General features: G+C 36.0%; 4 protein-coding genes and 2 pseudogenes across 4 annotated transcripts; all 6 read right to left on the bottom strand.

Moving 5' to 3' along the window:
* Positions 1-16360: 16360 nt before the first annotated feature.
* On the bottom strand, positions 16361-20904 carry LOC116105898 (annotated as a pseudogene).
* A 14853-nt stretch (positions 20905-35757) lies between these two features.
* Positions 35758-38264, bottom strand: LOC116105897 (annotated as a pseudogene).
* Positions 38265-40715: 2451 nt separating this feature from the next.
* On the bottom strand, positions 40716-42772 carry LOC116105967 (lectin-domain containing receptor kinase VI.4-like). The gene has a single exon (XM_031392335.1). The coding sequence runs from the start codon at positions 42708-42710 to the stop codon at positions 40716-40718; it is 1995 nt and encodes a 664-aa protein (XP_031248195.1). The 5' UTR covers positions 42711-42772.
* Positions 42773-44078: 1306 nt separating this feature from the next.
* LOC116105896 (nodulation-signaling pathway 2 protein-like) lies at positions 44079-48520 on the bottom strand. The gene is made up of 2 exons (XM_031392281.1): positions 48199-48520; positions 44079-45154 (listed from the first exon to the last, which is right to left on the bottom strand). The coding sequence occupies exons 1-2, from the start codon at positions 48518-48520 to the stop codon at positions 44079-44081; spliced, it is 1398 nt and encodes a 465-aa protein (XP_031248141.1).
* A 10740-nt stretch (positions 48521-59260) lies between these two features.
* Positions 59261-61650, bottom strand: LOC116105873 (lectin-domain containing receptor kinase VI.3-like). Its single transcript, XM_031392267.1, has one exon. The coding sequence runs from the start codon at positions 61573-61575 to the stop codon at positions 59524-59526; it is 2052 nt and encodes a 683-aa protein (XP_031248127.1). The 5' UTR covers positions 61576-61650; the 3' UTR covers positions 59261-59523.
* A 2614-nt stretch (positions 61651-64264) lies between these two features.
* LOC116105999 (lectin-domain containing receptor kinase VI.4-like) lies at positions 64265-66259 on the bottom strand. The gene has a single exon (XM_031392367.1). It carries the CDS (start codon positions 66257-66259, stop codon positions 64265-64267), a length of 1995 nt encoding a protein of 664 aa, XP_031248227.1.
* Positions 66260-72089: the final 5830 nt, after the last annotated feature.

Here is a 72089-nt window from a genome sequence, read left to right as displayed (position 1 = left end):
ATGATATGATAAAAAAGGAGTCATCCAAAGGACTTAACAGTATCATTAGTGATGCAGTGACAATTTAATTTATTCTTTTTCGTTAAATTCTCAAATATGTATGTTGATTATGTTAGAATTATTTATTCTTATAAAGTGGTCCATGTGAATTAAATATAATATAAGATTTAGTAATAATTGATTTAATTGAAGGGCATATTGGTCTTTAGCTTTTGATGGAAAGGTGTGGTGTTTGCAGTTAATTAAATAACTGCAATATAAAAGGTGGGTCCTCTCTCTATTATCGTATACGCTAAAATTTTTTCTCTGCCCATCAAGAGAGTTTGCGATTTCAGAAGAGAAGAAAGGGAAGAGAAGAAAGGGAGAGAAACGCTGCCTATTTTTTATTCAATCAAGATTCAAGTTCCAATTTTCATACTATGGAATCAGGTATGTGTTTCTTTTATATATATGAGAAAGTTCATCAAGTTTCAAGATCCTGTAACTTTATATTAATGCAACTTAGGGCATAGAAACATGAATTGATTATTGATTCTTTGCCTTTGATGAGTTTGCTTTTAAGTTTACATGTGGTATCAGAGCAATTTCAGATTCAGATATTAAAATTTATTATTATTAAAACATAAATATATATTGAAAATCTCCTTTGGGAGATATAACAATATACGATAATTAAACTTAATTGATGCAATCTTTTATAAATTTTCTTAATTAGTTAAAGTCAACGGTAAACCGTTAAAATTAACGGTCAACAGTTAAAGTTAACAGTCAACCGTCAAAGTTAACGGTGATAATCAAAATTAACAATGAGGGTCGAATCAACCCAATTTTGTCCTTAATGTGTGTTTAGGCATATAAAATGTGTATAAATTTCTAAAGTATAATTTTTTTTAGAGAAAGATAAGTATGACAACCTTATAGTTATTATTTAAGTTTGATAACTATATTATGTATAATTTGTTAGTCACCAAAGTGGCCAAATTAAAATGTTTATCCCATAGATATCAAACTAAATAAGATTCAATTACTCATGATTATTAGATGCTTTAATGAGATGACATAACGTATTGGACATAAGTAATTTAAAGTTTATATGTTATAGGATACTTAAGGATCGCCCAAAGGTAGATTAGTTAATCCTATAATTATGAACATAATAATGGTTAATTAGTGTACTTGATTAGGTGTGTTTAGTATATCCAAAGATAACAAACATGTTTAACTAAAGTACATTTAATTACCAATTAAGAAAATTTATAAAAGATTGCATCAATTAAGTTTAATTATCGTATATTGTTATATCTCCAAGAGGAGATTTTCAATATATATTTATGTTTTAATAATAATAAATTTTAATATATGAATATGAAATTATGTATAAGGTATAAAACTCAAAGAATTAATGTGTAAGCATAATTTTTTGGTTTTTGCAGCATTTGCTCTTCACGCCTTATCTGTTATTAAGTTTAATGGGTTCAATTATAATGAATGGAGTGAACAAGTTGAGTGTTACTTAGGTGTTCAAAATCTCGACCTTGCACTCATGACAGAGAAACCAACTGATCTCACCGAGAACAGCACTGATGAAGAAAGGTCTTTCCATAAGGAATGGGAGAGATCGAATAGATTGAGCCTGAAATATTTACGGATGATAGTGGTGAACAAAATCAAGACCTCACTTCCTACCACAGAATATGCTAGGGAATTTATGAGATTAGCCAAAGAGACTTCTCAGTCTGAGGCCGCTGACAAGTCCCGCACGGGGGCATTAATGAGTAGGCTGACCACCATGAAATATGATGGAATCGTAGCATGTATGAACATGTGACTGAGATGTCAAATATAACAGCAAGAATTAGAAACATGGGAATGTCTGTGGCTGAAAGTTTCCTTGTTCAGTTTGTCATTAACTCTTTACCTCCTCAGTTAAGTCTATTTCAAATTATTATAATACAATTAAAGATAAATGGAATATGACTGAGCTTCAAACTAAGTTAGTTCAAGAGGAGGAAAGATTGAAGAAACAAGGAGTTCATTTTGTTAATCTTGTGGGCTCGTCTGGAGTTAAGAACAAATCCAACAAGAAGTATGAAAAGGGCAAAAGGCCACTGAAGATTAACGAGTCTTCTGCCCAAGTCCATAAGAAGGATAAGACTAAAGAAAAGTGTCATTTTTGCAAGAAAGTTGGACATTATATGAGGGACTGCTTGAAACGTAAGGCAGGTTCAAAAAGAAAGGTAAGCCTAGTGCTTTTGTATGTTTCGAATCATATTTATCGAAAGTTCCTTATAATACTTGGTGGATTGATTCTGGATGTACCACTCATATCTCTAATATTTTGTAGGGATTCCTTATGACCCAGATCATAAACGACAATGAAAGATTTGTGTACATGGGGAATCGAGTCAAAGCACGAGTTGAAGCCATTGGAACCTATCGTTTAATTTTAAATACTAGACATCATTTAGATTTGTTTAATACTCTTTATGTACTAGTGTTATCCCGTAATTTAATATCTTTATCTAAACTTGATTTAGAAGGATATTCTTCTAAGTTTGGGAATGGATGTTTCAGTTTATTTAAATATAATTGTTTAATTGGTTCTGGTGTGCTTTGTGATGGATTGTACAAATTACATCTGGATAATTTGTTTGCTAAGACATTATTGACCTTGCATCATAGTATAGGAACAAAATGTGCTTCTGTTGATGAGAAATCTGCTTATTTATGGCATAAGCGTTTAGGCCATATATCAAGAGAAAGGATGCAAAGATTAATAAATGGTGAAGTTTTACCTGATTTGGACTTTACTGATCTTGGTGTCTGTGTGGATTGTATCAAAGGAAAACAAACCACATCCACAATTAAGAAAGCAGCCATAAGAAGCTTAGAATTCCTTGAATTAATACACATCGATATATGTGGTCCTTTTGATGTACCTTCTTTTAGTGGAGAAAGATATTTCATCACTTTTATAGATGATTTTTCATGTTATGGTAATATCTATTTATTGCATGAAAAATCTCAATCTGTTAATATCCTAGAGGTATTCATTAATGAAGTTGAGAGGCAATTAGATAGAAAAATGAAAGTAGTACGATCAGATAGAGGTGGTGAATATTATGGTAAATACAATGAATCTGGACAATGTCAAGGTCCATTTGCTAAATTCCTGGAAAGTCGAGGCATATGTGCCCAATACACAATGCTGGGAACATCGCAACCGAATGGTTTTGCAGAAAGACGTAACCGAACATTAATGGATATGGTTAGGAGTATGTTAAGCCATTCCTCATTACCCTAATCATTGTGGATACATGCATTAAAGACTGCTGTATATTTATTAAATAGGATTCCTAGTAATGCAGTTCCAAAGACTCATTTTGAACTGTGGATAGGAAGGAAACCCAGTTTGAGGCACCTGCATGTTTGGGGTTGCCCAGCAGAAGTCAAGATTTGTAATCCACATGAAAAGAAACTGGACTTAAGAACTACCAGTGGTTTTTCATTGGTTATCTAGAAAAATCTAAAGTGTATCATTTTTACTGTCCTAGCCATAGTACGAGAATAGTTGAGACTGGAAATGCAAGGTTTATTGAGAATGGTGAAACCAGTGGGAGTGTTGAACCACGTAAAGTAGATATTCAAGAAGTCAGGGTACAGGTCCCTACGCCTATGACTTCTACAGAGGTTATGGTTCCTATAGTTGTCAGACATTCTAATAACAATCAGGAACAACAAATAATTAAGCAAACACTACCTGATAATTTAGTAATCAATGAACTTGTGGTTGGTGAGCCACATGAAGTAGTAAGTGAACCACAAGAAATAGCATTAAGAATATCTCAAAGAAAAAGGAGATCTGCCACTTCTAATGATTATATGGTTTATCTACGAGTGTCTGAAATTGACTTAGGAATGGAAGCAAATCCAGTTTCGTTTTCACAAGCCCTTAAAAGTGATAATTTTGTAAAATGGTTAGACACCATGAAAGAAGAGTTAAAATCAATAGAATACAATGAAGTCTGGGATCTAGTAGTATTGCCTGAAGGTTGTAGAAAAGTCGGGTGTAAATGGGTCTTTAAGACCAAGCGCAATTCTAATGGCAATATTGAACGGTACAAGGCCAGACTTGTTGCCAAAGGTTTTACTCAGAAAGACGGTGTTGATTACAACGAGACCTTTTTGCCAATTTCCTCAAAGGACTCGTTTAGAATTATTATGGCAATGGTAGCTCATTATGATCTAGAGCTTCATCAAATGGATGTGAAAACTGCCTTTCTGAATAGGGATTTAGAAGAAGAAGTTTACATGGAACAACCTAATGGTTTTCCAATTAAAGGGAAGGAACACATGTGTGTAAATTAAAGAAATCTATATACGGATTAAAAGAAGCTTCCAAACAGTGGTACCTCAAGTTCAATGATACCATTACTACTTTCGGATTTAAAGAAAACACTGTTGATCGGTGTATATATCTGAAGGTCAGTAGGAGCGCATTTGTAATTTTAGTCCGGTATGTTGATGACATTTTGCTTGCTACTAATAATCTTGGCATGATGTATGAAACCAAGAAGTTTCTCTCTAAGAACTTTGAGATGAAGGATATGGGCGAGGCATCTTATGTGATTGGAATTGAAATTATCTGTGATAGATCACAAGGATTGTTGGGATTGTCTCAAAAAGCTTATATCAACAAAGTTCTGGAGAGATACAAAATGGATAAGTGCTCTGCAAGTCTAGTTCCAATTCAGAAAGGTGACAAGTTGAGCCTTAAGCAATGCCCACAGATTGAATTGGAACGTAAGCAAATGGAGCATATTCCTTGTGCATTAGTTATCGGAAGTTTAATGTATGCTCAGACAGGTACCATACTAGACATTAGTTTTGCAGTCGGTTTGCTGGGTAGATATCAAAGTAATCCTGGAATGGATCATTGGTGAGTTGCAAAGAAAGTGTTAAGATATTTACAAGGGATGAAAGATCATATGCTTACCTATAAGAGATCCGATTATCTTGAGGTAGTTGGATATTTAGATTCAGATTTCGCTGGTTGTTTAGACACCAGGAAATCCACTTTTGGCTACGTATTTATGTTAGCTGGAGGAGTAGTTTCATGGAAAAGTGTGAAGCAATCTGTCATTGCTGCTTCCACTATGGAGGCTGAGTTTGTGGCATGCTTTGAGGCCACAGTTCAGGGATTATGGCTGTAGAATTTTATTTCAGGACTTAGGATTGTCGATAGTATTGCCAAGCTGCTAAAAATTTATTGTGATAATGCCGCAACAGTCCTCTTTTCTAAAAACGACAAATATTCAAAAGGTGCTAAACATATGGAATTAAAATACCTTGCTGTTAAAGAAGAAGTTTAGAAACAAAGAGTGACTATTGAGCATATTAGCACCAATTTTATGATAGCAGATCCGCTGACTAAAGGGTTATCACCTAAGACCTTTAGTGAGCACGTTCAAAGGATGGGTATTATTGCCCGTCTTGATTGATTTATAATGTATTGTATATGTTCCTTAACATTATGTTGTTTTTATGTGCATAAAGCTCTTTATGTTTAGTCACTCTGAGCTCTTGATGTATTGTTTCTGATTGATATAAGTTATTCTGTTTTATGTTTCTTTATATTATGTTGCTTTGTATACATGAATGATAAAGATGACAGAATTTGTCCTTTGTAAGGGCATTATTGTTGGACCATTAAGAATTATTATAGATTGTTCTGAGTATAGAATTTGTAAAGTGATACATGGAAGGGAATATGTTGATTTAATAACATATGACCGNATATATGGGTCAAGGACGGGCGTCCATTATTTATGGATCCATAATGGATGGACGGCCGTCCCTAACGTTTAACAAATTTGTTTAATTGTATTTTATTCAGGGACAGACGTCTTTTAAATGGAGACGTTCATCCATATAATATGGATAGGTGTCCATGTGAGTGAATAGTCGTCCAAATTTGATGGATGGTCATTCACTAGAAAAAAATTGTTAAAAAAATCAGAAGCGTGTTACACGTAGGTTGGTACACAATTTTGGTGTAAATTTTTCGGTGTCTGTAGCTTTATTGAATAAATGATAAGAGAATGATATGATAAAAAAGGAGTCATCCAAAGGACTTTACAGTATCATTAGTGATGCAGTGACAATTTAATTTATTCTTTTTCGTTAAATTCTCAAATATGTACGTTGATTAACTAGGCTTTAAGTAATAAAAGATGGTCTTGAATATTTTATTGAAGTTAGATTTTGTTCTTAAAATATTTGACTCCTTACTAACCTTGATTAATTAGATAGAGAGTAAGGAGCCTCTTCAAAAGCTTAAAAAGATTCCTGAAATATAACTAGATTTTCTTCCCAACTTCAACTGACAACTGCAAAGACTTTCAAAAATACAAGTTCGTCTCAGTTATTACCAATAATGTTTCATTAACAACCAATCACAAGTTTTATAGTCCACATCTTTGTCGTCTTTCTGTCTGACCCCGACATGTTTAGCTTTTCCTCATACATGTCAAACCCCTTTTCCCAATTTATACCTCTTTCTCAACTTTTGTAATAGGACCACCGAAAACTTCTCCATAAGTTTGGAGATAAAGTTTCTGTTTGTTCTTAACGAACAAGATGGAAAATCATTTTATGGCCATTATGTCGTGAATTTTCTAAACAAAACAACTAAAAGCCGTAAAAGAGGGAGCTGAAAAGGTTTACTTTCATCTTGGGCCGAACAATGAAAATGGCTATTCATGCACTGTACGTGTGTGATTTACGTGGCTGCCCCAACTTACATTTCTTCATTCTGTTATTCTCAAGTCTTCCCTACGCAATTTCCAAGTCAACTAGCGGGTTTTGTTTTGAAGGGAAATAATTAATAAGCTCAACTTATGTGTTGAGAAGAAACAATAAGAGACTCGTATGATCAAAATGAAGTGAAGCAAAGACTTCTTAACAGTATTATTTGTTGAGAATTTGTGTAGCTGTTGAAGTTTTTTTCTCCGATGGAGAACATTGGAGTGGCTCATGTCTCCTATGTTGTGTTCTTTGTTATCTTTCATTTTGTACTTCCTTGCTTAGCTCAAGAAGGACAGAGAGTCAATCCAAAATGTCCACGTTTCTCTTGTGGTTTACTTGGTGATATCGGCTTCCCTTTCTCCAATCGAACGCATCCCAAGTGTGGCTTATGCATAGTGGATGACTATGACAAAGCGTTTTCGAAGATTCAAATGGGGAATCGTGGGCCACAGTTTTATGTTTCAAGCGTCTCTTAGGAAAATCTGGCCGAGCTTCATGACGCATGTTAAGAAGAATGTCAAAGTATGCTGGGTTATTTTGCAAAGATTAGAACTTAGATGGCTTTAATTTCAATTAAGCAAAATGTAATACACTGTCGTTTTATACAGTGTAACAAACTATAAATATGTTTGTTTTTTGTTAAATACTTAGTTAATAAAAATTAATGAATTCCAGAGTGTTCATCTTTCTTCTCAGCTTTGTATTTCGTTCTTCTTGATTTCTTTAATTTTCTTGATTCTTCATCTCAATACTGAATTTCTACATGGTATCAGAGCCCTAGATAGCATCTATGGTTAATCTTAGCTTTGAATCTTCAAGTTTGAATTCATAATCAACCGATATGGATACTGTTAACACCAACTTTACTACCTCAAACACTACACCCTTTTTACCAATGATTTCGGTGAAATTGCTGGAGAAAAACTACTTATTTTGGCGTTCGCAAATCCTACCAGCTCTAGTCTCCCATGGAATCGATGATTTTGTTACCGGAGAAAGAACCTGTCCTCCTCCATTTGTGTTCGATAAAGCTGATGAGTCTGGGCAAACTATCAAGAAGTCAAACCCTAACTACTCCTCTTGGAAAAAGATCGATCAATTCCTGGTGAGTTGGTTGTATTCTACACTTTCAGAATCAATGTTTCATCATGTTGCCAAATGTAACACTGCTTATGAGATTTGGAATACTTTAGAGCTTCATTTTCAATCTGTTTCTAGAGCTAGGACTCTGCATCTTAGAAATTTGTTGCAATGCACTAAGAAAGAAAATTGTAGTGTTAGTGAATATGTGTTGAAAATGAAAGAGTTGGGAGATGAACTGATAGCTAGCAGTGTGAATATAACTGATGAGGAGTTGTTACTCTATATACTGGATGGCTTAGGGCTGAAATATGATGCAGTAGTTGCCAATTTGACCTCCACCAGTAGTCAAACGACACTGCAAGAGGCTCAATTTTTATTGCATAAACATGAAATTAGGCTTGAAAGGCAACATAATGCGTTCTCTAACTTTCATGAAGCTCTTCTGGTGTCAAAACAGTAGAGTCAAACTGACTCATTTTTAGGTCCTCATCATGTCAATTCTACCCTAACCCCAAATTCTCAGCCTCAAATACACTCCCAACCTCAACCACCTCTCTCACAATTCAATCCTAATACTTGTTAGTTTACTTGAAACAATATGAGTCAAGGCTTTTCCAGATCAGGCTTTGGTCTGCCACATCAACAATCACTCTCTCAGTTTCCAGCGACGGGTGAAGGCTTTAATCCTTTTAACCAGTACCAGGTTTACAACTCACAACTAGAGCATAGTAGGGGACAAGGAAGGGGTTATTTTAGACCCAAACTGATCTGTCAAGTCTATGATAAAGGTGGACATTCTGCCTTGTAGTGTTACCACAGATTTGATCATACTTACCAAAGTTTTGGAGTTACTGGAGTTGGTTCACCTACTAATTCTCTTGGCTATAATGTTGAATCTGGTTCTCAAGGATCTTCCCACTTTAATGCCTCCCAAGGCCCAGCCAAATTCCTCAGTCAAACAACTCAGCACAAGCACTTCTAATGACAAAGACTATGGCAGATAAGTTATACAACAAGTCAGCCTCAACTTCTTGCAATGGTTTTGGACTTTTGGAATTTATCAGTAGAATAACAGTTACCTCAACAAAATCTGACCTCTCAAGTGTTTTCACCCACAATTGGATCCTCTAGTGTTACTGCTTTACCTGAAGGAAATCAGTCTTATCTATCCTCTACACATAATTCTCATAGTATACCAATTGCCAATCTTCATACAATTATGGATCAGACCTGGTATGTTGACTCTGGAGCAACTAACCACATGACAGCAGATATGAGTAACCTGGTTATCAAGGACAATTATCAAGGTGGCTCCACAGTTCAAGTGGGCAATGGACAAACAATTCCAGTTTCCCAAACAGGTGTGTCTTTTCTCAACTCACAAAATTCTCCTAGGATCTTGCATCTCAAGAATGTGTTGTATGTACCACATATACCAAAAAATTTATTAAGTATATCATAAATTACTAAAGACAATGGAGTTATTGTTGAATTTCACTTTGACCGTTGTCTTGTAAAGGATGAGTGCACTCAAGAGGTACTGTTGCAAGGCTTCTTGAAGGATGGTCTATATCAGCTGAAAGGTTCTTGCTCATCTGTGGCCTCTTCTATTGGAGGTGCTTCTGGTTCTAAAGCTTTCTGTCATGTTGCTGCTGTCACCAATACAAGTACTAGTATTAGTAGTAGTGATGATAAGACATGTCATGTTCCTGATTTTTTCAGTTTTACACCAACTGTTAGTAACTCAAATAAAGAGAGTGTATCTCCAATAAGCAAGTCTGATGTACTGTTGATAGCATTATGGCATGCTCGGTTGGGACATCCACAAGTTAAAACTCTCAAGGATATTATGAATAAAATTCATGTACATGGTTGTTTTGATAATAAAATGTTTTGTGAAACACGTCAATTCGGCAAAATGTCACAAACTTCTTTTCCCATTTCTGCATCCAAATCCACAAGACCTCTTAAGTTGGTGTATTCGGATTTATGGGGACCTGCTCCAATTTGCTCTTCCGAAGGTTTTAAATATTATATATTATTTGTGGATGACTATAGTAGATACATGTGGATATATCCACTTAAGCTTAAATCTGAGGCATTCAAAGTTTTTACACATTTCCATAAGTTTATTGAGAATCAGCTGGATGCTAAACTCAAGACTCTGCAAACTGACTGGGGAGGTGATTCAGGTCTTCTACTGAATATTTAAAAGAGCATGGCATTGGTTGACCTTATCTACACCAGCAGAATGGTAGAGTTGAAAGGCGGCATAGAACAATCACCGAATTTGGATTGACGCTGCTAGCACATGCTAGTATGCCATTGTGTTTTTGGTGGTAGGCCTTCTGTACAGCCATATACATTGTTAACAAACTCCTTTCATCTGTTCTTCAGGATATCTCTCCTTACCAACAATTGTTTCAGCAAGAACCAAAGTACAATGAGCTAAAGGTATTTGGCTGTTCATGTTACCCTTACATCAGACCATACCAGAAGCAAAAATTCTCTTATCATACTGAAAAGTGTGTCTTTATAGGTTATAGTCTTGCACATATAGGGTATAAGTGCCTTTCCTCCACAGGAAAGGTTCACATAGTGAAACAAGCAAAGTTTGATGAGACTGTTTTTCCATTTAAGCTTGGTTTCAAATGTTACCTCATTGAGGATGAAACTACAGGAGGGCTCAATTCTCATACTAATACAGAGAGTTTTTTGTCCTTATGGAATCTTGGTCATTGTTTGAACAAAAGCAATGTTTCTTTTGTTACTATGGTAGCATCGTCTAACACTATTGTTGCAGTCCAAACTACTACTCCTTTTAGTTATACAGTAGATGTTCCTGATCATTCATCAATACCTTTAAGCTCACCATATGACACCGCTACTGATGCAGTTCAAATAAATTTGTCTAAAGCTACTAGTGCAATTCTACAGCAGATGTTAATGGTAATTTATCATTGATTTTAAACTCATCTGATGATACAGCTACTGATGCAATTCAAACAAATGTGCATGAAGCTACTGATGCAGTTAAGCCTATTCCTCCTTTTAGTTCTACAGCAGATGTTCATGGTAATTCATCATTGTTTTTAAGCTCACCCGATTATACAGCTACTGATGCAGTTCAAACAAATGTGTATGAAGCTACTGATGTAGTTCAGACTACTCCAGGATTAGTAATCTTGGATTCTGCTACTATCTCTCCATCAGGAGAACCATATGTTTTCATTAATCAACTGGAACCTTCTTTCAATCAACATCATAATATACATCCAATGCTTACTAGGTCAAAAACCTAGACCTTTTCGAAGCCTGATAAGTTACAATCTCAAGGTTGTTCTGGATGTGCATATCTCTCTATTCTATCTGTTCTAGCTGAACCAAAAACTGTCTCAGAAGCTCTTCTAATTCCAGAGTGGAAGGTAGCAATGAATGATGAGTTTTTAGCACTGGTGCGAAACAAAACCTGGGAATTAGTTCCTTTCTCTTCCAATACGCATGTTGTAGGATGCAAATGGGTTTTTAAAACCAAGCTAAAGTCTGATGGCACTCTTTAAAAATACAAGGCACGATCAATGGCTAAAGGCTTTCAACAAACCCCAGGTTTGGATTATTTCGACACATTTTCTCCAGTTAGTAAACCTGCCACTATAAGGATCATATTCTCACTTGTTGTTCATAATAATTGGGATATCCAACAAATTAACATTAACAATGCATTTTTGAATGGAGATCTCACATAGACTATGTTCATGTTTCAACTTGAAGGTTTTATTGATCTTTAACACCCCAAACATGTTTGTAAACTCAACAAGGCCCTCTATGGCCTAAAACAGGTGCCAAGAGCCTGGTTTGACAAGTTAAAGGTGGCTCTTACTGATTGAGGTTTTCTTGGTTCAGTTTCTGACATCAGCCTATTTTTCTTTAAAAAGGAGTCTCACATAGTGTATTTACTAGTGTATGTGGATGACATTCTCATTACTGGGAATGATTCTGCATTGATTACTCAAATAGTTACAGATTTAGATAATAAGTTTGCTTTGAAGACTTTACGGTCTATCAACTATTTTCTTGGCTTTGAAGTGCAAAGAGACAAGTCAGGTTTGCTGCTTTCTCAATCAAAATATGCTATTGATCTATTGAACAAAGCTGGAATGGCAGAATGTAAGCCCTGCAATACACCTATGGTCACTGGTACAAAACTGATGAAAGAAGACAGTGAAGCTTTCGATCAGCCCTCTCTTTATCGAAGTCTTGTGGGAGGTCTTCAATACTTGACCTTGTCTAGACTTGATCTGTCCTTTGCAGTGAATAGATTGAGTCAATTTTTACAGTCTCCTACTACAAATCACTGGACTGCTTGCAAGCGAGTACTTTGATACATTAAAGGCACCCTACAACATGGTTTACTCTTCTAAAAACATCAGAATTTTGCCCTGGAAGGCTATGCTGATGCTGACTGGGTAGGTGATGTTGGTGATAGGTGATCCACAACTGGGTATAGCATATTTCTTGGTGGCAACTTAGTACAATGGGTGTCTAGAAAACAGAAAGTGGTGTCTCTTTCTTCAACAGAGGCTGAATATCGGGCTCTTAGTCAAGCAGCCATTGAACTTGTTTGGATCCAAAATCTATTCCAAGAACTTGGCATCCAAATCAAGAGTATTCCAATTTTGTAGTGTGACAATATGAGTGTAGGAGCACTATCTTCTAATCCTATTTTCCATGCTAGGACAAAACATATTGAGATTGATGTCAATTATGTGAGAGGACTGGTTATTGATAAGAAATTTGGTATTCAATATGTTTCCTCTGAATTTCAAACTGCAGATGTGTTAACAAAGGCACTTCCTGCTCACAGGTTTCAAGTTCTTAAAGAAAAATTTACTGTTATGTCTTCTTTGCCAACGTTTCAATCAAAGACTAATTAAGTCTTATGCAAACTGAAGTCAATATGTTGCAGAAAGCTGTGTTTTCAGAGGAAGATAGTGTAGTTTACGGGGAAATGTTGAGTAGGAAAAATGTTAAAGCATGGTAGAAGTGAAGATGAGTTTAGAGAGGAAGATAGTGTAGTTTACAAGGAAATATTGTGAAGGAAGAATGATAAAGAATAGTAGGAGTGTTCTGTTTACGGAGAAATGTTAAGAAGAATGTCAAAGTATGCTGGGTTATTTTGCAAAGATTAGAAGTTAGATGGCTTTAATTTTAATTAAGCAAAATGTAATACACTGTCGTTTTATACAGTGTAACAAACTATAAATATGTTTGTTTTCTGTTAAAGACTTAATAAAAATTAATGAAATCCAGTGTTCATCTTTCTTCTCAGCTTTGTATTTCGTTCTTCTTGATTTCTTTAATTTTCTTGATTCTTCATCTCAATACTGAATTTCTACAGCGCAGAAAGTCAATATCTCTTGGACCTTTTCTCACTTTTGAAATGCCCTACAGTCAAACCATTTTCAAATGCTCCCTCAATTACAGTTTCCCCACAAATTCCGGTTGGTTCTGCAATAGCTCTCGACACTCCTTCATGATTTATTACCCAAGAGTTGAAGTGCCAAGTTCTCTTCCTCAGTGTTCACGTATTCCCTTCCAAGTCAATAAGACATAAAACAGTGTTGAATTCTTCAATTTTTACACTGCTCTATTCGCCCTGAAAGTGCAAGTAAGAGAAAAATGTTAAGATTGTCATTTGGAAGGGGGCCAATGTATAAGTGACAGCAAGGGAAATTTTCATTGTTCAGAAGAAAGAACAGGTATCACAAATTACAGTAGTATTAGTAACTGCATTGTCATTTGGAAGGGGGCCAATGTGTCATCTTTTCCATGTTTTATATATTGGTTTCTTGTTCTAAATTACCATCTAATTTTCATGCATTTATATGAACTGCATTTAGTTTAATACCATATTGCCACAAACTCTTCTCTAGCTTTCTACTTAGATCACTTTATTGGATTTTGATCCATTCTTTACCTTGGTTAAGAGAAAGTATTTTAGTTTGTCAGAGCATAAAAGTCCTTTTCACAATCTTGTCCACATGTAGTTTTCATTGTTTCTCCTTTGATTGTGCTTCCCTCAACTTCAGACCCTACCACGCTGATCTAGTCTCTTTTCATAACTGTAACGATTCGGTTCCTGTCAATTACATAAAATCTATGGATTTACAGATAGGTAGAGCTAAACTGAACTGGATGATACCAATTTATTATATATCTAAAGTATTTGATAGAATTAGGAGGATTCAGTACTACTCGTTGTGAGTAGATGTTTTCCACCTGTTTATAGAAACTCTTCTGGAGCAAGTACCTACTCCTAAAAGCAGAACACTAAGCACTTCTAGGCTTTTTGATTGTCTAACATTGAACCTTACCCGTTACTATAGTTTTGATAGGTAAAATCGCTGTGTTCTTCATGAATCTTGGGGCAAAATTGCTGGTACTGATTTGTGGCCTGTGATGTGATTGAATTGCTTGCCATTGCAGAAACCTATTTGTCTGTTTTGTATGAATTGTGTGCTCAGCCTTGAACTTCAAGTCTGATGATTCTAAATCCTCTGTTTCATGAGAGACAGAATTAGAGAAGAGAGCCTCTTCAAAACCATAGAAACATTCCTGAAATATCTTAGATTTTCTTGTGCATTCATTTTTTTTTCTGCGTCCTTTTCCTTTCTTTCGAAGTAGAAAGTTTGTCCTCAATTAATAGTCTTATCACAAGGGAAACTTGCAGTATTTCAACACTCTCGAGAATTTACGAAAGACAATGCCCCAACTTGCACATCCCATTCTTTCAAAAATTTGTTCTGTTTTTTCCCGATTGTCTGGAAAGTTCATATTTTAGTCCTCCCTGACACCGCCACGTTCAGATTTTCTTGTACGTATCAAAACCCTTTTCTCTTTTCACCCCTTTTCTATACTTTTGTCATACGACCTCCAAAAATTTCTCCAAAGTTTGGGAACCAAAATTTCAATTTTGTTTTGTAATGGACATCCAGGCTATTATAAATTTTCTAATCTCACTATAATCATGGAGCCAAGATTTGTCATTTCTCTGGGTCCTTATCTAAACGCGGGTCAATCCAACTTGAAACCCCCCATAAAAAGGGTTTTTGTAAAGTAGTCAATCTGTCAGGGCTTTTGTAGTTGTACTTATAATAAAGAGGGAGTTGAAAAGTTTTACATCAGTAGTCTTTGTCTGACTTTAATTGCCCTTACGGTTTTCTTGGCAATATTGGCTTCCCCTTCTCCAATCGAATGCATCCAGAGTGTGGGTTGCTGCTTGTAGATAACTGCAATGAAAATGTTCAGAAGATTCGGTTGGGGAAGGATGGCCCCTGGTTCAGTATGACAGGCATCTGTCAGGATAATATGGTTAAGCTTTATGACCATCCTCGTGAAGAACACGCGAAGTATTTTAGCCGCAACATATCCTTAAAACATTTTAGTCTTCCCATCTCTCCTTTTCGATCTCTTAATGTGCCCTAAAATCAATCCCTGTACGAATGCCCCCATAATAAAAAATTCCCCACAATTTTCAGTTTTGCCTGCAAAAATTCTCAACACTCTATATCTACTACGGTTACCAGGTAAAAATTTGCCACCTTCTCCATCTCAATGCACACCTATTAATTTCCAAGTGAATAACAAGTGTTGAATATTCTGATTTGTTTACGGGTCAATTCAATCTGGAAGTGAATGTAACATATGAATTTTCTGATTGTTTTTGGGCTGGCGGGCAATTCAAACTAAGGGATACTTTAATTGTTCTGCGACAGAAAGAATAGGTACACAAATTACAATGGTTGCTAGGACTGTTTCGTGGTTAAAACATGTCCTGCTTTTTATGATTTACATGGGTTTCTGGTATATCTTATTGGAAATATGGAATGGAATTGCATAAGAAAAGGATAAACCTAAGCTCTAGATCACCATGTTCGTTAATTTAATAGTGACTTATATCACTTTATTTGTGACTTATATCACTTTATTTGTAACTTCTGTTGCGGGCCAAGAAGGAGAAGATAAAAAATTGGGGCTGAAGCTAGGCTTAGGACTTGGTAATATATCTCTTTAATCTAATTCTTATNACCGGATTAGAGACCAGTTCCTGGTTGGACCAGCCGTTTTAAAACCACGGTTTCAAGTAGGTTTATGTTTCTTTGTTCTCAGGTTTAATATTCTTGTACTCAAAACATTTATAAAATACGGAACATATGTAGCTTAAAAACAATAAATTCCTTTGTTTTTTATTAAATAGAATGTAAATCCAATAAATGATGCAATTGAAAATATTCATACTTGTCCATTTCAATTGGTTATTACAGTATAATTAAAATTGTTCAATACTCAGAATATAACACATCAATCTATGATCTATCTCCATGCAGAAACTCTTACTAGTGGAGTTCTTCCCCATTCCAACACCATCTCATTTGCATTTTCACCTTCAATCCTCACTGTGTACAAACTCTTACTTTAGATGTTTATGGAAGTTCCATTCCATTGATTCTAACAATGCTCGGTAATGTTCCTGATAACTATCAAAGAATGATCCAAAACAAGAGTAATCTTCTATTTTCTCCCAAGTATCTCCATCACCAAAAGTAATTATACCATTGTTTTTATCATTACTAGTTTTATTTCTGTCAGAGTTGGCCAAAAAATCCTTAGCCACCTTTAGAAACTCCATAACATGCCTTCTTCTTCTTCTCCTCCTCATGTGGGGAAGTGCCCACATGCAATTGAAGGCTAGCCATTCTCTCCTTCTTCCTCTTCTTGTAGTTTTCTTTATCTCACTTACCAAATCTTTTAGTTCCATTTCTTCAACTTTCAACTTTAATTCATGACAATTTGCATAACAAATTAGCTGCTTCTTTGTCTCCTCAAATCTCAAATGGGGATGAGCTTGACCACAAATACAATCTCCATTTTTCCACTTTATTGATGTAAGTTTTAAGGTTATTTGTTGTGAGATAATACGAATTGTTGTAGCAGCTTCTGTTGTTGAGCAAGAGCCACAATCATTGAAGCCCATTGAATGCCCTCTCCCATGTCAAAATCAACAATGTGCAGAACCCCGGCATCATGAGGAATGGCCTCAAGAATCGCCGAGTTTGCAGTGAAATGAGCGAATATTCCATTCGGGAACACTATAGAATGCCTCGAAAGCTGCATCAAAAACCTTGCGGGACTCTTGTTTAAGACATTTGTCATTAGCTCCCTTGTTCAAGGTGACACGACCCGTCCCGACCCTCCTTACCCCATAGGCTCCGGGCACAGCCATGAGACTCGGGTGATCGAGACGTGACATATGAGAAAATTATAAAACCTTTTTATAAATAAAATATCATAAAAATGTAACGTCATTTGCATATAAACAAATGTAATTGAAATTTTCACAAAATGAAATTTATGATATCAGATTTTTCCATATCTTTAATAACCCAAACAAGAAATAAATACATGATGAAGAAAACATAAACTTTGCAGCAGAAAAAAAAATACAACTATAGAATCTATGGTGAAATGAAGTCGTGTGGCCCAACCTTGAGTGAAATTCACTCCTTTGCATGATCACCTTCTAGACCTGGTGGGGGGAAAGAAAAACATTTGAAAACGAGGGGTGAGCTAGAAATGCTCAATGAGTGAGGAATGAGTTAGTATGTAATAAAACATTTCAATATACAATAAAAACACTCATGCTTATAAAATTTCATTTCCATATACACATTTTATAATATAAGCCATCTTTCATAACACATGTTGAAATCTCTCATGGCAAGACTTCTTTCTAAACACTATTATGGCAAATGAATAAATACTCATGTTTCTCTAAAACATCATTTCTAAGAAACAGTTCATATACGGATAACATTTACATTTATAAGTTCCCATTTTCAAATAAATGATATACATATCCACCATCTCTCAATCACATGTGAAAACTCTCACCCAACTAGTACTCTGGGGAAAATCTGTGATACCTGGTGGGCGTCCCACACGTAGGTAGAGCGAGGGACGTACCTGTCATACCCAGCAAGATCTATCATCGCGCGGGCAGAGCCACTGAAACTGTCATACCTGGCGGACCACTCAACGCCTAGGCAGAGCCAATAAAATCTGTCATACCTGGCAGACCACTCAACGCTCAGGCAGAGCTAATAAAATCTGTCATACCTGGCGGACCACTCAATGCCCAAGCAGAGCCAATAAAATCTGTCATACCCGGCAAGATCTATCATCGCGTGGGCAGAGCCACTGAATCTGTCATACCTAGCGGACCACTCAACGCCCAGGCAGAGCCAATAAAATCTGAAATTGTCATACCCGGCAGAATCTTGCATCGCTTGGGCAGAGCCAATATCTGTATCTCTGGGGGATGGGTACTTCATAGGGTGGTTTTAGCACCACAACATACTCATGCATAGTCTCAAGTAACATGTAAGTCAATAGCATATTTCGTATGTGCTTATAAATCATACATATATGACATAATATTCAAAAGTCACATATAGGGGTGAAACTGTAATTTTCTAAACATGTTTCAGAAACTGACGGTTTAGCCCAGATTGAAAATTATTACTAACCTCACAAATCTGAGTCTTTTCTTTAACATTTTAACAGCCGAAATACCTTAACTCCCAGCATTTTAAAATACCATGGAAATCAATTTTCTCAAAGACAGTCCAACTGGAAGCACACAAGTGTATTTAACCAACCAACTTTTAGTCCAAATACATAACTCAAACACCTCTCAAAATGCAGTCCAGCCAAGTGCATGCAACCCAAAATATCCAGCCACCATCTCAGTTTATTGAAACAGCCAAATGCATACAAGTTTAATTAGCAAGCAAAGTTCATTCCCTTTAAAACTCAAAACAACCACTCTAGAATCTGTCCAAAAACATGCAAAGAAAAAAATAAACCAAGCAAGCTTCACATTTTGCTCAAACCTCATCAAAATATAAAAATGGCATACTAGAAAATATCATACAAGCATAGATCTAAAATTTTTAAGGAAAGTTTTTATTAAAACCACTCACCGTTTGAAACTCGACCCTTAAGCCGAAAAATGATTGAAATCTTCTAATAATGCCCCTGCTTGCCTCCCTATGTACAAAATTCAATAAATCCTCTATACATAAGTCCCCATAAGGTAACACTTCAATATTAAAATCATTGGACACTTCACACACCAAAAGATTAACATAACTTCTGCTTTAACAAAACTGTCTCATAATCGAACATCGGTTGCTCTCAGATTTTTCTTAAAAATTCTATTTATCATTTTAAGCCATAATTTTAACAGGGCGTTCTAGAGACACATAAGTTGTTCCCATAATTTTCTCAAGTCATTCCAGAATCAATAACTATTAAAACACAATTTCCTTTCAACCCATTCAAATCTGTCCCCTGTTTCCAGAATTGGGGTTACTGACTTGAAAAATTCATAACAATTCAGCCCTTAATCCAAACCTCCTGAAACTCTCCAGAATTAAACTAGACACATATAGGATTCACCATAATTTAAAATCACTCAATTTGGATAAGAATAGGTGCATCAAATCAGTTTCCAAAATACATGTTCTGCAGAAAACGAAAATTCCAGAACATCACAAGGCAACTTCAAAAATCCATATAAAATTCAATCCTTCGAGTTTTTACGTGAAATAAAATTCTAAACACTCCTTAAGAAGTCTACAAGAACATACCCAAAATTCAGCTTCAAACAAAAACCCAAAACATATAGACAATTTTCGGAGTTCCAGATGGTCAGATTTCTATACAGTAAACCCTTACATCAAAAATCATATCTTTAACCCATTTTTGTTTAGAAACAACCTCTATGTTCTACCCACATCAAATTATTAAAATCAATCTCCCTATTTTAGTTTTGCTTTCATGAATTTATACCAAAACATAGACAAAACAATCCAAAGAGAGTTCTGAATCATAAATCACCAAAAAGAAGAAATATAAAGCTTTACTAACCTCCCATTTGCTAAATCTCCCTTTGCTCTTTCCGATCACCAGAATTTGCTCGCCAGCGACCACTTTTCCAGCCACTTCCGTCGTTCTCTTCTCTCCTCTCTCTCTATTATTGGTTCCATCTTCCTCACCCTTCTTTATTTTCTTCTTCCTTTCCTTCTCTTCTTCTTCTTCCTCTCTTTTCTCTCTCCTTTTCCTTCTATCTTTTCCTCTCTTTTTCTTTCCTTCTTCTTCTGCCCCGTTTTTCATTTCATTGAATGGTCACTGTTCATTAAAATATCTAGAAAATTTCAATGTAGTCCTCACTTATTTTGGCTATTATTGTCTAAAACTTTCAAATTATTATACTTTATCCCTAGAGTCACAAAATAAAATTTAATAAAATTCTATAAAAAAAAAATACGTGGTATTACACAAGGGCTGAAAAGAATGATACAAAAGGCGCTCCGTAATCTCACCGACAGGACTGACTTTCTCATTGATGCGTCTCACGATCACCTCCGCGAGCTCTCGTTGTTCATTCGCCATGGCTTCACCATAGACCTTTGCTAGATGGCTTGTGCAGAGTTCATTGTTAATCTCCATGTCTTGTGTAGGCAAGTTCAGGATTGGCTGAATTATTGAAGTCACATCCATAGATGTGTCAGTAACCTCTTGATAAATAGAGAGTTGATGATAGTAAGAATCATCACTTTCTCGATGATCACCATTCTCTAACCAATCTCTCATCTCGTCTAATTCAATGTTAAAATTGGGGTCCAAATCCTCCAAACCAAGTACTGAGGAAGATTCGTTAACATGAAACGGAAAATTATCAAAGTCAATAAACTCATTGGACATGGCAGAAGGTGCGAAATTTTTGCTAGAAGTTTCGTGGGAGTCGTGATCATGAGTTGTGGTAAATGGAGGTAAGAATGTGGAGGACTTAAAGAAATTCAGAATCATAAGATCATCATCCATGGCTACCCGATTATTGACAAATTTATCATCAAGAGATAAATCTTGAATAGGATGAGGTTGAATCATTATTCAAAAGGGCTAATCTAATTAATGGCTTCAAACCAATGTGGAGTTCTCAATCAACAGCGAATAAAGAGTTATTATATATCAATGGAGATGAACAAATATAGAATAAAAGGAAAAGATAATATCATATTTTTTTATGAATCCCCATTGACTCGCATTCTTCTTGGCACTTTCTGTGAAAAAGTGATTGATTTTCACATCTCAAGTTATCTTTTGGAAGCGAATATTATTCATGAATCTTAAGGAATGTCAATTTGTGCCCTAGATTGTCATAAAATCATGCAACGTTAAACCATGCATGACCTCCACGTTGACACGTAATTGATTCATACTTTGGATGTTTTATCTCAAGATAAACTGTAAAGATGAGCACATCCATAATCCATAGTTAATTAAAGACAAATTAAGATTCCTGATTATCTTGATAATGACCATTTGATCGGGGTTTCAGTCTTGATTAGAGCCATCTCTGATAATAATCTTCACCTTCAAGAGTTCAACTGTGCATTATTTTAAGTAGAATTAAGTAGTATATAATTGATTAAATTGGTTAACTAGAATTCCACAAGACAAAGGAAAAGCATCTTCCTCTAATAATTTAATTGCCTATTTTCATGCATTTCATTAATTTATTTTTTATAAGTTAAAAGCTTCTGTCAGGATCCCATGCAGTCGCCCCTAGAGTTAAATAAAAGATTTAATCGAGTGTATAGTTAAGAACTTAATTACGTAGGTTTCGTATTAATACTTGGTTACATATTGTTGATGATGTAATTTATACCAACAAGAAGTACATAGAATCCATAATGAAACCTACGTAAAAGATTGTATGAAATCTGTTATTTGATGCGGGATCTATGAATGAATAAAAAACACATACAATAAAAGATTTTTAAAATAGTTTGAATGTTCGATGCAAATCTTACGTTCACTATTTTTATGTTGCTTTTTGTGTATTTCTGCCTACAATTGCGACTTGCACAAGATATGAATATAACGTTAAAAAAAAAAAAAAAAAAAATCCTCTAATTTGAGTGAAAAGTTATATTATATAATGTTACAATAACAAACTTGTAAATAAAATTAACCTACAATAGAATGACATGTGGGATGAATCCGTAATCCAGGAATTGATCGTACAACGCATAATTATCTTTGTGATTAATAAACTCATCATGAAAGGCTGCCGGCTGCTCTCAACTGAAACAATTTTAAAATTCTGATTATTCCTGCATTCGTATATAGATTTCTTACATACTAAGCATTCCTACATTGTAGATAAATGATTTGGCAGATTTGATTTAGNACTTGGTTACATATTGTTGATGATGTAATTTATACCAACAAGAAGTACAAAGAATCCATAATGAAACCTACGTAAAAGATTGTATGAAATCTGTTATTTGATGCGGGATCTATGAATGAATAAAAAACACATACAATAAAAGATTTTTAAAATAGTCTGAATGTTCGATGCAAATCTTACGTTCACTATTTTTATGTTGCTTTTTGTGTATTTCTGCCTACAATTGCGACTTGCACAAGATATGAATATAACGTTAAAAAAAAAAAAAAAAATCCTCTAATTTGAGTGAAAAGTCATATTTTATAATGTTACAATGATAAACTTGTAAATAAAATTAACCTATAATAGAATGGGATGAATCCGTAATCCAGGAATTGACCGTACAACACATAATTATCTTTGTGATTAATAAATTCATCATGAAAGGCTGCCGGCCGCTCTCAACTGAAACAATTTTAAAATTCTGATTATTCCTGCATTCGTATATAGATTTCTTACATACTAAGCATTCCTACATTGTAGATAAATGATTTGGCAGATTTGATTTATATATTTTGAATACAAAATCTATAAAAGATCCGATCGTGATGGCAATAAATCATCATCCAAACACGTATACATATTACAATAATTGATTGGTAAGTGGAAAATTTTGGCAAATTCCATGAATATCCGTCAAACTCAAACCCCTTAGGCTCCGTTTGGTTCACTTTTTTCTAAAAACTTTTTACACTTTTTAGAAAAGTTTTTAGAAAAAAGTTAAAAAAAGTTGAATTGGGCTGGTATTACCATATAGGATTTGGAAATAAATAAAAATACCCCTTGTGTTTGTTTATTTACTAAACACCCCCCTATGTTTGTTTATTTACTAAACCCCCTATAATAAAACATTAAAAGTTAACAAAAAAGCCCCCAACCTACCCATTAAATATGGACAGCCGACCACCACAGCCGGAAGGTGGCCAGAGTCGTCGTATCTGAGCATGACTGGCTGGATCTTGCTGGTTGTGCACCGATATGACCTTTTCTGGCTAGATCCAAGGCAAAGGCTAGATCTACAGCTAGATTTGGCCATTGACGGCCAGATCTGGTCGTATTTTCTCGTCAACGACGGCCAAAGATACTGCCGTCGTTGATGGTCAATGACGACCATGCGTTGGTTGTCGTTGACGACCTGCTACAGCCAAAGATCTGGCCTTTTCTGGCCAGATCCATCGTGGATCTGGCCGAAAAAGGCTAGATCGACGCACTACCAGCCAGATTTAGCCGGTAGTGCACCATTATACCAGATTCTGACCATTTTCCGACGGTGGTGGCCAGAATCTGGTAAATAGAGGTTGCTGGGGTTTTTTTTGTAATTTAAAAAAAATATTTAGGGGTTTTTAATTAAATCAACAAATTTAGGGGGTTTAAAAAAAGTTAAATAATATTGTGAGTTTTTGCAATTGTACTGTTTAACTTTATTGGGAATACTAATAGTAGTATTCCCAAAAGGGAACCAAACAGAGCCTTACTTTTTCAACCTTTATCCGATAAAAATTAATTTGTAACATCAATATCAAACTCCCTTTGAAACCATGAAATGTCTCCAACCACAATCAAAATTATTCAATTTTAATTTAATAATATGCATTAGAAATTGTATTTGTCTTACATCGACAATTTGATAGATTATTAGAAGTTATATTTGTCTCACATTCGATTTGGTAGATTGTTATGATATTCATATATATAAACTCTCTCTTGAGTTAGCTTTTGAAAGTAAGCACACCAACCGTGCATGAGGGTAATGACGGGTTTGGACCCTACACATTGACTGTGAGGTAGAGTGTACATTGCCAATTTGGTTGGAAGGGTTGGACTACCTCCTCCCTTGAGCCCTTCTTCCTTAAGCTAGTTTTTTGGTATGAAATCTACCTAACTCTTTATTAATTTGACCATTAATTATAAATAATAGGAGTATTGATGAAGTTTCCATGCAACTTTTCTATTTATTTGTGTATGCTTGTCCTTTCTAGGAAGAAATATATACTGATAACTACAATGTTGTCCCTGTAAAGACTCTTTTAATTATTTTTTATATGATTAAAATTTGTAGGTGTCAATGTCTTGACATAGACACAAATTATTGGGAATTTCTGTGCATGGATCATGAAGAACCAAACCCTTTACAGCCTTTTTTTCTTAATATTATTTTTTCTTAATTACGAAGTGAAAGGTAATTTCAATGAATTGACATGAATAGTTATCTAACGAATCCCTCCATTAAAAAAACTATTACAAAGGAAAATTACATGTAACATCCCCATCCATCTCCAGGAACCTGCCAAGAATGAGGAAGAAGACTCACCAGGGAACTTTGCAAGATCAAAACTCTGGAAAAAGCAGGCGAAAGTGACTGGTATTCTTCTTTTTTATTTTTTAATTTATATTTTCAAGTATAAATACTCTTCAAGACTTTGTCATCCAAAAGTCTCCTTCTTGCCCTTTCAATGTAAAACCCCATTCTATAGATATATATTATATATATTCTCTTTGGTTTTGTTTATAAGAAGGGATTTTTCTGTCAAATTTTGAAGTTTGGTTGGGGATGAAAACGAAGAAATGGAAATTGTTGGGTTTGCATGTATCAAGGGCACAAAATCTAGAGGTTTTTGCAAGGAAAAGATGATGTGGCAGGGTTATATAGAATTAAGAGAATTTGGGGGCTGTTGTGTAAGAAAAAAAAATTATTTTATATATATCTGGGCCGCTCGCCCAATAAGAAGAAGAAAGCCAAAGAGAAGAGAAAGAAGAGAGAGAGAAGTCAGGAAGTGAGAGAGAGAGAGAGAGAGAGAGTGAGTGTCGGCTAAGTTAGGAAGGAGGAGATCTCACAAGTTTTTCTTCAATGGGTAACATGCATGTGACTTTAGAGTGCATATCATTCCACATACAATTTGTGCATTTCTTTTTCTCTAAATTCTTGGGTGCTTCGAGTTGTTAGGTGGAAGAGAAAGGGAAGATCTTGAGCCAGCGAGGCTTTTCAGGTTGAGCTGAACTTTTGTGAGTGGATTAAACCAAATCTTCTTCCAAAAGCTTAAATCCATGTTTGCATGTTAAGTTGTGATCTATTTTAAATGTCTTGATGAAAGTTTTGAGAAAATTGTGAAGTCTAGTTTAAATTGCTTTTCTTATGCTTTCAGTTGAACTGTAATGTGTTTTGGTTTTGTGTTTTAAGTGAGATTTTTGCATAATAAACGACTCTGCATGCTCTCGGTTGGATCACTTTTGGAAGTATGTGTGAATGGTGATTTGAATGAGATGTTTTATTTGTCAGATACCATTTGCATGTTGTCGGCTGAGTTGAGTTTTGGGTAAGCTTTGTTTTGTCAAATGCTTGGAAAGTATGTTTTAAAAACTTGCATTTTACCCCCTATTTTCCATGAAATCTCATATGTTGGCATGATTTATCCTTATATGAAATGTGACATATATTTTATGAAAAATGATGGTTTGAGATAGAAAAATGAGATAGTTGTGGTGCTACAACCACCCTACAAAGTACTCATTCCCTAGTTTTAGGCTCTGCCCATGTGATGCAGGATTTGCTGGGTATTGAGATATTCGGTCTTCAAGCTCTGCGCATGCGTATTGAGATATTTAGTGCTCTGCCTAGGCATTGAGTTTGTCCACCAGGTATTGAGATGGTTTTCTTCAGGCCCTGCTCACGCGATGAAAGATCTTACTAGGTATTGAGATGTTTCTTGTAACACCCCACTTGAGGTGCATACTTACGATTTGCTGTTTAGCTTCAATTGAGTTTGTATGTTGTTGTGGTTAATTGGTTAGCCTTTAATGAAAATGGTATGTTGTATTGGTTAAGTGTTTGCTTTGGTTTGGTTGGAATTTGGTGAAGTTTGGAAATTTGAGCTTCGCCGGGGTGAAGAAGAAGCTTCGCTGCGACGATGAGGAGCTGCACCCACGGGTAGGCTCTGCCGTGTTTCGCGGGGGCAACGTATTGTTCTTTGCCGCGGCGATGAAGTCCTGCAACCTACACTATAGGTTCTGGAGGTTTTCGCCGGGGCGAAGAAAGATTATTCGCCGTGGCAAAGGGTGTAACAAAATGTTTATTAAGTTTCTAGAGAATTCTTTCTTTCTTTGGGGCATAATGACCATTCTACCCCTAATTAGCAAGAAAAGTGGGGAGTAAAATGCAAGGAAATTTTATGGAGAATAGGTTAGTGTGGGGGTGTGAGTGAAATGATTTAAAGGACAAGGATGGAATTCCTAAGGAAGAGCAAGGGTAAAATGGGAATGAATGAAGATAATTTGAGCTAAAAAGGGGTTAAGTGTAGTAAACCCTTCATTCATCCTTCTTCCACCGCCTCTTCCATTCTCCATTTCCACCTCAATTCTTCCTTCAAGCTTTCAAGGATTTTTGAGTGGTTTTTAGTTGGATCTTGGTAGAGAATTGATCTAAGGCATCCTAAGGTAAAGATTTCTGCTTAAATGTGAAGTTTTACATATATGTGTACCTTGAAAGCTTATGATTTGATTGTGTAAAGTTGTAGAGAAGGGACAAACATTTAAAGGAAAGGAAAGTGCAAGTGTGATCTCTCCATTACAAGGTAAGTAAATTCCAACCCAAGTAGAGATTTGAGATCTTTCTTGAATAGAGAGTTAATAGCAATTATGTATGTATGTATATACATGTGATATGCTATCTTATTAAGATTTAAATGGAGATAATTATTGCTTTGTGGTTGTGCATACACTTCAATTTTGAGAAGTGAGATGTGGGTTGGGAATGTAGTTGAGATGAATTGAAGGATCTTGAGAAATCCTTTTTGGAAGTGTGATTCTATGGCAGAAGTTATGGCTATGTGAGGGAGTTTTCTCCCATTTTGGATGGTTAGAGAAAGATATAGACTTATTGTTATAGTAGAATCTTGTTTGCACTTGAGTTGTTTGATGAAATGTCTAATAGAGGTTTGCGTATGAGTAGTGAACCTTAATTCTTGCAACATTGCATGTTGGCATTTCATAAGTGCATTAGTGGAGATAAACCATCCTTATGCATTAATTGTGCATTGAGAAGTGACTTAAGGAAGAGTAGAAGACTTTGTGTATGCACTTGCTCTATGAGTAGAGAATTTTGTGAATGCAACTACTCTAAGGGTAGAGAGAATGAGAAGTGCTAGAATAGAGTGAATGAGAAGAACATTAGAAACGGGTTGATGCTTTGTGATCGTCACCCGATAGTTATTAGAAATGGGTTGATGCTTTGTGATCATCACCCGACAGTTATTAGAAACGGGTTGATGCTTTATTAGAAACGGGTTGATGCTTTGTGATCGTCACCCGATAGTTGTGAACAACGGGTGGATGCTTTGTGATCTCCATCCGATAGTTGTGAAAAGCGGGATGGTGCTTTGTGATCTCCATCCGATAGTTGTGACAAGCGAGATGGTGCTTTGTAATCACCACCCGATAGTTGTGAAAAATGGATTGGTGCTTTGTGATCTCCACCTGAAAGTCATGAAGAGTGGGATGGTGCTGTGTGAACTCCACCGGCCGTGCCTTCGGTAAGATGAGGCCGTGACATATAGCAAAAGCTAAGAAAAAGAGTTGGGTGAGAGAGGAAAAATAAGATGAGTGTAAGGAAAGAATTAGAGTGGGTTATAGGGACAGTCGAGTAGAGGATTCACTTACTGAGCATTATTTCGTGCTCACCCCGTTGTTTTTCTTTGTGATTGCAGGATCTAGGTGAGAACGCAGTTGGATGGGCGTCGGCAAGTGAAGAGCAATAGTTACACTATCCACTGTTTTAATATAATTTTGTAAAGGATATTCTGTTTTGTATAAATGATGCTTATATGTAATAAAAGAAAATTTTGGGCCCATTTTCTTTTGCCACTATACATATGTTCTACTTTATATATTTCTATAAGTACCCTAGTATAAAGTAGTCATTACATTTCTCCCAGCTCTGTTTGTGTGTGGGACACCCACCAGGTATCGAGATTTTTCCCCAGGGTACTAGTCGTGGTGAGAACATTTAGTATCAGTTTACTGTTCCGGAGCAAGATATCAGTTTATAGTTTTTAGATACCAGCCTACAGTTTTCTATATCTGTTAATAGTTTCAATAATAGTATCAGAATCAGCTTTCAGTTTTAGAATGTTCAGAATCAAATTCAGTTTTAGAATGTTCAGAATCAAATTCAGTTTTAGAATGTTCAGAATCAAATTCAGTTTTTAGTATTAGAACAGTTATAGATAATTTGCATTAGTTATATGAAACATTCGATGTTTTATAGAAAACATTGTCTTTAGAAGCATAAGTATTTATAGCTATTCTTTAAGTTCTCATAAAAGAGTTTTCAACATATAGTAATGCGCTAGGATTCAGAAATTGTTGTCAGTTTAACTGATCAGATTACAATACTAACAATTAGAAATGAGTTATACATGCATACATGAATGATTAGTTGCTACCATATCATGTTCATAGAATCATGTTGTTTTCAGTTTTTCATAAGAACCATTGCATGTCATAACTTTTGTTTGAAGAATGTTTTGCAAACTTCCTTTTTCCCCCACTCACTGAGTATTTCAACTCACCCATTTTCAAAAATGTTTTCCTTCCCCCAGGTTCACAGGGATATCATGCTGAGCAGTGAGTCACCGCTCAAGGTTGTGTCACGCGTTATTAGGAATAAAAAGCAAGAAGGGTGTTTTCTGTAAAGTTTGTAGGTATACTTAGGGTGTGTTTTGTAAAGGTTGTAAGTAGTAAAACGTTGCGTTTTTGTACTATTCCAGTCTCTATATAAGAGGCTGTTACTGTTTGTTACAGTTTTAGTTTTCAGTTTTAACGAAAAACACGATTGTTAAAAATTAAGTCACACTTTTCATTCCTCTCTTTAGCTACAGCTCACGCTTAGCCCTCTTTACAATTTTCTTCTGATTTTCGTTCACTTTTTCTCAAATTAGTTCAAGAATCTTCATGGTATCAGAACCACCGACATACGTCCATGGCGAATCTGACTTCTAAGATCTTGGATTCTGGTTCGAAGCTTGTTAAAGAGCAGATTGACAGTGCGAGGGCAATGAGTTTAGTAGCCCACTCTTCACTTCCAACTCTTTCAGTCAAATTAGGGGAAAAGAACTACAGTTACTGGAGATCTCAGACTCTACCTGCACTTGTTGCTTACGAGCTCGATGGCTTTGTAACAGGTGTGAATTCATGTCCTCCTATGTTTATAGTTGAGAAAATGGTTGATTCTGAGCAAATGGTTAAGAAACCTAATCCAAAATATTTTGATTGGAAGAAAACTGATCAATTTTTAGTAAGCTGGTTAATGTCCTCTATTTTCGAATCCATGTTTAGACATGTAGCCAAGTGTATAAGTGCGTATGAGATTTGGAACACATTAGAGCTGTATTTTCAGTCATTCTCTAAGGCTAGCACTTTGCACTTATGAAATTTGTTGCAAAGTACCAAAAAGGAGTCCATGAGTGTTAATGAATACATCTTGAGGATGAAAGAAATAGGTGATGAGTTGGTAGCAAGTGGAGTTCAAATTGGAGAAGAAGAGTTGTTGTTATATATTCTGGATGGTTTAGGTCCAGAATATGATGCTATGGTAGCAAACCTTATTGCTAACAGTAGTAATACCACTATTCAGGAAGCACAACTATTGTTACATAAACAAGAGATGCGCATTGAAAAACAGAACAGTGTAATGAACAGTTTTCATGAGCAAATGACCTCTGCTTTACTAGCTGCTAAGCAAGCTTCAGTTGATCCAAATAATGTGTCACCAGTTCAGAACTTTAATAGCAATTCACCAATTCAAAAACTTGGTCCTAGAGGAGGCACCTTTCAGAATCCTGGGTCTGGCCCTTTAGTTCAACCTAATATACCATATACACATCATAAAGGGTATACTCAACAGCCTCCTAATCTGGCCATGTACACTGCTGTATCACCTTACCTTGCTACTGCCTAATATCTTCCTACTGGTGGTTTTCAGTTTAATAACAGTGGAATGAGAGGCAGAGGTCATGGCAGAGGTCATGGCAGAGGCTATTTTAGGCCTAGACTAGTCTGTCAAGTGTGTGGCAAACCTGGTCACTCAGCTTTACAATGTTACCATTGGTTTGACTATGACTATCATGGTTTTCAATCTCACAACTCTTCTCCAATCCGACTAGCTAACTCACCCATATCTTCTCCTATTACTAATACCCAGCAGTACTTTGGAGATGCTCATGACTCTGCCGCTCAAGTTCAGGCTCTTTATGCAGCAAATTTCCTACAACCAAAAAATGTCATCAGCTCCTATGATGGTTTTCATGATTTCTCAGCTACTGGAGGTTCTTCAATAAGTCCTACTACACCCAGATATCATTCACAAGTACTTGAAGTTCAATCCTTTCCTTAGTCTGGTTCTGTGAATTCTACCAACAACTCAACAGTGGGGCAGATGTCTGCTGCACCTATGCTACCTAGTTCAACTCCACAAGCTGTTGCCACGCCACAAACAGTTGCTGATAAATCCTGGTACATGGATTATGGGGCATCAAACCATATGACTGCAGATGTCTCTAATCTGATGTTGAAGTCACCTTATCAAGGAGGATCTCAAGTCGAGGTTGGCAACGGTCAATCTATTCTTATCACACACACATGTATACTATTACTACCCTCTACTGAATCTAGTAGAATTTTACAGCTTTAGAACATTTTGAGCATATCTCAAATCACTAAGGATAATCATGTGATTATGGAATTTCATGCTGATTGTTGTTTAATAAAGGATAAACACAGCAAGGATGTGCTCTTACAAGGGGTAGTGAAGGATGGTCTCTACCAACTCACTTTGCCATCACTTGGCAGCTCCACTGCTGGTTCTACCTTTCAGCCTGGATACTTAGGTTCCTCAGCACTTACTTCACATGCAGTTACTTCATCTCTGTCTAATAAAGAGCAGTTTTCAGAATTTAGTTATAGTTCTGGTAGTGATTGTTCTACTGCTAATAAGTCTAAAAATTTTGGATGTGATGAGTCATTGAATGTTGTTTCTCTTTGGCATGCAAGACTAGGTCATCCTAATCAGAACATTCTGCATAATGTATTTGACACACTACATGTAAAGCATTATGGTTCTAGAAATAAATTTTTTTTCTAGGAAGCTTGTCAATATGGAAAGCTACAGCAGTGTCAGTTTCCAGTTTCTACTTTTAGGGCTCTTAGACCATTAGAAATAGTCTATTCTGACTTATGGGGGCCTGCACCTATTCTATCCACAGAAGGTTATAGATACTACATTATTTTTGTAGATGATTTTAGTAGATACACTTGGATTTATCCCTTAAAGCTAAAATCAGAAGCATTTAATGTGTTTCTTTAGTTTCACTGTTTTGTTGAGAAACAACTGGATGCAAAAATGAAGTGTTTGCAAACAGATTGGGGAGGAGAATTCAGACATTTTTCTGGTTATTTACAAAAACATGGTATTAAGTTTAGACATCCTTGTCCATATCTTCATCAACAAAATGAGAGAGTGGAAAGAAAACATAGGGCTATTACTGAATTTGGACTGTCTTTACTTGCTCATGCTGCCATGCCCTTGAAATTTTGGTGGTCTGCGTTTAGCACAGCAGTTTATCTTCTAAATAGGCTTCCTTCAGCTTCTATAGAGTTTCTGTCACCTTATGAAACATTATTCAAACAGTCACCAAAATATACAAATTTGAAGGTGTTTGGATGCTCCTGTTATCCATTTCTTTGACACTACCAAAAACATAAGCTATCTTTCCATAATGAGAAGTGTGTGTTCTTAGGGTACAGTCTTGATCATAAAGGATACAGATGTATGAATGTCTCTGGTAGAGTGTTTATAGTGAAACAAGTGAAATTTTTGGAGACAGATTTTCCATTCAGAACAGGATTTCATTATGCAGAATCTGCCTCTTCCACTACTGAATCTTCTGGTTTCAATCTCATTTCTCAATCATGGCCTCTTCCACAACCATCCTCATTATCTATGGACTCACCTTCAGATTCTGTTATATGTCAGAATGACTCTCTCAGACCCACAGATTCCATTACACCACCTGTTCAGGATTGCAGTTTTTCTTCTCCAAAAGAAGCCTTTCCTAATGCTGATTCTCATCATTTATCCTCTCCCATAGGTATCTCTGAAGTACCAGCCACATGCACACACAATCTTGGAATTCACCTTGAAGTTGTACTTCCCATAACACCCTCTACAGCCTCTGTTCAACCTTTTGTCAGCACTAAAAATGTCCATCCAATGATTACCAGGTCTAAAAGTTGTGGTCTCACTAATCCACCCCAAGCTCTTCTATCTACCAACACTATCTTACCTGAACCAAAATCCATTACAGAAGCCTTACAAACTCCTGAGTGGAAAGAAGCCATGGAGGCTGAATATCAAGCTTTGTTGAAGAATCAATCTTGGACTCTTGTACCCTATGAAGCTGGAATGAATGTTGTTGGTAGTAAGTGGGTTTTTAAAACTAAACTTCACTCAGATGGTTCACTGTCCAGATATAAGGCTAGGCTTGTGGCCAAGGGGTTTCAACAAACCCCTGGCCTTGATTATTTTGAGACCTTCTCTCCTATAGTTAAAGCAGTAACTATTCGGATTATTTTATCCCTGGCTGTTTATAATGAATAGGAAATGCAACAACTAGATGTCAACAATGCGTTTCTTAATGGAGAGTTGACTAAACAAGTGTTTATGACTCCACCAGAAGGCTTTACTGATTTATCTCAGCCTAAATAGGTGTGCCAACTACATAAGGCCTTATATGGCCTTAAACAGGCTCCAAGAGCCTGGTTTGAGAAGTTAAAAACTGCTCTTCTTTGTTGGGGATTTCAGAACTCTATTTCTAATATTAGTTTGTTTTTTTATAAAAAGGATTCTCATATAGTTTACTTACTAGTCTATGTAGATGATATTTTGGTGACTGGTAACAATAAGAAACTGATTGATGAAGTGGTGACTGATTTGAGCAAAAATTTTGCCTTAAAAACACTTGGTCCTATGAACTATTTTCTTGGTTTTGTGTGAACTATTTTCTTGGTTTTGAAGTCCATAGAAATAGCAAGGGACTGTTGTTGACACAAAGCAAATATGCTCAAGAATTATTAGTAAAAGCTGGTATGTATGAATCAAAGCCTTGCAATACACCCATGGCTACTGGAGTTCGATTGGGGAAGGAAGGTAGTGCTGTTTTTGATCAGCCTTGATTGTTCAGAAGCATCATTGGGGGCTTGCAGTACCTAACTTTATCCAGACCTGATATTTCCTTTGCTGTGAACAAGTTAAGTCAGTTTTTACAACAACCTATTGTTAATCACTGGACAGCTTGCAAGAGAGTGCTTCAGTATATAAAAGGTACTCTAAACCATGGTCTTTTGTTTACTAAGAAGCAACATTTTTTGGTGGAAGCATATGCTGATGCAGATTGGGCCAGTGATATGGATGATAGCAGGTCTACTAGTGGGTATGCTGTGTTCATTGGAGGTAATCTGGTCCAGTGGAGTTCAAAGAAGCGAAAAACAATCTCTTTATCATCTGCAAAAGCAGAATACAGGTCTTTAAGCACAGCATCTACAAAACTTGTGTGGATTCAAAATTTATTTGAAGAGATAGGTATCTTGGTAAATGGTTGTCCAGTTATTTGGTGTGATAACATGAGTGCTGGAGCTTTGTCTTCGAATCTTGTTTTTCATGCTAGGACCAAGCACATCGAAATTAATGTGCATTATGTTAGAGATCTGGTGGCAAAGAAGCAAGTGAGTGTTCAATATGTGGCTTCTGAATATCAGGTGGCAGATATTTTAACTAAAGCTCTTCCTTGCAATCAGTTCACTTATTTGAAAGAAAAACTCACTGTGACCTCTGTGCTACCTGAGTAATATTGGTTTTGTTTAATTTCCTTTGTTGCTAATGAGTATTGGTGCTTCTGAGTAATATTTGCTCAGTATTTTTTTTTTTTTACATTCTGCTGCTGATATGTGTTAATATTGTTGGTTGTTCAGTGTTGGATGATCAGAGTGTTTATTCTGTAGCTGATATGCTTTGGTAGTCTGGATAATCTGACTTGAGGTTATGTAGTATGTTGGAAGGATAAAGTGTTGAGTTTGTTTATGTACTTTTTTCTTAGTGTCTACTTAATTTCTTTGTTGCTAGATGAGCAAAATGTTGAGTTGAGATTTGTTGTTGAAATGTTGTTTGTTGCTAGATGAGCAGAATGTTGAGATGAAAGGTTGTCTTTTGCTAGATGAGCAGAATGTTGAGATGAAATGTTGTTTGTCGTTGGGGGAGCAGAATGTTAAGATTTGTTGCTGAAATGTTGTCTGTTGCTAGATGAGCAGAATGTTGAGATTTGTTGCTGAAATGTTGACAAAATGCTGATAAAATTGATATTGAAATGACTATTGTTACATATTTCTGGTTTGTGTATGATTGAAGAAAGTTTTTCTTTGAGCAGAATTTTTCTTTGAGCAGAATGTTGAGATTTGTTGCTAAAATGTTGACAGAATGCTGATAAAATTGATATTGAAATGACTATTGTTACATGTTTCTGGTGTGTGTATGACTAAAGAAAGCTATTTCTGGTGTGTGTATGATTGAAGAAAGTTTTCTTTGCTGGAGCATCCATTCAAGGTTGAAATTGTGTAGTATATTTTTTGTGTGTGTATGATTGAAGAAAGTTTTCTTTGCTGGAGCATCCATTCAAGGTTGAAATTGTGTAGTATATTTTTGGTGTGTGTATGACTGAAGAAAGTTATTTTCTGGTGTGCGTATGACTGAAGAAAGTTTTCTTTGCTGGAGCATCCTTTGACCGTGTGGTTTATGGGGAAATATTAAACATAAGAATGAGCAGCTATGTGACAAGTGTCTGGGACACTTTAGTTTAAGGGGGAATATTAGGAATAAAAAGCAAGAAGGGTGTTTTCTATAAAGTTTGTAAGTATACTTGGGGTGTGTTTTGTAAAGGTTGTAAGTAGTAAAACGTTGCGTTTTTATACTGTTCCAGTCTCTATATAAGAAGCTGTTACTGTTTGTTACAATTTTAGTTTTCAGTTTTAACGAAAAACACGATTGTTAAAAATTAAGTCACACTTTTCATTCCTCTCTTTAGCTACAGCTCACGCTTAGCCTTCTTTACAATTTTCTTCTGATTTTCGTTCACTTTCTCTCAAATTAGTTCAAGAATCTTCACGCGTCGACATCTTCTCATGTGTGTATTATGGCATATGTTCCAAATAAATAAATAAATGGCTTATGTTTCTTTTGTAATAGTCTTATGTTTTTGTTATAATTACACAAGACTTGATACTTTGTTTCCAGATTTTCATGGATTATGCATTATATTTTTCCAAACTTCCTAAATATGTTTATGTACCTATTCATACATAAATTTCTAATTACATTTTCATACAGATGATTTATGTAAAGTATATTCAGGAAAACAGGATGTCAGGTTTCATAGTTTTTCCCACATGGCACGTCTCAGTCATCCGAGTCATGTGGGAGAGCCCGGATCGTATAGGATGAGGAAGGTCAGGACAAGTCATGTCATTCAATCAGATTAAAGACCAAACCATGATGCAACCACAACTTGTTCAGCCCACTTGGCCATTCTACAACATCATAGGTTCACCTTTTGATCATCAAGTTGAAGATTGTGACGTTGAATGTAACTTTCTTAATGGACAAATAGTTATAAACTGTAATTATCTCTTAAAACAATGTGAATATCCAGTGTCTATCAGTATACAGATTCTACTTGGAAGAGTATTCATCGACTTCCTAAGTCCTAACAACAAAGTGGAAAAAGGAAAAAAGTTTTGAGACGGACCGACTACTATCTACCATTTTCCATTGAACTAGAAGAGAAGCCGACATCGGAAGATGAAGCATGCGACGCTTTGAACGTATCAGAAGAAACCACTTCCAAAAATCTGGAGCTTAATTCATATCCTTGTTGAGAATAAATGGAGCTCCAATCATAGTCGGAAGGAAGTAGCTCATCCCCGCATAGATACCGCATAACTTGTCTCATGGTAGGCCCCAATTCTTGTTTCTGATGAGAGCAAATAAGCCCCAATTTCAGAACAAGTTCCATCTCTTCAACAGCGTAATCTGATTTCAACAATGGATCCACAGCATCAAGAATTCTACCAAGCTGTTGGCATTCGTTCACCCATTCCATCAAGAGGAACGTGCCTGAACCAATAGGCCTTTGTCCAGTAGCTACTTCAAGAAGTAAAATCCCATATGCGTACACATCAGAACTCGCTGAGGCCTTACCTGTGCGAGTCAATTCAGGCGCAATGTACCCAATTGTGCCCACAACATTTGTGGTGTGCGACATTCCTCCATGATCATATAGCCTGGCAAGACCGAAGTCCCCTAACCGAGCATTCATTTCCGCATCGATTAGCACATTGCTAGCCTTCACATCGCGATGAATCACCACTTGTTCCCATTCTTCGTGTAGATATAACAGCCCTGCTGCAACGCCTTTAACTATGTTGAATCTTTGTTCCCATTTCAACACAAAGCCGTTCTTGGGTTTAAAGAGAAGTGTATCAGGGCTTCCGTTTGGAATGTACTCGTAAACTAGAAGGAGATCATTCTTTTGCTTGCACCAACCGTAGAGATTAACCAAATTCTTGTGCCTTAAACGTCCCAAGCTTTCGATTTCAGCTGCAAATTCCCTCATTCCTTGAAGTGAATTACGAGTAATCTTCTTGACAGCCACTTCACTTCCATTAGTTGGTAACACACCTCTGTAAACTGCACCAAATCCGCCAACTCCAATCACTTCACTCTCTCTAAAACCCATCGTTGCTTCATAAAGATCCTTGTATCTGAACCTGTGAGTACAATCTATTTCCCAATCTTCAAGAATCTCAGACGTTGAAGACCTTCTATAGAACAAAAAGAAAACCAATATCCCCAACAACAAAACAGTCACAACGCATAAAGAAGAAATAAGAGCAATAATTTTTGGGTTATACGGGGTTGATTCTTTCTCCTTTGGTGCTCTTGCAAGTGCTGAAACATTAAGGCTTCTGGCTTTCCGTTTAATGAAAAACTCCATCCTGAGATGTAATGAGAGCTTGATCTCTCTCCTGTAGACGCAGAGAATCCCACATACATAGTTTCTTTGATATGGTCTGTCAGGTTAATACCCCGGTAATTTATGAGAGGCTTCACAGGCTTTGGATTCCCTGCATAACATATAGTTACATTCAAAACCTTTTCTTCCCCATCATATTCTATCCAAGCTTGGATAGGCCCATTGCCCAAGTTCACTTCTTCTTGATCATCCGTGTCACCTCGATAATAGGCAGCTGGTTTTGACCTGCTTGTATTCATGCTATTGATGCCGACTCCAACATGGTTTCCATAGTCGTCACACTCACCATTAAACCCATTAACCGTGTCAAACTCAACAAAAATAACATGGTTTGACGCATTACCATCATGCTTTGAGTTCAAAATTCCTAGGTAATGTCCGGAATCTGCTCCCGGAAGTTGCTTAGAGGGAGCCAACAAGAAGGCAAGTCCGTAGCCGCCGTGGCCTGAACTTGGGGAAACTATTTCAAACACAAAAGTTGTGCTGAAAGAATAAGCATTTTGAGCTGAAGAAGAAGAATTTTTCTCAAACATTTGTATTGGGTTGACATAGAATGCGTGGCCTATAACATTATTTGATCTCTTAGTGAGTCTGAGTAAACCAGAAGGCCTGATAATACTTGCATCTCTGTCAAGGCTAAGATTAGTTTCACCTTGTGTAAAATTTTGGAAAATGAAACTGGTAGGTTGAGTTTGAGATTTAGCAAGAATCGGGAAGAGTAAGAAAAAGAAAAAACAAAAAAAAAAAAAACCGCAACTCCCATCGCCATTGAATTCAGAGAGTTGACTGAAAAAAAATTGATTTAACTTGGAACAGCCAAGTATACAAAACGAATTAAAGAATAAAAAGAGGGAAAGGGTATAAAGTATAAACAAAGAAGGATGATTATATAAGCAGTTGATTCATGAGAAAGAAGATGAAAAGAGTTGAAGAAGTCAAAGTTAAGCAGGGAGGAAATATTTGTTCCTTTCTAGTATGGCTAGCTACCGAATAATGCAGTTGAGGAAAGTGATAAAATTTAAATGTCCAAGTCTTGTGAACATGCGGTGGAGAGTGTTCTTCGAGTTGCCGTGTAAAGAAGACAGATCTCATATTTATCATAGAGGTGGGAACAAATTGACTTCGTTTAAAGTCCATGAAGGAGGACTGTAACTTCATTACTTAAGGACCACTTTTGCAGAGCTTTCAAGTTTCAGAAAAATAACAGTGAAAGAAATACAATCTTCCAAGAGGATTAAAGTTTTGATTTACTAACAGTGAAGAAACCAAGTACGTTGATCAAGTAAACAAGAAACAAACTCACTTCCAAACCAATCAAACATGAAAGCTTCCAACATAATTGGAATTAAACCAATCAAACATGAAAGCTTCCAATATAATTGGAAGTTAAAAAGTCATTCATCATTTAACTTTAAAGATGATTTATGATTTGTCTTGTACAGATGGATAGAAAAAAAAAAATCTATTGTATTACTCTAAATTTGAATATTATACTTTAGAATAGTATCCAATTATGTTGCCTTTTTTTTATGAAGATTATTCTGAACGCTTCTAGAATGATTTTTTGACATATACTTGATGCTTTAGATTAAGTCTGGGTTGAGCTTCTCGAATGAGATATTGGGTCTTGTATGAACTCGAACTTAGGCTATATATATACACGCGTATCATGATTGAATATATATATTCACGTTCATCTTATTAAAAGTTTTTACATAACAAAATAAAATTTTAAGTTTATGTAAGAGAAGATGAGAATTTTTTGATAGAGCAATGAGCTTATTATAAACTGATTAATTACGAACAGTTACGTCGAAATTATGAGAAGATATCGTAGATATAACATTTTCCTTTAGATAATATTATCAAGATTATTGATGTTATTTATTTACTGTTTAAGGAACCAGAGCCCCCATTATGCAACTTCCTCCTTTCTTCGTTGTTCAAAATCAAACAGTTCTATTATAATTATGTTTGATAGATAATCATAATCGTTTGTTACTTTTTGAATAAAAGTAAGCTAAAAACATTGAAAAATATTAAAGTCTCAATGTGACGGCTTCAATTGGATGGCACTTCAGTTATGAGTTGACTTTGACAAGTCAACTCCCCTACACCTTAATACTTAATAACCAATCATCTAGGCTTTGGTCGTTAAATAATTAACTGAAATTATCTATTGCTTCGCAAGATTATAATCCATTTAAATTGTTTAATTAATAATTATAATTAGATTAATGATTAACCACATCATCCAAGTTTGAATTTAATTACCAATTAATTCAATTAAATAAAGCCTAATCATACAATTAATATTTGTGAGTTATTTATCTCTCAAAGTCAATGCTGCAATTTCAGTCTCATAAATTCGAATAAATAAATCGTTAATATATGCATATTAAGATCATATTCCAATTTGATTAATAAATTTTTCATTAATCAAAAAGACTTTGAAAAAATCTGGAATGCATTTAGATCATTATCTATAAATTATAATTAGTTGTGTTGATGCTAAAGTCTCATATCGGTTAGGAGATGAGAGTCTTCTTCGGTGATATAGTACAAGGACACTTGACACTTTTTCAGGATAAAATTGTGCAAGCACCAAGGTCCAGAGGTACCCAGAGTCCAAATCAAACAATAGTATGAGAACCCATCTACTATATGTCCAACTTAGAGGCTACTTTTTAGGATAAAACCGTGTGGATTCAACATACATCAACAACTTGAAATAATTAAGGCTCCGTTTGTTACACTCTTGAGAATACTATTATTAGTATTCCCAATAAAGCTAAACAGTAAAATTGATTTATTCTCAAAATAATATTTTATATGATTCAATTTCTTTTAAACCCTCTTAAATTTGTTAATTTAATTAAACACCCCTAAATATTTTTTTAGAAATTACAAAAACACCCCAGCGACCCTCCAGCGGTGATAGTCGGCTATCCATACTTAATAGGTGGGTTGGGAGTGTTTTTGTTAACTTTTAATATTTTATTATAGGGGTGTTTATTAAATAAACAAGCATAAGAGATATTTTTGTTAATTTTTAAATCCTACATCCACCTAATTTAACTTTTTTCAAAATATTATTCTAAAAAGTATCAGAATAATAAACCAAACGGACCATAAATTCAATAATTGACCGGTATAGTAAGCACCGCATCACATTTATCTAATTCATTAAACAAGAATTAACCCACTAAACGAATGCAATTATGAACTAGATTAGAGTCAATTATATGTACGCAAAAATGTAACTATGAATTCAATTCACAAAGAAAATGTAAAAGAAAAAAGAAAAAACAGTATGATGATCATTTGATGGCACTTCATCTGCCAGCTGCATCTAAAGAAGTTGCAGAGATGACACCCATGGAGGATGAAATATGTGAATAATCTTTAGAGTTAATTTCCAGGAATCCTGAGCTCATTTCAGAACGTTGAGAATTAACAGAACTCCAGTTAATTAAAGGAAGCAAGTCATCGCCGTTTAGATACCGCAAAACTTGTCTCATTGTAGGCCTAGCTTCAGGAATGTGATGGCAGCAAAGTAGCCCCAGTCCCAACATCAACTCCATCTCTTCAACTGCGTAATCTGAACCCAACTTTGGATCAACGACATCAAGAATTTGACCTAATTGTTGAAACTCCAGTACCCAATCTACCAGTATGAAATTATCTGATTCAAGTGGCCTTTTTCCTGTAGCAACTTCGAGAAGTAAAACCCCATATGCATAAACATCTGTTCTTGTTGAGGCCTTGCCGGTTCGAGCTAGTTCGAGCGCAATGTAGCCGACGGTGCCAACAACATTTGTTGTGTGCGACAGTTGACCGTGATCGTAAAGCCTGGCGAGGCCGAAGTCTCCTAACCTTGCGTTCATGTCAACATCGATTAGCACATTGCTGGACTTCACGTCCCGGTGGATTACTACTTGTTCCCATTCTTCGTGTAAGTATAATAGCCCGGAGGCTACGCCTTTGATGATGTTGACTCTGTGTTCCCAGCTCAATACAATATTGTTTTTGGAATCGAAGAGGAGAAAGTCAAGGCTTCCATTTGGAATGTAATCGTAGACTAGTAAAAGATCATTCTTTCGCTTGCACCATCCTCGTAGATTGACCAAATGTTTATGCCTCAATCGTCCCAGGCATTCGATTTCCGCTGCGAATTCTCTGATTCCTTGGATTGAATTGGGTGAAATCTTCTTTACAGCAACTTGGCTTCCAGTTGAAGGTAACACACCTTTATAAACTGCACCAAAACCACCGACTCCTAACAGTTCAGTCTCTTTGAAACCCTTTGTTGCGATGTGAAGATCTCTGTATCTGAACCTGTGAGGACAATCCAACTCCCAATCTTCAAGAATCTCAAACTGTGTTATCCTTCTATATAGTTTGAAACAAAGTAATAGTCCCAAAAATAGAACAAGAACCGCGGATAACACAGCAATAAGAATCTTGAAGTGGAGTTTGAAACTAGATGATGATCTCTTCTCAACTGCTGGTGGCTCTGGAAGCAGTGAAAGATTGAGAGGAGTAGCTACTCCATTCATGGAAAAACTCCATCCTAAGATGTAATGAGAGCTTTTTTTTTCTCCCGTGGATGCTGAGAAACCAACATACATGTTTTCAGTGAAAACAGTTGAAATATTATCTAAGGGATGAGATATGAGAGGTTTAGGGGGCTTCTTTCTCCACATAGGGCATATCGTTACGTTCACAAGTTGAGTCACAGCATCATACTCTATCCAAGCTTGGATAGCACTACCACTCTCCAGGGTAATCTCTTCCTTTGTTGGGTCATAATAAGCGGCTGGCTCTACATATACCGAACGCATGCTATTGATGTTGATTCCAACATGGTTTCCTTTAGAGTCTGTGTTCTCATTATGACCATTAACCGTGTCAAACTCCACTGCAAATATATGGTTTGTGGAATTGCCATCATTCGATCGGTTGAAAAGCCCCAAGTAATGTTCAGGCTCAGCCCCTGGAAGCTTTGTTGAAGGAGCAATTGTGAAGGCAAGACCATAGCCTCCTTGGCCTAGAGTTTGAGTAACAATTGCAAAAACAAAATGTGTACTGAAAGAAGAATTTTTGGGTTGTATTGGTTGGGAATAAAATGCATGGCCTATAACATTCTGGGATGTGTTAGTGAGTCTGAGTGCACCGTTGGGTTTATAAACAGTAGCCTCCTCCAGGTCTAGACCTCCTGAATTTCTGAGCTGGGTTTCATTGAATCCATTAAAGATGAATTCTACAGAAGAAAGAGCTAAAACGGGAAACAAGAAAAGAAGCAAAGATAAAAAGATCGTCAAGGCCATGTGTTTCAGAGATGAATATTAGTGAGACTTAAGCAGAAGAGCTACATATTCCATGATTATATAATTAATAAGAGAAGAATTTAACAAGCGCAAGCTACAGAAAAGTCATCACCAGGAAATGGGGGAAGATACAAAAACTTGGAGCTGTCTTTGTCTAAACAGCGTTCCAAAATGGAGGTTGAATGGTATATATACAATATATAAATATATTCATATATATATATTTGGAGAGTTAATAAAAATAAGGTGCACAAATGAGACTGAGATAAGTCGTTAAATTGCGGTGTTTGGAAGGAACTTGAGCCGCCATTGCTTGATACAAATACATCGCATATAGATTAGTCTTTGAGCTAAAAGTCTTTAAGCTGAGACTATTTCCTTTGCATCATTAACTCCACTTCTTAATTGCGAGACCATTTGATACAACACAATTTTATTAATTATACAAGACCGGTTTTTTCTTGTTTTGTCCTTTTACGTTTACCTCCCAAAAACTAGGCCAAAATTTTCAACGTTGTGATATTGCGCCAGTATAATTGAGCTGAGCAGAACCACATGGTCAACGGAGAAAATTTCTAAGAATCGAGTGGTTAGCCTTCTGCCACAATAATGTCTGCAGATTTTCCACCAGGACCACTTTAATTTGTTAGGCCATGAAAATGACCAAAATAGACTATTCGTAATTGGGCTGAAATGTACGGGCCTTTGCAGCAGCCTCAGCCATACTTTTCAAGTTTCATGCAATATTTTTTATAACCGGACCGGGCCTTGACCCGATCAAGGGGCCAGTCCAATTAGTTTGCTAGGCAGATCAAACAGATGACATCATGTTGACATCAGCATGATATAATAAAATTTTAAAAATTAATAAAATTTCAATTCTAGTTCTGATATTGGGCATTTCACTTGTTAGTAACGAGTGTTTATTGCACATGAACGAACATTCCTTATTCTGGAAGGGGCATTCCTATGCAATTCGAATCTTTGACTAGAGTGTTAAACCGCAATTCGACATTGTTCCTATCTATTCAACCCCGAGTCAACTCGGTCCAACGGCTAAAACAAGTTTTAGCCATTTAGTGGACCGCATTAGAAACCAATTCCTGGTTGGACCGGTCGTTTTAAAACCATGGTTTCAAGTAGGTTTATGTTTCTTTGTTCTCGGGTTTAATATTCCTATACTCAAACATTTATAACATATGGAGCATATGTAGGTTAAAAACAATAAATTCCTTTGTTTTTTATTAAATAGAATGTAAATCCAATAAACGATGCAATTGAAAATATTCATACTTGTCCATTTCAATTGGTTATTACAGTATAATTAAATTTGTACAATACTCAGAATATAACACATCAATCTATGATCTATCTCCATGCAGAAACTCTTACTAATGGAGTTCTTCCCCATTCCAACACCATCTCATTTGCATTTTCACCTTCAATCCTCATTGTGTACAAACTTTCACCTTCTCTCGCCATTACTTTAGCTTCCATTAAGCTCTCACTGCTTAATCTCACCCCTTTCAGCCCAAATCCCGCCTCAAATTCGTAGACCTCTTTTACTTCCTTCCACTTTTCTAGCAAAGCAACAGAAGACGCAAATGGTGCCACAAAGAGACACTCCATGGCTATTCTTGCTTCTGCAAGATGTTTATGGAAGTTCCATTCCATTGATTCTAACAATGCTCGGTAATGTTCCTGATAACTATCAAAGAATGATCCAAAACAAGAGTAATCTTCTATTTTCTCCCAAGTATCTCCATCACCAAAAGTAATTATACCATTGTTTTTATCATTACTAGTTTTATTACTGTCAGAGTTGGCCAAAAAATCCTTAGCCACCTTTAGAAACTCCATAACATGCCTTCTTCTTCTTCTCCTCCTCATGTGGGGAAGTGCCCACATGCAATTGAAGGCTACACATTCTCTCCTTCTTCCTCTTCTTGTAGTTTTCTTTATCTCACTTACCAAATCTTGTAGTTCCATTTCTTCAACTTTCAACTTTAAGTCATGACAATTTGCATAACAAATCAGCTGCTTCTTTGTCTCCTCAAATCTCAAATGGGGATGAGCTTGACCACAAATACAATCTCCATTTTTCCACTTTATTGATGTAAGTTTTAAGGTTATTTGTTGTGAGATAATACCGAATTGTTGTAGCAGCTTCTGTTGTTGAGCAAGAGCCACAATCATTGAAGCCCATTGAATGCCCTCTCCCATGTCAAAATCAACAATGTGCAGAACCCCGGCATCATGAGGTATGGCCTCAAGAATCGCCGAGTTCACAGTGAAATAAGCGAACATTCCATTCGGGAACAGTCTATAGAATGCCTCGAAAGCTGCATCAAAAACCTTGCAGGACTCTTGTTTAAGATAGTTGTCATTAGCTTCCTTGTTCAAGGGCTGAAAAGAATGATACAAAAGGAATGTCAATTTGTGCCCTAGATTGTCATTAAATCATGCAACGATAAACCATGCATGACCTCCACGTTGACACGTAATTGATTCATACTTTGGATGTTTTATCTCAAGATAAACTGTAAAGATTCCTGATTATCTTGATAATGACCATTTGATCGGGGTTTCAGTCTTGATTAGAGCGATCTCTGATAATGATCTTCACCTTCAAGAGTTCAATTATGCAATATTTTAAGTGGAATTAAGTAGTATATAATTGATTAAATTGGTTAACCAGAATTCCACAAGACAAAGGAAAAGCATCTTCCTCTAATAATTTAATTGCCTATTTTCATGCATTTCATTAACCTATTTTTTATTAGTTAAAAGCTTCTGGCAGGATCCCATGCAGTCGCCCCTAGAGTTAAATAAAAATTTAATCCAGTGTATAGTTAAGAACTTAATTACGTAGGTTTTGTATTAATACTTGGTTACATATTATTTGATGTAATTTACACCAACGAGAAGTATATAAAATCCATAATGAAACCTACGTAAAGGATTGTATGAAATCTGTTATTTGATGCGGGATCTATGAATGAATAAAAAACACATACAATAAAAGATTTATAAAATAGTTTGAATATTCGACGTAAATCTTACGTCTACTATTTTTATGTTGCTTTTTGTGTATTTTTGCGTACAATTGCAACTTGAACAAGGTATGAATGCAACGTCAAAAAAAAAAAAAAAAAAAAAAAAAATCCTCTAATTTGGGTGAAAAGTCAGACTATATACTATTATAATGATAAACTTGTAAATAAAATTAACCTATAATAGAATTACGCATGAGGTGAATCCGCAATCCTGGGATGGACGTACAACACATAATTATCTCTGTGATTAATAAATTCATCATGAAAGGCTGCCGGCCGCTCTCAACTGAAACAATTTTAAAATTCTGATTATTCCTGCATTCGTATATAGATTTCTTACATACTAAGCATTCCTACATTGTGGATGAATGATTTGGCAGATTTGAATACAAAATCTTGATAAGATCCAATTGTGGTGGCAATAAATCATCGCAAATTGCATGAATATCCGTCAAACTCAAACCCGTTAATTTTTCAACCTTTATGCGATAAAAATTAATTTGTAACATCAATATCAAACTCCCATTGAAACCATGAAATGTCTCCAACCACAAATCAAAATTATTCAATTTTAATTTAATATTAATATGCGTTAGAAATTGTATTTGTCTTACATCGACAATTTGATAGATTATTAGAAGTTGTATTTGTCTCACATTCAATTTGGTAGATTGTTATGATATACATATATATAAACTCCCTCTTGAGTTAGTTTTAGGAAGTAAGCACACCGACCATGCATGAGGGTAATGATGGGTTTGGACCCTACACATTGACTATGAAGGAGAGTGTACATCGCCAATTTGGTTGAAAGGGTTGACTACCTCCTCCCTTGAGCCCTCGTTCCTTAAGCTAGTTTTTTTATTTGAATTCTACCTAACTTCGTTTATTAATTTGACCTTTAATTATAAATATTAGTGTAAGGAATCGAGACAGAGACCAAGAGTAGGACAAAGAGAAGCAGTTTAAGACAATGACACTGCCAACTTATGCCCAAGAAAAGAGAAAGAGAGAATAAATTTGTATAATCAATATATTTTAAGCTTGTACAATTGGCCAATTTATACATCTTTGTAAATGTAAAAAAGGAAAGTAATGAATATAAAAGATCCCTGTAATTGTTTCAATCAATCACTTGAATTAAGTTGATTGATTGAAACTCTAATTACTGTTTAATTTTAGCCAGTAGAGATTTAGGGAAATCAATCAAAGGCATTCCATATTTCGTCACTCCCCCTCAAGCTTGTGGTTTGTAGATGTCAAAACTCCAAGCTTGTTAAGTAAATATGAATGCTATCTGCTACATAATGGCTTTGTGAAGATGTCTGCTGGTTGTTCTGAAGTACGAATGTGTAAAGTTTTGATTACCCCTTCTTGTATTTTTTTTCTGACAAAATGGCAATCAATTTCTATATGTTTCGTTCTTTCATGAAATACTAGATTTGCTGCTATGTCGTTTGCAGCCTTGTTGTCACAGTATAAAAGAACCGGTTTACTTACCTGTACTTCTAGGTCCTTTAATAATCCCAGAATCCAGACGATCTCACATGTTGTCTTTGCCATGGCTCTGTATTCCGCCTCTGCTGAAGAAAGGGATACAGTTGATTGTTTCTTTGTTTTCTAAGAAATAAGAGCTCCCACTAGCTTGATGCAGAAACATGTAAGTGATTTTCTTGTCATTGGACATGTGGCCTAGTCTGAGTCACAATGAGCTGTGATATCCAAACTTTTGTCTCGAGGAAGGAGAAGACCTAAGCCAGGACATCCTTTTAAGTATTTCAGAACCTTTATCGTAGCATCTATGTGAGATTGTTTAGGCTTATGCATGAACTGACTAAGGATGTGGACCGCATAACTGATGTCTGGGTAAGTCATGGTGAGGTAGATTAATCGCCCAACAAGTCTTTGATAATTTGTGGGGTCTTCCAAAGATGGATCAACTTCAGTAGATGATGTCTCATTGTCGTCTTTCCTGAGTAGTCAGTTTGGTGTTTTGTTCTACTAGAATAATACTTGGCTTGCATCCTGATAGCCCATAATCAGAAATCAATTCCAAGACATACTTCCATTGGCTGAGAGATATTCCTGTCGGGGATCGTGCAATTTCGATTCCTAGGAAATATTTTGGTTCTCCCACATCTTTTATTTGTAATTGTCTATTGAGATGTTCTTTCAAGGATTTGATGCCTACTTCATCATTTCTTGTAATAAGAATGTCATCTACATAGATGATTAGAGCAATAAAGGTTTCATCTTTGTGCTAGGTGAATAATGCATAGTCATTTTTGGACTGAACAAATCCTATGCCAATGAGAGCTTTGCTGAATTTCTCATTCCACTGTCGGGATGCTTGTTTGAGGCCATAGAGGATTTTCACAGACGACATACTGTATTCTCCCCTTGTCTGTGAATGTCGGGAGGAAAATCCATACAAATTTCTTCATAAAGATCACCATGAAGGAAAGCATTATTAATATCCATTTGATGGAGAGACCAGTCATGAATGGAAGCCATTGTAAGGAAAGTATGAACAGTGACATGTTTTGCTACTGGTGAGAATGTCTCTTGATAATCAAAGCCCTCACGCTTAGTAAAGCCTTTAGCTACTAATCGAGCTTTGTAACGTTCGATGGATCCATCAGCACGGTGCTTGATTTTGTAGACCCATTTACAACCAATGGGTTTTCTGTGAGAGGGACAAGGCACTAGATCCCAAGTATGATTCTGAGTCAGAGCAGTAAGTTCTTCAGTCATTGTTTGACGCTAGTGAGAGTATTGAACAACATTTGAGTAACTAGTGGGTTTTCGATCAGCGGAGATATGATTGATATAGGCTCTGTGTACAGGAGAGAGACGTCCATAACTCACATAATTGGAGGTAGGATATAATGTACCTGAGGAATTGGAAACAATAGGTTATTCATAATCTGCTATCCAAATTAGAGGCCGAGTACTGCAGCGTGTGGGAATATCTGGAACTGGAACAGTGGATCCTGGTGTGGAAACAGCTGGAATAGAGGATCTGAGTGAGGAACCAAGAGTAGGAATTTGAATAGGTGTTTCTTCCTAAGGATCATTAGTGGCTACTGTATCAGAATCATTGGTAGTGTAGTCAAGTTGAGGAACCGGAGGATTCGATATCATATAAAATAGAGGATCATGTTGGATAGTATCTTTAGGAACCAGTCTGGGTGATATAGATGTAGTAATGGTATCTCTGGCAGACAGAAAAGTGTCTTCATGAAACACAACATCTTTGAAGATCAGGAACTTGTTTTCAACTGGATCATATAGCCTGTAACCTTTCTGAAGCATAGGATATCCCATAAATATACAACGAATGGCCCAACTACCAAACTTGTCATGGGAGCTAAGGGTGGCAGCATAACAAAGGCATCTAAAAACTCAGAGGTGGTCAAGAGCTGGTGGCTTCTTGAACAGTATCTCATAAGGAGTCTTACCATGAAGAACTCTAGTTGGCATGCGATTGACTAGGTATGTGGTTGTGATCACACAATCGCCCCAAAAAGAAACAGGTGTGTGGGCTTGGTGTTTGAGGGCACGAGCTACTTCAAGCAGATGACGGTGTTTTCTTTCGACAAACCTATTTTATTGTGGTGTATATGTGCAAGAGCTTTCATGTAGAATGCCAAGACATAAAAATAGAGATGAACAATTATAATTAAAGAACTCCCTAACATTGTCAGTTCTAACTCTTTGTACAGAAGTACAAAACTGGATGGTGACCATGGACATGAAATTCTTAATGTGAGTAAGTATTTGAGATTTGGATTGCATGAGGAATGTCCATATACCCCGGGAAAAGTCATCGACAATGGTGAGGAAAAATCTAGATCCATTATGATTTGGGGTGTGGTAAGGCCCCCAAATATCAAGATGGATTAAAGCAAAAGGTTGGGTTGTAGTGGACGTGCTATGTGGAAAGGTAATGCAGGCTTGTTTAGCCAATGGACATAGAAGACACTGAGGGTGAGGGATAGTTGCACTGTGACCTAATCGTTGATGAAGAATAAATGAATTTTTATTAATCATCGTATTACAATGGGAAATTTTATTTTGATTACAAGTAGGAAAACTTTTATGAGACTCAGTAGGTGCCTTGTAGTATTGACCTCTATTGACTTTACCCAAGCCCATCAGTTTCCCAGTCGAAGGGTTATGAAATTTACATGTGTTAGGACAAAACTCTACAGTGCAACTATTGTCTTCACATATTTTGGATACTGAGATAAGATTAAAATGAGCTGCAGAAACACATAACACATTTTTAAGTGATAAAGTGGCAAATAAGTGGACGGTTCCTATATGAGTAGCTGGGGTGATATTTCTGTTCGGCATACGAACGGAAGCGGATGAGGTAGTGGAAATTTTTGTAAAAAAATTTGGGTGACAAATGATGTAATCACTAGCCCCTAAATCAATAATCCACATATCAGTTGTGAGTACATTAAAATAGTAAGAGGTACCTGCATAAGATGCGGCGGGAGCAGTTGGGGCATTGTTCAGTAATTGGAGCAATTGATTATATTGTTCCGGGTTGAGAGTAGGTGTTGACTGATTTCCAAGAGAAACTTGGAAAGAAGAAGAATGACCATTTCTCTCCTTGTTGTTGGAATCTGGATGACCACGTAATCTCCAACAATGGTCCCAATCATGATTTCTTCTTTTGCAATAATCACAATATAATCGATTTTTATTGGATCTTGAATTTCTCGGCCTATTTGACCCAGATCCATACCTGTTTGACCCATTTCCAAATCCAGTTGACTCGGTTGACCAAGAAGTTAACCTGTTTAACCCGTTGCATGACGTGGCACAATTGGAACCATGAGATGCGTTTAAAAACATGATGAGTTTCTGGCCATCAGATCTCAAGATTGAATCTAAGCCCTTCATCTCATCATATATAAGAGAAGGTTTTTCACCTTCATTGTGCCCTAGCCCCTATGAATCCCCATTTTCTCTCAACCCTACCAGCGCCATTGAATTCGGTGAGGTTCTGTCGGAGTTCAACTAGCATTGGCTTTCATCTTGCACCGCTAGTTGAAAACTCTGGCGGAGAGAGGGTGGTGGAGACGCGGCCAGTACCTGTGTCCTGAAAGAGAGAAAACAGTCATTTAATCTGAGCAAAAAATGCGACAATCGGTTGTGATCTCGCATTCTGTGGTATTGATGGAGTGTTTCTGGTGGCCCCTCAAGCATTTCTTCGGTAGCGTCTAACTTGATCCAAACGGCAGAGAGCCAATTGAGATAAGTGGTGACCAAGTTGTTTCCTTGCTTGAGTTCGATGAGACGCTGCCGGAGAGTGAAAATTTTGGCAAGATCGAGCTTCCCATACATCTCCTTGATGTTAGCCCAGATTTTGGCAGCCATTTCTGTTGGTGGGAGCCCAGCTGCAACTTCTGACGAAAGGCAATTGCTGATCCATGAGCGGACCAGCATATTGTAATGATTCCAGTGGCGTTGAAGATAAGGTTGCGGCGGTGGTTGAAAAGCCCCATCAAGAAATGGATCTTTGTCTTTGGTGATGAGGGCTCGTCGGAAATCGCGAGACTAGGAGGTTTAGTTGTTAGATCCGGTGATAGTTTATTTGATGAGGACTAATTCAGGTCCATCAGAGACCGGTGAGAAGAGAACATCGCCTGGTTCAGGGCGATTGTTCCCGACGGTTGAAATGATTCGAAAAGGATGCGGGTAGGGATTTGGATCCGAACCCGATGTTAGAATATAATCCGGGTTGTAACCTGGTATTCTAAGAGAGGATGGGTTAGGCCTTGAATAGGTAAAAGATTCCAGGTTGTAACCCGACATTCCAAGAGAGGGTGGGTCAGGCCTTGAATGGGTAAAAGATTCCGGGTTGTAACCTGACATTCCATATGGATAACAGGCTAGGTCAGGTCTATTTTGAATTGTTTGGGCTTGGGTTGTAGCAGGTAGAGATTGGTTGTTTGGGCCGAAGCTGTGTGGGTTGTCTGTGGTGATTGGGCTATTAGTTGGGCCATCTGGGTTTGTTGTAGTTGTATTTGGGTTGAGTTCCATGCTGAAGGTTAATGGTGTCTTTTTTTTTTTTTTTTTTTTTTTTTTGCAGGGACAAAGAGAAAGAAGCTAAGTTGAAAGGCAAGCGGAAGCTGTTAGTTGTGCTCTGATACCATGTAAGGAATCGAGATAGAGACCAAAGCAGGACAAAGAGAAGCAGTTCAAGACAATGACACTGTCAGAGTATGCCCAAGAAAAGAGAGAGAGAGAATAAATTTGTATATTCAATATATTGTAAACCTGTACAATTGGCCAATTTATACATTTTTGTAAATGTAGAAAAAGAAAGTAATGAATATAAAAGATCCTTGTAATTGTTTCAATCAGTCACTTGAATTAAGTTGATTGATTGAAACTCTAATTACTGCTTAATTTTAGCCCGCAGAGATTTAGGGAAATCAATCAAAAGTATTCCATATTTCGTCAAATAGGAGGAGTATTGATGAAGTTTCCATGCAACTTTTCTATTTATTTGTGTATGCTTGTCCTTTCTAGGAAGAAATATATACTGATAACTACAATGTCGTTCATGTAAAGACTCTTTTAATTATTTTTTATATGATTAAAATTTGTAGGTGTCAATGTCTTGACATAGACACAAATTATTGGGAATTTCTGTGCATGGATCATGAAGAACCAAACCCTTTACAGCCTATTTTTCTTAATATTATTTTTTGTGCAGGCGAAAGTGATTGGTATTCTTCTTTTTTATTTTTTTATTTATATTTTCAAGCATAAATACTCTTCAAGACTTTGCCATCAGAACTCCCCCAAAAGTCACCTTCTTGCCCATTCAATGTAAAACCCCATTCTAATTATATATATATATATATATATATATATATATATATATATATAGTGGCGAACTCAAGATTTTTGCCGAGAGGGGCCTCCGTGGCTCCACCATTGTTTGTCAAACAATTAGTAAAAATTTAAAAAAAATCAACAAACCTTAAGCAAAGGAAATACTATAGTATATATCAATAATCTGAAAGAAAATAATGTATCAACACAATACTTTACCACTTGAATAAATCTATGAGAAACAAAACCTTAAGCAAATTATGTTGAAAATAACATTCAATTCATGAGGAAACACAAGAAAATTTTTACGTGAAAAAACCTCTTTAATTAAAGAGAGCAAAATACCATGGGAATCTAACGATTCACTTAAATCCAATATAATTAAAAGAGTTTACAACAATCAGAATCCACAAAAAATGTTCTATACAAATTTCTTATTTCTCCTCTTTTTTTTTTTTTTTTTTTTTAATTTCTTTTTCTTTAAAAAATTATAATATAAACTTTCATGACTTTGATCAGGTCTAGCCTAAGCTAAAGTCAACTAAAACTTAAATTAAGTCAGCGTTGTCTTGACTTTTAATATGAATTAATAAAAAAAGGGAAAATTTTCTTAGTATAAACATAGATAATAACTCAAACTTCTTTAATAATTTTGAGCAACAAAACAATGTCGTCTGAAATGTAGGAAAGTGGTGGGTGAAGGGCGAAGAGTAACATTAAGTAAAAATAGTTAAGGTTTCATTTGGGAAAGCATGAATGTTCTTAACACAAAATACAAAATAAACTTACAAGATCCATGCCTTTTTCCATCAAATTAGAATAAAAAACCTCCAAAAAATAAACATGATTGAACCCTAAAATGAAATGAGCAATACACATATCTAAAATTGAGAAAACGGAAAACGAAGCAAATTATGGCACCTTGATGAGTGAAAGTTTCAACAATTTCAATTTTCAAAAGTTTTAAGAACGAATAACATTGAGAAAGTGAATGAGAAAATAAAGAATTTTAGGGATAAAATCATAAAAACAGATAGACGTAGAAAAGAGTAGAGAATTTAAAATTTTTAATATGATGTAAGCGTGGAATATATATATATTAATAGCAAATTTTGTATGAGTCTAAATATATATATATATATATATATATATAATATTTCTCTTTTTTTTTTTTAAATTTGAAGATAGACCTATATATAATTTTTTTATGAGGTCTATATAAATATTTTTTTTTCAAAATGTGAGGGTAGGCCAAGGGCTTGGTCCGCCCCTGTATATATATATATATTCTCTTTGGTTTTGTTATAAGAAGGGATTTTTCTATCAAATTTTGAAGTTTGGTTGGGGATGAAAACGAAGAAATGGAAATTGTTGGGTTTGCAGTAGCAAGGCACAAAATCTAGAGGTTTTTGCAAGGAAAAGATTATGTGACAGGGTTATACTAGAATTAAGAGAATTAGAGGGCTGTTGTGCCAAAAATAAATTGTTTTATATAAATCTGGGCTGCTCGCCCAAATGAAGAAGAAAAAAGCCAAAGAGAAGGGAAAGAAGAGAGAGAGAGAGAGAATCTGTAAAACCCCATTCTAATTTTTTATATATATATATATATTCGCTTTGGTTTTGTTTATAAGAGGGACTTTTCTGTCAAATTTTAAAGTTTGTTTAGGGGTGAAAACAAAGAAATGGAAACTGTTGGGTTTGCATGTAGCAAGGGCACAAAATCTGGGTGATTTTTAAGGAAAAGATGATGTGGCAGGATTATATTAGAATTAAGAGAATTTGGGGGCTGTTATAAGAAAAAAAAAATTGTTTTATTAAAATTTGGGCTGCTCGCCCAAATGAAGAAGAAGAAAGTTGAGAGAAGAAAACCGAGAGAAAGAAAAGAAAGAGAGAAAGGAAGAGAGAGAAGGGAGAAAAGAAGGAGGAAGGAAGAGAAAACGTTCGGCCGAGAGGAGGAAGGGAAGAGGAGAGAAAAAGGGAAAGAAAAAGATAAATGAGGGAGAGAAAGTGAGGTGAAGAGAAGGATGATGCTTGGGGCAGCTGGGTATTTCGGGTTGAGCTAAATTTTTTGAGTGAGTGGTTTCTTTAAAACTTTTCCAAAAATCTAAACTTTTTCGATTGCTTGTTAAGTGAATGTATTATCTCATGCTGTTTGATACAACTTACTGTTGACTGCTGATCTCCTTGCTTGCATGTGGTTCGGCTGAACATAGAAAGAGTGATACTGCATCAGATCTGGTCTTGTGTTGCATGTCATTAGATCTTTCTTAAAAGCTTAAGACTTATGTCTGCATGTTAATGTTTTGATGAGTTTTTGGATTATATGTGAAGTTTGTGTGAGTTGCTTGTTCTCCCATGCTTCGGCTGGATTTGGGATATTTTATTGTAGAAGAATGCTTTCAATTGGTTTCAATGATGTGTATTAGGTGGGCAGTGTGTTGGTAAGTTGCTGGGATTTGTTAAATAAGATAAAATATGTTATGAACAACTACGTTTGAATGCTATTTGTTGTAATGAGTATAGTTTATAGAATGTCTGAAATAGTAAGTCTTGAAAGTCAAAAAAAAAAAAAAGTACTTCTCCTTTATGATTGTAGACATCCTTGGGATAATGGTTTCTTATATATATTATATAATATAATTATATATATATATTATATATATTGCTATAACCCCTTTGTTTTGTAAGGATTAAATTATTATTTTTTTTTGGTGATCATAAAATCTGGGTTTCATAATTGTATTGATAAACTTCCTAATTTGGTAAAGGTTTCATGGTTGTGACGTCTTTTTTTTGAGGAAGGTAGAAGTTAAGTGAGTAATTGAAAAGGGCTAAACTGTCAGTTTTGAAAATATTTTTTTTTTACAGTTTTAATTTTTCACCCATGTATTGATATATTCATGTCAAAGGAAATGTTACAATTGAGAGCTTGGAAATTGGTTGAACTGCATATGCGTTGAGATTTGTGATGTTGATATGATTTCTTGGTAATATATAAATGTGGTGAATTTGTTAGTTTTGAGATATTGTTTTAAAAACTTGTATTTTACCCCCTATTTCCATGAAATCTATATGTTGGCATGATTTATCCTTATATGAATTATTATTATTATTATTATTATTGCTCTGGGTTTAATTATCATTATAACGTGTTATATGAGTTTTGACTTTAAAAGTGATATTTGCTTATGATTTGTATCGGTTATATGCTAAGATCATGATGTTGAAGTAATTTTTAATCTGGGTTATACCGTCAGTTTTTGAAACTGTTGAAAATTGCAGTTTCACCCCTATATGCGATTTAAATATTATGTCAATATGTATGATTTATAAGCACATACGTAATATACTCTTGACACATTATATGAGAATTATGATGGTATGTTGTGGTGCTAAAACCACCCTACGAAGTACCCATTCCCCCAGTTTCAGGCTCTGCCCACGCGATGCAGGATTCGCTAGATATTGAGATATTTGGTCTTCAGGCTCTGCGCATGCGTATTGAGATATTTAGTGCTCTGCCTGGGCGTTGAGCTTGGCCGCCAGGTATTGAGATGGTTTCTTCAGGCTCTGCCCGCGAGATAGATTTACGGGTATTGAGATGTTTTTCCCAACTCTGCCTGTGTGTGGGATGCCCACCAAGTATCGAGATTTTTCCCCCAGGGTACTAGTTGCGGTGACGGGTTTCTGTTATTAATATCATAATCAGTTTTGAATGTTCAAAATCGCATTCAGTTTTGAGTATCAGTTATGAGCGATAGTTCAATATGAGTTTTCAAAATATTAGAGAGCCTTAGTATAGCCCCAATTTTCGAAATAAGATATTAATTATAGTTTTCAGTAACAGTAAAAGCTACAGTATCAGTTTACTGTTTCAAAACAGGCCATATCGGTTTAAAGTTTTCAGATACCAGCCTGCAGTTTTCAGTATCAGTTAATAGTTTCAGTTTTCAGTATATGATGGATAGTTTGCATTAGTTATATGAAACATTTAATGTTTGTAGCATGATTATAGAAAACATTGTCTTTAGAAGCATGAGCATTACAGCTATTCTTAAGTTCTCAAAGAGTTTTCAATATAGTGATGAGCTAGGATTCAGAAATTGTTATCAGTTTAATTGATCATATTATAATACTTAGAACGATTGGAAATGAGTTATGCATGCATACAGGAGATTAGCTACCACCATATCGCTCATAGAATCATGTTGTTTCCAGTATTTCATAAGGACCATTGCACGCCATAACTTTTATTGACGAATGTTTTGCAAACTTCCCCTTTTCCCCCACTCACTGAGTATTTTAGCTCACCCCCTTTCAAAAAAAGTTTTCTCCCCCCAGGTTTACAGGGAGATCATGCGAGCAGTGAGTCACGGCTCAAGGTTGTGCCACGCGTCGACATCTTTTTATGTGGGTTTTACATTTACGTCGTATTGTATCTTTGGATTTCTTTTCAAAAACTCATGTTTCCATCATGTATTATTTTTTTTTTTTTTTTTTTCTTTTTTTTTTTTTTTTTATGTTAGAAATGGAAATACTATAATGTTATTCAGAAAAAGTAAGTCCTTTAAATAGGTTTCACAGTTTTTCTACATGGCACGTCTCGGGTATCCGAGTCTTGTGGGAGTGCCCGGATCCTACAGGATGAGGAAATTTGGGACGGGTCGTGTCAGAATCGGCTAAGTGAGGAAGGAGGAGATCTCACAAGTTTTTCTTCAATGGGTAACATGCATGTAATTTTAGAGTGCATATCATTCCACATACAATTTGTGCATTTCTTTTTCTCTAAATTCTTTGGTGCTTCGGGTTGTTAGGTGGAAGAGAAAGGGAAGATCTTGAGGGAGCGGGCCTTTTCGGGTTGAGCTGAACTTTTGTGAGTGGATTAAACCAAATCTTCTTCCAAGAGCTTAAATCCATGTTTGCATATTTGATGAAAGTTGTGATTCTATTTTAAATGTCTTGATAAAAGTTTTGAGAAAATTGTGAAGTCTGGTTTAAATTGCTTTTCTTATGCTTTCAGCTGAACTGTAATGTGTTTTGGTTTTGTGTTTTAAGTGAGATTTTTGCATAATAAATGACTTTGCATGCTCTCGGCTGGATCACTTTTGGAAGTATGTGTGAATGGTGATTTGAGTGAGATGTTTTATTTGTCAGATACCCTCTGCATGTTGTCGGCTGAGTTGAGTTTTGGGCAAGCTTTATTTTGTCAAATGCTTGGAAAGTATGTTTTAAAAACTTGCATTTTACCCTTATTTTCCATGAAATCTCATATGTTGGCATGATTTATCCTTATATGAAATGTGACATATATTTTATGAAAAATGATGGTTAGAGATAGAAAAATGAGATAGTTGTGGTGCTATAACCGCCCTACGAAGTACCCATCCCCTAGTTTCAAGCTCTGTCCATATGATGCAGGATTCGTTGGGTATTGAGATATTCGGTCTTCAGGCTCTGCGCATACGTATTGAGATATTTAGTGCTCTGCCTAGGTGTTGAGTTTGTCCGCCAGGTATTGAGATGGTTTTCTTCAGGTTCTGCCCACGCGATGATAGATCTTGCCGGGTATTGAGATGTTTCTCACAACTCTGTTTGTGTGTGAGACACCCACCAGGTATTGAGATTTTTCCCCAGGGTACTAGTCGTGGTGAGAACCTTTAGTATCAGTTTACTATTTCGGAGTAGGATATCAGTTTATAGATTTCAGATACTAGCCTACAGTTTTCTATATCTGTTAATAGTTTCAATAACAGTATTAGAATCAGCTTTCAGTTTTAGAATGTTCAGAATCAGATTTAGTTTTTAGTATCAGAACAATTATGGATAATTTGCACCAGTTATATGAAACATTCGATGTTTTATAGAAAACATTGTCTTTAGAAGCATAAGCATTTACAGTTATTCTTTAAGTTCTCATAAAAGAGTTTTCAACATTTAGTGATGAGCTAGGATTCAGAAATTGTTGTTACTTTAATTGATCAGATTACAATACTTAGAACAATTAGAAATGAGTTATGCATGCATACATGAATGATTAGTTGCTACCATATCATGTTCATAGAATCATGTTGTTTTCAGTTTTTCATAAGAGTCATTGCATGCCATAACTTTTGTTTGAAGAATGTTTTGCAAACTTCCCTTTTCCCCCACTCATTGAGTATTTCAGCTCACCCATTTTCAAAAATGTTTTCCTCCTCCCAGGTTCACAGAGAGATCATGCTGAGCAATGAGTCACCGCTCAAGGTTGTGTCATGCGTTGACATCTTCTCATGTGTGTATTATGGCATATGTTTCAAAAAAAAAAAAAAGGCTTATGTTTCTTTTGTAATAGTCTTATGTTTTTGTTATAATTACACAAGACTTGATACTCTCTTTCCAGATTTTCATGGATTATGCATTTTATTTTTCCAAACTTCCTAAATATGTTGATGTACCTATTCATACATATATTTCTAATTACATTTTCATACAGATTATTTATGTAAAGTATATTTAGGAAAATAGGATTTCAAGTTTCATAGTTTTCCCCACATGGCAAGTCTCGGTCATCCGAGTCTTGTGGGAGTGCCCAGATCCTATAGGATGAGGAAGGTCGGGACGGGTCATGTCATTCAATCAGATTAAAGACCAAACCATGGTGCAACCAGAACTTGTTCAGCCCACTTGGCCATTCTACAACATCATAGGTTCACCTTTTGATCATCAAGTTGAAGATTGTGATGTTGAATGTAACTTTCTTAATGGACAAATAGTTATAAACTGCAATTATCTCTTAAAACAATGTGAATATCCAGTGTCTATCAGTATACAGATTCTACTTGGAAGAGTGTTCATCGACTTCCTAAGTCCTAACAACAAAGTGGAAAAAGGAAAAAAGTTTTGAGACGGACCGACTACTATCTACCATTTTCCATTGAACTGGAAGAGAAGCCAACATTGGAAGATGAAGCATGCGACGCTTTGAACGTATCAAAAGAAAACACTTCCAAAAATCCGAAGCTCAATTCATATCCTTGTTGAGAATCAATGGAGCTCCAATCATAGTTGGAAGGAAGTAGCTCATCCCCGCATAGATACCGCATAACTTGTCTCATGGTAGGCCTCAATTCTTGTTTCTGATGAGAGCAAATGAGCCCCAATTTCAGAACAAGTTCCATCTCTTCAACAGCGTAATCTGATTTCAACAACGGATCCACAGCATCAAGAATTCTACCAAGCTGTTGGCATTCATTCACCCATTCCATCAAGAGGAACGTACCTGAACCAATAGGCCTCTGTCCAGTAGCTACTTCAAGAAGTAAAATCCCATATGCATACACATCAGAACTCGCAGAGGCCTTACCTGTGCGAGACAATTCAGGCGCAATGTACCCAATTGTGCCCACAACATTTGTGGTGTGCGACATTCCTCCATGATCATATAGCCTGGCAAGACCGAAGTCCCCTAACCGAGCATTCATTTCAGCATCGATTAGCACATTGCTAGCCTTCACATCGCGATGAATCACCACTTGTTCCCATTCTTCGTGTAGATATAACAGCCCTTCTGCAACGCCTTTAACTATGTTGAATCTTTGTTCCCATTTCAACACAAAGCCGTTCTTGGGTTTAAAGAGAAGTGTATCAAGGCTTCCGTTTGGAATGTACTCGTAAACTAGAAGGAGATCATTCTTTTGCTTGCACCAACCGTGGAGATTAACCAAATTCTTGTGCCTTAAACGTCCCAAGCTTTCGATTTCAGCTGCAAATTCCCTCATTCCTTGAAGTGAATTACGAGTAATCTTCTTAACAGCCACTTCACTTCCATTAGTTGGTAACACACCTCTGTAAACTGCACCAAATCCGCCAACTCCAATCACTTCATTCTCTCTAAAACCCTTCGTTGCTTCATAAAGATCCTTGTATCTGAACCTGTGAGGACAATCTATTTCCCAATCTTCAAGAATCTCAGACGTTGAAGACCTTCTATAGAACAAAAAGAAAACCAATATCCCCAACAACAAAACAGTCACAGCGCATAAAGAAGAAATAATAGCAACAGTTTGACGGTTATACGGGGTTGATTCTTTCTCCTTTGGTGCCTTTGGAATTGCTGAAACATTAAGGGTTTCTGGCTTTCCGTTTAATGAAAAACTCCATCCTGAGATGTAATGAGAGCTTGATCTATCTCCTGTAGACGCAGAGAATCCCACATACATAGTTTCTTTGATATGGTCTGTGAGGTTAATACCCCGGTAATTTATGAGAGGCTTCACAGGTTTTGGATTCCCTGCATAACATATAGTTACATTCAAAACCTTTTCTTCCCCATCATATTCTATCCAAGCTTGGATAGGCCCATTGCCCTCTAAGTTCACTTCTTCTTGATGATCCGTGTCACCTGGATTGTGATAATAGGCAGCTGGTTTTGACCGGCTATTCATGCTATTGATGCCGACTCCAACATGGTTTCCATCGTCGTCCGACTCACCCTTAAACCCATTAACCGTGTCAAACTCAACAAAACTAACATGGTTTGACGCATTACCATCATTCGTTGGGTTGAAAATTCCTAGGTAATGTCCGTAATCTGCCCCCGGAAGTTGCTTAGAGGGAGCCAACAAGAAGGCAAGTCCGTAGCCGCCGTGGCCTGAACTTGGGGAAACTATTTCAAACACAAAAGTTGTGCTGAAAGAATAAGCATTTTGAGCTGAAGAAGAAGAATTTTTCTCAAACATTTGTATTGGGTTGACATAGAATGCGTGGCCTATGACATTATTTGATCTCTTAGTGAGTCTAAGTAAACCAGAAGGCCTGATAATACTTGCATCTCTGTCAAGGCTAAGATTAGTTTCACCTTGTCTAAAATCTTGGAAGATGAAACTGGTAGGTTGAGTTTGAGATTGAGCAAGAATCGGGAAGAGTAAGAAAAAGAAGAAACAAAAAAATCCCGCAACTCCCATCGCCATGGAATTCAGAGAGTTGACTGAACAAAAATTGATTTAACTTGAAACAGCCAAGTATACAAAACGAATTAAAGAATAAAAAGAGGAAAAGGGTATAAAGTATAAACAGAGAAGGATGATTATATAAGCAGTTGACTCATGAGAAAGAAGACGAGAGACTTGAAGAAGTCAAAGTCAAGAAGAAAGCAAGTATTTGATCCTTCTATTATGGCTAGCTACCGAGTAATACAGTTCAGGAAGTGATAAAATTTAAATGTCCAAGTCTTGTGAACATGTGGTGGAGAGTGTTCTTCGAGTTGCCGTGTAAAGAATACAGATCTCATATTTATCATAGAGGTTGAACAAATTGCCGTGTAAATAACGCACAATTGACTTCGTTTAAAGTCCATGAAGGAGGTCTGTAACTTCATTACTTAAGGACCACTTTTGCAGAGCTTTCAAGTTTCAGAAATATTAACAGTGAAAGAAATACAATCTTCCCAGAGGATTAAAGTTTTAATTTATTAACAGTGAAGAAACCAAGTACGATGATCAAGTAAACAAGAAACAAACTCACATCCAAACCAATCAAACATGAAAGCTTCCAACATAATTGGAAGTTAAACCAATCAAACATGAGAGCTTCCAATATAATTGGAAGTTAAAGAGTCATTCATAATTTAAATTTAAAGATGATTTATGATTTGTCTTGTACAGATGGATAGAAAAAAAAAATCTGTTGTATTACTCTCAGTAGAATATTATACTTTAGAATCCTATCCAATTATGTTGCCTTTTTTATGAGGATTATTCTGGACGCTTCTAGAATGATTTTTTTGACATATGCTTGATGCTTCTAGGTTAAATCTGGTTGAGCTTGTACGGACTCAAACTTAGGCTATATATACACATGTATCATGATTTAATATATATACACGTTCATTTTATTAGAAGTTATTACATAAACAAAATAAAATTTTAAGTTTATACAAGAGAGTATATAGGTATTTTTTGATAGAGTAATGTAACACCCACAATCTCTTCTTGTAACTTTGACGTGACATTTTATAATTGATCAACCGTAATTTATCAGGTGAGACTTAAGTAGAACTCATTATAAATTGATTAATTGTAAGCAATCATATTGGAATTATGAGAGAAAATTTTTTAAAAATGATTATGAATGTAATATTTTTCTTTTTTGATAATATTATCGATAATATTGATGTTATTTATTTACTGTTTAAAGAACCAAAGCTAAGAAAGAGCCCCCATTATGCAACTTCCTCCTATCTTCGTTGTATAATTATGTTTGATTGATATCTGTCGTCTTAATTATAATTATTGTTATTTTGTGAATAAAAGGAAGCTAAAAACGTTGAAAAATATTAAAGTCTCAATGTGACGGCTTCAATTGGATGGCACTTAAGTTATGGGTTGACTTTGACTAGTCAACACCCCTAAGTTTATAACCTTACGGTAAACGCGGCAACACAGGATAGCGACTCCAGTGTACACGTTAATACTTAATAACCCATCATCTAGGCTTTGGTCGTTAAATAACTGAAAGTATCTATTGCTGAGCAAGATTATAATCCATTTAAATTGTTTAATTAATAATTCTAATTAGATTTATAATTAACCACGTCATCCAAGTTTGAATTTAATTACCAGCCTAATCATACAATTAATATTTGTGAGTTATTTATCTCTCAAAGTCAATGCTGCAATTTCAGTCTCATAAATTCGAATAAATAAATCGTTAATATATGCATATTAAGATCATATTCCAATTTGATTAATAAATTTTTCATTAATCGAAAAAACTTTGAAAAAATCTGGAATGCATTTAGATCATTATCTATAAATTATAATTAGTTGTGTTGATGCTAAAGTCTCATATCGGTTAGGAGATGAGAGTCTTCTTCGGTGATATAGTACAAGGACACTTGACACTTTTTCAGGATAAAATTGTGCAAGCACCAAGGTCCAGAGGTACCCAGAGTCCAAATCAAACAATAGTATGAGAACCCATCTACTATATGTCCAACTTAGAGGCTACTTTTTAGGATAAAACCGTGTGGATTCAACATACATCAACAACTTGAAATAATTAAGGCTCCGTTTGTTACACTCTTGAGAATACTATTATTAGTATTCCCAATAAAGCTAAACAGTAAAATTGATTTATTCTCAAAATAATATTTTATATGATTCAATTTCTTTTAAACCCTCTTAAATTTGTTAATTTAATTAAACACCCCTAAATATTTTTTTAGAAATTACAAAAACACCCCAGCGACCCTCCAGCGGTGATAGTCGGCTATCCATACTTAATAGGTGGGTTGGGAGTGTTTTTGTTAACTTTTAATATTTTATTATAGGGGTGTTTATTAAATAAACAAGCATAAGAGATATTTTTGTTAATTTTTAAATCCTACATCCACCTAATTTAACTTTTTTCAAAATATTATTCTAAAAAGTATCAGAATAATAAACCAAACGGACCATAAATTCAATAATTGCCCGATATAGTAAGCACCGCATCACATTTATCTAATTCATTAAACAAGAATTAACCCACTAAACGAATGCAATTATGAACTAGATTAGAGTCAATTATATGTACGCAAAAATGTAACTATGAATTCAATTCACAAAGAAAATGTAAAAGAAAAAAGAAAAAACAGTATGATGATCATTTGATGGCACTTCATCTGCCAGCTGCATCTAAAGAAGTTGCAGAGATGACACCCAGGGAGGATGAAATATGTGAATAATCTTTAGAGTTAATTTCCAGGAATCCTGAGCTCATTTTAGAACGTTGAGAATTAACAGAACTCCAGTTAATTAAAGGAAGCAAGTCATCGCCGTTTAGATACCGCAAAACTTGTCTCATTGTAGGCCTAGCTTCAGGAATGTGATGGCAGCAAAGTAGCCCCAGTCCCAACATCAACTCCATCTCTTCAACTGCGTAATCTGAACCCAACTTTGGATCAACGACATCAAGAATTTGACCTAATTGTTGAAACTCCAGTACCCAATCTACCAGTATGAAATTATCTGATTCAAGTGGCCTTTTTCCTGTAGCAACTTCGAGAAGTAAAACCCCATATGCATAAACATCTGTTCTTGTTGAGGCCTTGCCGGTTCGAGCTAGTTCGAGCGCAATGTAGCCGACGGTGCCAACAACATTTGTTGTGTGCGACAGTTGACCGTGATCGTAAAGCCTGGCGAGGCCGAAGTCTCCTAACCTTGCGTTCATGTCAACATCGATTAGCACATTGCTGGACTTCACGTCCCGGTGGATTACTACTTGTTCCCATTCTTCGTGTAAGTATAATAGCCCGGAGGCTATGCCTTTGATGATGTTGACTCTGTGTTCCCAGCTCAATACAATATTGTTTTTGGAATCGATGAGGAGAAAGTTAAGGCTTCCATTTGGAATGTAATCGTAGACTAGTAAAAGATCACTCTTTCGCTTGCACCATCCTTGGAGATTGACCAAATGTTTATGCCTCAATCGTCCCAGGCATTCGATTTCCGCTGCGAATTCTCTGATTCCTTGGATTGAATTGGGTGAAATCTTCTTTACAGCAACTTGGTTTCCAGTTGAAGGTAACACACCTTTATAAACTGCACCAAAACCACCGACTCCTAACAGTTCAGTCTCTTTGAAACCCTTTGTTGCGATGTGAAGATCTCTGTATCTGAACCTGTGAGGACAATCCAACTCCCAATCTTCAAGAATCTCAAACTGTGTTATCCTTCTATATAGTTTGAAACAAAGCAATAGTCCCAAAAATAGAACAAGAACCGCGGATAACACAGCAATAAGAATCTTGAAGTGGAGTTTGAAACTAGATGATGATCTCTTCTCAACTGCTGGTGGCTCTGGAAGCAGTGAAAGATTGAGAGGAGTAGCTTCTCCATTCATGGAAAAACTCCATCCTAAGATGTAATGAGAGCTTGCTTTTTCTCCCGTGGATGCGGAGAAACCAACAAACATGTTTTCAGTGAAAACAGTTGAAAGATCATCTAAGCGTTGAGATATGAGAGGTTTAGAGGGTTTCTTTCTCCACATAGGGCATATCGTTACGTTCACAAGTGTAGTCACAGCATCATACTCTATCCAAGCTTGGATAGCACTGCCACTGTCCAGGGTAATCTCTTCCAGTGTTGGGTCATAATAAGCAGCTAGCACTGAATATTCCGAAAGCATGCTATTGATGTTGATTCCAACTTGGTTTGTTTTAGTGTCTCTGTACTTTTTATGACCATTAACCGTGTCAAACTCCACTGCAAAAATATGGTTTGTGGAATTGCCATCGTTCGATCGGTTGAAAAGCCCCAAGTAATGTTCAGGCTCAGCCCCTGGAAGCTTTGTTGAAGGAGCGATTGTGAAGGCAAGACCATAGCCTCCTTGGCCTAGAGTTTGAGTAACAATTGCAAAAACAAAATGTGTATTGAAAGAAGAATTTTTGGGTTGTATTGGTTGGGAATGAAATGCATGGCCTATAACATTCTGGGATGTGTTAGTGAGTCTGAGTGCACCGTTGCGTTTATAAACAGTAGCCTCCTCCAGGTCTAGATCTCCTGAATTTCGTAGCTGGGTTTCTTTGAATCCATTAAAGATGAATTCTACAGAAGAAAGAGCTAAAACGGGAAACAAGAAGAGAAGCAAAGATAAAAAGATCGTCAAGGCCATGTGTTTCAGAGATGAATATTAGTGAGACTTAAGCAGAAGAGCTACATATTCCATGATTATATATAATATAATTAATAAGAGAAGAATTTAACAAGCGCAAGCTACAGAAAAGTCATCACCAGGAAATGGGGGAAGATACAAAAACTTGGAGCTGTCTAAGTCTAAACAGCGTTCCAAAATGGAGGTTGAATAGTATATATACAGTATATAAATATATTCATATATATATATATATTTGGAGAGTTAATAAAAATAAGGTGCACAAACGAGACTGAGACTGAGACTGAGATAAGTCGTTAGATGAAGATGTGCTGTATACTGAACAGTTGCGGTATTGAAAAGGAACTTGAACCGCCATTGCTTCCAGGCATCTTTAAATTGTCAAGAATTGATTGATACAAATACATTGCATATAGATGAGACAAATTAGTCTTTGAGCTCAAAGTCTTTAAGCTGAGACTGTTTACTTTGATACATCATACGGTAAATAGAAATATATATTAATTATACAAGGCTGGTTTTTTTCGTTTTGTCCTTTTACGTTTACCTCCCAGAAACTAGGCCAAAATTTTCAAGGTTGTGATATTGCGCCAGTATAATTGAGCTTAGCAGAACCACATCCTCAACGGACAAAATTTCTAAGAATCGAGTGGTTGGCCTTCTGCCACAATAATGTCTAAAGATGTTCCACCAGGACCGCGTTAATTTGTTAGGCCATGAAAATGACCAAAATAGACTTTTCGTAATTGGGCTGAAATGTATGGGCCTTTGCTGCGACCTCAGCCATACTTTTCAAGTTTCATGCAATATTTTTTATAACCGGACCGGGCCTTGACCCGGTCAAGGGGTCAATCCAATTAGTTCAATAGGCGGATCAAACCAATGATATCATGTGGACATCAGCATGATGTAATAAAAATTTAAAATTTTAATAATTAATAAAATTTGAGTTCTGGGTTTGATATTGGACATTCTACTTGTTAGTAACAAGTGTTTATTGGACATGAACGAACATTCCTTATTTTGGAATGGGCATCCTTATGAAATCTGATCTTTGACTCGACAGTCGAATCGCAATTCGATACTGTTTCTATCGATTCAACCCCAAGTCAACCCGGTCCAATGGCTAAAACAGGTTTTAGCCATTTAGTGGACCAAATTAGAGACTAGTTCCTGGTTGGACCGGCCGTTTTAAAACCACGGTTTCAAGTAGTTTTATGTTTCTTTGTTCTCAGGTTTAATATTCCTATACTCAAACATTTATAACATCAACAAAGCTACGGACACCGTATATTTTGCACAAAAAATGTGTACCGGCCTACGTGTACCCCTGACTCACACTAGCAGTCCAAACGCTTGATTTTTCTAGTGAACGGTCGTTCACTCACATGGACTCCCGTCCATATTATATGTACCAGGGTCCATATATGACGGACGGGCGTCCCCATTTAAAGGACGTTCGTCCATAAGTAAAATACAATAAAAAAATTTTATAAACATTAAGGATGGTCGTCCGTCCATTACTTTTGGACGGGCGCCCACAAATAATGGACATCCGTCCTTAACCCAAATATGAAAATTAAAAAAAAAAAAATTGTGGGGATGCCCGTCCACCAATTGTGGACGGCCATCCCTTACTTTTGGACTTACATCCGTAAGAAATGGACGCCCGTCCATTATTTTGGTTTTACAAATCAAAAAAGAAAATCTTTGAACGGCCGTCCAAAAATTATGGACGGCTGTCCTTTCACTGTAGAAGGGCATTCGTAAGTAATGGACGCCCGTCCATTCTTTTGTTGTTTCAAATTAAAATAAAAACTATGGACGGCCGTCCACAACTGTCCTTTAATTGTGGATGGGCGTCCGTAAGTAATGGACGCCCGTCCATTCTTTTGCTTTTAAAAAATAAAATTAAAACAATGGACGGCGTCCATAAATGGTGGACGACCGTCCCATCAGTGTGGACAGGCGTCCATAATTAATGGACGCCCATCCATTATTTATGGATAGCCATCTGTAAGGGTTGGACGGCCGTCCCTTATGTAAAGAACGGCCGTCCACACAAAAATGAAATGTTTTTTTAATAAATTTTTTTTTTATTGCAAATAACATTAGCTTCTCCAAAAACCAGTGCCAAAATTCTTCGAACGAAAGAAAACCAATGCCAAAATTCTTCGTCCCCTTCTGCTTCATCGTTGCCGTCTGTGTTGTGTTTGCGTTCCTCAGCCATTTCTTCCTGATCAGCCATTTTTTCCTCATTTTCCAGCTACCGTGAGAAGAACAAAACATATAAACTTTTCATCAAACAATCTTTTTACAGTAGAAAGGGAGATTAGAAAGATTTGTCCAGGTTGTTAACCGATTTTTATTTAACTTATGCATTTATTTAGTTTTGTATTATATTTTGGATTGAATATATGTTACAATAGAAAAAAATTGATAGAGAAAATTTGTTGGTGATTGTTATGAATCAGATTCGTGAACGTGAACACTAGTATTGGTTTTGCATTAAATTACAGAAAATGGAAGAGTCCAGTTTGCCTCAGACTATGGAAGAGTCCAGTTTGCCTCATTTCAATGATGTTGAGGTAAATTGTGCTCAAAACCTTAACTTTTTCATTAACATGATTTTAAATTTATTGTATCGTATTGTTTCTTTTGATGTGTTATATTAGTGCATTCTAATTTTGTCTATTATAAAACTATTAAATGATCAGGAAAATGAACGTGATGAATTAGAAGATATGGGATGTGCAGAGGAAGAAGTAGAGCCTCATATTGGAATGGTGTTTGATTCAGTTGATAGTCTGGTGAAGTATTACAAACGGTATGGTAACAAAATGGGATTTGAAGCAATGATACGTACGTCAAAGAGAGGCGAAGATGGAGAGATGAGATATGTGATAGTGGCATGTTCTTGTTCTGGAAAGGAGAGATGCAAGTCCAGAAATACCTTGAAAAAATAACCTGTTGCCAAAACAAATTGTAACAGTCGGATTTGTGCAGCTTTGAATGGTGAATGCAAATGGGAAATTAAATCAGTTGTACTTGAACATAACCATAATCTTACAAGTCTGACAAAAAGAAGATATTTCAAGGTTAACCGAATGATACAACCTTATGTGAAAAGGCGACTTGAAGTTAATGATGTGGCTGGGATTAGACCGTGTAAAAATTTTCAGTCATGTTCAATTGAGGCAGGAGGTGTAGAAAATTTGACGTTTCTAGAAAAATATTGTAGGAACTACATTGAAAAAATGAGAAAGCTACGACTTGGAGTTGGAGATGCTTCGGCAATACTTGAGTATTTTCGAAAAATGCAAAAGGAGAATTCAAATTTCTGGTACATGATTGATGTAAATTAAGAGAGTCGATTACAGAATGTGTAATGGGTTGATGCTAGATATAAGGCTACATATAAAGAATTCGGTGATGTTATCACCTTCAACACAACGTATCTGACGAACAAGTATGACATGCCATTTGTTGCTTTTGTGGGGGTTGATCATCATGGACTTTCGACGTTGTTAGGTTATGGGTTAATTTCTCATGAGGACACTCAAGACATTTGTATGGCTATTTTGTTCTTGGCTTGAATGCGTGGATGTCGCTCCTGATAGAATAATCACTGATCAAGATAAGGTCATGCAAAATGCAATTGAGATTGTTTTCCCTGGTACAAGACATAGGTGGTGTTTGTGGCATATAATGAAGAAACTGCCTGAAAAGTTAAGGGGGTATAAGGAATATGAAACTATAAAGTTTAAGTTGTAAAATGTTGTGTATGATTCCTTTATGCGTGAAGAGTTCGAAGAGTAGTGGAACCAATTTGTTGATGTGCACAACCTTTACGAGAATGCATGGTTATGTGGATTGTACAAAGAAAGAGTACGATGGGTGTCTGCATTTCTTAAAGATACTTTCTGGGCAGGTATGTCTACTACCCAACGTAGTGAAAGTATGCATGCATTTTTTGATGGGTATGTCAATTCCAAAACCATTTTGAAACAATTTGTGGAACAATATGATAATGCATTGTGAGCTAATGTGGAAAAAGAAAGGGAGACTGATTTTAGATCTTTCAAATCTTGGATACCATGCATAACTAATTACTCCATTGAGAAACAATTTCAAAGTACATACACAACTGCAAAGTTTAAAGAGTTTCAAGATGAGATTGTGGGAAAGATTTATTGTGAGTTATCTTTTTTGAAAAAATGTGATTCATGCGAGGAGTTTCAAGTTTTGGAAGGTGTTTGGTTTGGAGGTAGTAGTTGTCGTGTTCCTCATGCAGTATACTTTGAAGAAAGTTCGTGTGATATTCGTTGTACTTGTCATTTGTTTGAGTTCAGGGGGATTTTATGCAGACATGCCATTATGGTGTTGATTCATAAAAGGGTTTCACACGTTTCGAAAAAATACATTTTACGGCGTTGGAGGAAAAATGTGAACAGATGTTATACGAAAATTAAGGTCAGTTATAATAGGTGGAGCACCAACATTGAAGGACAACGTTTTGATAAGTTGTCTAATTTAATGCTAACAGTAGCGGATATGACATCAAACAATGAGGAAGATTATAATATGATGATGGAGTTTATGATTGACATGAGGAAAAAGTTGGAGCAAAAGGAAAGTGAGAGAGGGCTTGGTACAAAAGTGAACATCTCTTCCATAACCGGTTTGACTAGTCAAGATGGGGACAGTCCTCCGAAAAAGGGGAATAGTTTAATTATTAGTCCACAGGTAGCTCGTAGCAAAGGTCATCCTCCATGTAGAAGAAAGCAATCGAAGGTTGAAGAAATTGTACGTAGGGTTAAAAAGAAAAAATTACAAAAACAAAGAATTGGTATGAGTTATACATTATTTGAGTATTTTTTTTTTTTTTAAACATTACTTACTTATTTGAAGTTTAGAATAATATCGACTTGATTATTAATGTGTTATGATACTTTTTAGGAAAATGATCATCGCTACAGCGCCAAAAGGAACAGTTTCTTTCATGTACTTCTGTGGCCGATGCAGAAACTCAAGTGTTGTCGAATGATATTATTACTACCCAGGTATGTGTTATGTATCTTATATAATTGTGATTACCTTAAGTTTTCTATAACGTGTGCTAAATTATGGTTGTTAAACAATGACAGATATCCACTGGTCCGATTCAGAATATCACAGGACAAAGTAATTTCTATACTGAACAGGAGTTTGTAAATGATGAACATGTCTCGTTGGGAGATGTTTGATGTTGTTGCCAGGTTGAAGCATATAGAATTGTATTTGGTAGAAATTTTTCATGTTTTGGTTCATTTCTGCTGAATGCAGTTGAGTTGTATGCTTATTCAGTTGTTTTATTTTTAGTATTTTCGTCATTGGTTGTATAAGGTAGTGAATTCATGATAATAACGTTAATGTAACTTATTATGAATGTTTTTAGTATATATTATCGTCACATTGCAGACTCCGGTTGTACATGGAATTTTGGATGTATTACATAAACATATGCATTCAAAATGAGTAGTTCACATATGTATAAACAAAAAATATATCTATTTATAAACAAAAGACAATCTTTATTAAGAACATCCGCTGAAATCAATCTATTTATAAACAAAAGGCAAAAATATCATACATAAAGCTAACTATTTGAAGTACACATAATCATAATTAACATTCATAGTGTGTTCCCCAAGAACCATGGTGCAGGGGGTGGAGGCTGACTGGAGGAAGAGGAGACTGTTGAGAAGTTCTTCATCATGCTGAAAATCTCTGTCATGCGTTCCCCAATGATGTCAACTGTTTCTTCTATTCTTGATGCAAACGTGTTGAA

Source organism: Pistacia vera, unplaced genomic scaffold (assembly GCF_008641045.1).
Source record: "Pistacia vera cultivar Batoury unplaced genomic scaffold, PisVer_v2 Contig507, whole genome shotgun sequence".
NCBI classification, from domain to species: domain Eukaryota; kingdom Viridiplantae; phylum Streptophyta; class Magnoliopsida; order Sapindales; family Anacardiaceae; genus Pistacia; species Pistacia vera.
This window is presented reverse-complemented; position numbering and strand designations above follow the sequence as displayed.

Excerpts from the sequence above, each read along its gene's own strand:
- LOC116105873 (XM_031392267.1), bottom strand. The coding sequence starts at position 61,575 with ATGGCGATGGGAGTTGCGGGATTTTTTTGTTTCTTCTTTTTCTTACTC.
- LOC116105896 (XM_031392281.1), bottom strand. The coding sequence starts at position 48,520 with ATGACTGAAGAACTTACTGCTCTGACTCAGAATCATACTTGGGATCTA. Across the intron at positions 45,155-48,198 it reads TGATCTTTATGAAGAAATTT|GGCACAAATTGACATTCCTT; the intron begins GTATGGATTTTC and ends ATGACAATCTAG.
- LOC116105967 (XM_031392335.1), bottom strand. The coding sequence starts at position 42,710 with ATGGCCTTGACGATCTTTTTATCTTTGCTTCTTTTCTTGTTTCCCGTT.
- LOC116105999 (XM_031392367.1), bottom strand. The coding sequence starts at position 66,259 with ATGGCCTTGACGATCTTTTTATCTTTGCTTCTCTTCTTGTTTCCCGTT.